The sequence below is a fragment of the Phragmites australis genome, chromosome 2, assembly GCF_958298935.1.
Source record: "Phragmites australis chromosome 2, lpPhrAust1.1, whole genome shotgun sequence".
Taxonomy (NCBI): Eukaryota; Viridiplantae; Streptophyta; class Magnoliopsida; order Poales; family Poaceae; genus Phragmites; species Phragmites australis.
This window is the reverse complement of record NC_084922.1, coordinates 24,860,529-24,932,617: the sequence shown is the minus strand read 5'-3', so window position 1 is coordinate 24,932,617 and position 72,089 is coordinate 24,860,529. Positions and strand designations below refer to the sequence as shown.

General features: G+C 43.5%; 2 protein-coding genes and 2 pseudogenes across 2 annotated transcripts; 3 read left to right on the top strand and 1 right to left on the bottom strand.

Moving 5' to 3' along the window:
* Positions 1–3,655, top strand: part of LOC133909953 (NAD(P)H-quinone oxidoreductase subunit H, chloroplastic-like) — a 4,154-nt pseudogene extending 499 nt beyond the window's left edge.
* An 8,842-nt stretch (positions 3,656–12,497) lies between these two features.
* On the top strand, positions 12,498–15,276 carry LOC133909952 (putative receptor protein kinase ZmPK1). The gene has a single exon (XM_062352477.1). It carries the CDS (start codon positions 12,811–12,813, stop codon positions 15,202–15,204), a length of 2,394 nt encoding a protein of 797 aa, XP_062208461.1. The 5' UTR covers positions 12,498–12,810; the 3' UTR covers positions 15,205–15,276.
* Positions 15,277–34,329: 19,053 nt separating this feature from the next.
* LOC133904171 (putative receptor protein kinase ZmPK1) lies at positions 34,330–35,696 on the top strand (annotated as a pseudogene).
* A 25,217-nt stretch (positions 35,697–60,913) lies between these two features.
* LOC133904714 (vesicle transport v-SNARE 13-like) lies at positions 60,914–64,465 on the bottom strand. Its single transcript, XM_062346217.1, has 5 exons — positions 64,181–64,465; positions 64,013–64,071; positions 63,482–63,670; positions 62,268–62,438; positions 60,914–61,347 (listed from the first exon to the last, which is right to left on the bottom strand). Exons 1-5 carry the CDS (start codon positions 64,272–64,274, stop codon positions 61,195–61,197), a joined length of 666 nt encoding a protein of 221 aa, XP_062202201.1. The 5' UTR covers positions 64,275–64,465; the 3' UTR covers positions 60,914–61,194.
* Between the last annotated feature and the right edge of the window lie 7,624 nt (positions 64,466–72,089).

The following is a 72,089-nucleotide window of genomic DNA, read 5'->3' as shown; positions in this document are numbered from 1 at the left end:
CCCGGTTTTAAGACCAAAACCAGATATAAACTATATGTATGCCAGGATCAGTTATTCATACATATAGCGACTTCATTAGTGCAACAGACACAGTGTTTCTTATTACAACGCTAAAATATTACAAAATGATCACACACGGGTCTAAAGAAAAGAACACCACAGCGAAAAAAGGAACGGCGCAGCTCCAAGCCAACAGGCAGCCGACTGAGAGTTCCACAAGCCTAGAACTCGGCATCATCCTCGGGGAAGAACGGGCGGCGGCCTTGGAGCTCAGAGCGAAGGCGTTCGGCGGCGGGAGAGACACCGAGGAGCATCGGGAAGCGTCGCCCGGTGTCCTGCGACACCAAAGAAGCGAAGACTAAAGTCAAAAAGGGGTTCAGCACGGTGAAGCAAGGCGGCGGCGAGCTCCTCACCGGTGGCAATGGAGGAGACGGTGCCGGGTTCGAATCCGAGCGGAAGAAGAGGGGGAAACGGTTGCAAAAAGCACGGAATGTCACCAGGAAGACGATGGTCGGCTTATATACGAGAGAGGGGGAGGGGATCGGCCGGAATTTGAAGAAAATGGCCGGCGGCCATGGCTTTGAATGGCGTCGGTTTCCTCGCATTCAATCGAGCTATGGAGAGGGGAAAACCGTCAGGGAAGAGGGAATAGGGGGCGTGGAACCCGGCAGCGTTGTTTAATTGGCGAGGTAGTGCGCGGGGGCTCGGATTTGAATTGGTGGTGGTGGATTTTGGGAAAAATGGCCGGTGGCCGGAGGTGGGAGAAGCAGAGCCGCGGCTAGGGCGGAGCGGCTCGACGCGGGGTCCACCCGTCAGAGAGGGGTCGGCGGAAGAGGCCGGCTGAGGGGGCGGCTGCAGGCCGGCTCGGCCGATGGGCCGGCGCGGGGGAAAAGAAGACGGCCCACGAGAGAAGGAGAAGGGGAGGGAAAATGGGCCGAGGGAGAAAGAATCGGCCCGAGGGCATTTTTCCCTTTAGAAATTCTTTTTTTCCAAATGAACTTCATCGAATTTTCCAATGAGGTTTTAAAGCAGCGAAAACTAGCGAAATTTTGCAAACTTTTCCACCCAATAAAACCTTATTGCATCTACCACGACATGAATGCAATCAAACAATTATCCTAGGCCAAGTTAATTTTAGAAATTAATTTCCTATTGAGCTAAGTTGTAACACCTGAGTTAATTTTCTATGAAAGTTTTAAATTATTGCAAAAATTTGAATTTTGGGTGTTACAAACCTACCCCCCTTAGGATGAATCTCGCCCTCGAGATTCGGGTTGATCTTCAAATAATTGCGGGAATTCTGCTACTATGTTTACAGAAGCAATAACGGTAAATGCACCTGGATTCTTGGAGAATATTCAAATACCCCAAAGAGCCAGCTATATTAGGGTAATTATGTTAGAATTGAGCCATATAGCTTCTCACTTGTTATGGCTTGGACCTTTTATGGCAGATCTCTGGGCACAAACCCCTTTTTTCTACATTTTTAGAGAGAGAATTGATATATGGTCTATTTGGAGCTGCTACAGGTATGTGAATGATGCGTAATTACTTTCACATCGGAGGAGTAGCTGTCGATCTACCTTATGGTTGGATGGATAAATTTTTAGATTCATGTGATTATTTTTTACGAGGAGTTGTTGAATATCAACAACTTATTACACATAATCCTATTTTTTAGAACGAGTTGAAGGAGTCAGTTTTATTAGCAGGGAAGAACCTGTTAATTGGGGCTTATCGGGACCAATGTTACAAGCTTCTGAAATACAATGGGACCTTTGTAAAATTGATCCGTATGAGTGTTACAATCAATTCTATTTGAAAGCCCAGTGGCAAAAAGATGGAGATTCATTAGCTCCAATATTTAGTATGAATCGGTGAAATGAGAGAATCCATCAAAATTATTCAACATACTATAGAGAAAATTCATGGAGGTCCTTATGAGAATTTAAAACCCCGACGCTTTAAGAAAGCAAAGAATTCCGAATGGAATAATTTTGAATATCGATTTCTTGGTCAAAAACCTTCGCCCAATTTTGAATTATCAAAGAAAGAGGTTTATGTAAGAGTAGAAGCTTCAAAAGGTGAATTAGGAATTCATCTGGTAGGAGATTGAAGGGAATCGAGGATGTCCTAAGATGGGGGTGAATTAGGACACTTAAAAACTATTGGCTCCAAAACTTTCGCAAGACAAGCCTATATCAATTTCTATCTAAATGTGCTCTAGGCTCATCTAGTGTGTCTACTTCTACCGCTCATAAGGATTGCAAGGTAAATTGTAAGTATGTAAATGCGGAAACGTAAATAAAGTAGAGAGACAAACTCAGCACGAAGGATTTTTATCCCGTGGTATCGGTGGCACACAAGCCACCCCTAGTCCATTGGAGCTCCACAAAGGATATGCTCCCGGTCGCCAAGTCTCTTCTGGTCACGGCTCTTGAGATACTAGGTCACCAAGACAAGGCCTCAAGCACAATGAGCCACCAAGCCACCAAGGTGAGGTCTCACCACTAACCTCTCTTCCGGTCACTTGAATGCCGTCTTCACTTCAGAGCTTTAGTCACAAAGACAAGGACCTCCGTGTCCCCACACAATCCTCTTGTCGTCGCTCCACACCAAGTCGGAGGGTCAACAAGTTACCGACGAGTCACAAAGACTCTAAGGCGCCGGTGTACCTCTCGGTACACTTTTGGATCACTCCTTGATCCACACTCTAGATTGCAGCACCTAGCAACTCTTCTCTCTAGGCCTATAAGCACTAATCACTCACTAATGGTGTGCTTAATCACCTTGGATGAACACTTTATGCTCTTGGATGGCTTGGATGTCTTCTTAGGTGTACAAGGGTTTCTCTGGACTCCAGTCACTTCAAATGAATGAGTGGAGGGATATTTATAGCCTCAACCCCACGGACTAGCTATTATCCCAACGGCTCACATATTCTGTGAACACCAGATGATCCGGCGTTAACAGAGGTACAAGCACCGGACCATCCGGTGTGTACATTCTCAGAAACTAGCCGTTGGAACTGCACTTGTGTGCATCACTTCATCACTGGACTATCCGGTGAGTAGATCTTTGATCTTCTGCGCTTGGATTCTTCTCTGCAAGAATTAGTCCGGTGTACATCTCTTCTGATCGTCGGACCTTCCCATGAGTGCAATCCACTCTGACTCCTTCTGACAGAATTGCTCCGGCGTGTACACTCTTTATCACCGGATCATCCGATGTGGAAAATTGACTCTGGACATAATGCTCCGGTGAGTGCAATGCTTCTAGCGCCAGACCTTCCGGTGAGAACAATTTCTCTAGGACATTTTCCAATTCAATCAAACTTTGTTCAGGCTGTGATGGCTTCTTCATGTATTGCATCCATAAGACCTACTAACATATATTCTTGACAAACATGTTAGTCCCAATGACTATGTTGTCATTAATCATTAAAATCACAATCATGGCCTAATAGAGCCATTTTCGCTATAGAGATGATAGTCTTTTTCCCTGGAGATGGAAAATTCATCCACTCGGTTTTATTAATTTGCAAATGCTTCCTTGGCTAGTTAAAAAAATGAAATTGGCTGATATCATGACGATATTAGGTAGTATAGATATCATTATGGGGGAAGTTGATCATTGAAATGATAATAGATAGGGTAGAGGTAGAAACTATCAACTCTTTTTCAAAATCAGAACTATTAAAAGAAGTCTATGTACTGATATGGATTCTACCCATTTTGACCCTCCTACTGGGAATCACAATACAAGTACTCATAAGTGTGTGTTTAGAAAGAGAAATATCCGCATCGACACAATAACGTATTGGTCTTGAATATGCTGGCCCCTTGGGTCTGCTTCAAGCTATAGCAGATGGAACTAAGCTACTTTTTAAAGAGGATATCCTCCCATCTCGAGGAGAGATTCTTTTATGTAGCATTGGACCCTCTATATCATTCATATCCATTTAATTAAGTTTTTTAGTTATCCATTTGTGTAACATCCCATTTTTTTAGCAAATTTCAAAATCAAATTCAAACCAAATTTTCAAAACCTTTTTCCATCCCTCCCTTTTCTTGGGCTTTATCCGATCCGGCCCACTCTCTCTTTCCTTTCTCTCTTTTCCCGCGACCCGCAGGCTTCCCCTCCTTCTTCCTCCCGCTCCCACCGCTCGCACGCATGCCCGAGCTTGCCAGCCATGGAGCCTGCACCGAGTCAGCGCCTACAGTGTCACCTAGCCACCTTTGCCACCTTGTCACCCCTCCCCTCACTGCGAGGTTGCCACACACAGGAGCCGGCGATGAGCACACAGCGCCTGCAGGGATCAAGCCACATGCAACCAACAGTAGGTCACTGCCTTGCTTCCCCTTCTGTTTCTCTCTCGCTCTCACTGTGCTTGCACGCATGCGTGAGGTCACACTGGCACAAGTTGACGCCAGCCCCGCCGCTTGGCCAAAGCCGCACACCACGGCCCGATATCCTCCATGATTGCTGGCCGTTGTCGTGGCCATTTCCTCCCCCTCCTCCTATAAAAGGCCAGTCTGAGCAGCCTCCTCCCCTCGCAGCTCGCCAGCCTTCCCCGAGCAGGTAGCTCCCCTTCCTCTCTCTTTTCCCCACCTCCAAGCTCCGACTGCCCCTCCCTCTCGATCTCCCCCGTAAGCCCGACTTTGCCTTCGTCGAGCCACCTCGAGCACCACCCTAACAACCGCCACCCTTTCCCTCACTTATCTTCCTCTCCCTCGCCCTACACCAATCTCCCCACGAGCTCAACAGCCCATAGCCATGGTGGCTCACCGCCACCCATCCCCGTCCCCTCCCTCTCCCAAACTCTGCGCAAAATGGGATCCCCATGCTTCTCCCTCTCTCTTATGGTGTTTTTGCTGTCATGAACGGTGGGCGGGAAGACTGTTCCAGCGAGTCACCGGTGACTCATATACCATGGACTGAGCGGCGATGCTGCCCGATACCTGTTCGGTGTTGGTGCCGTCTCCCCACCGTCATCTCCCTTTCTCTGTGTAGACCCAACGTGTGGGCCTGGCCCATTGACGCTGTCTCCACCTGCCGTCACCCCTTCCTCGGGCCAGACTGGGCTGCCTCAGTCCACAAGACGGCTCAATATCCAGCACAGCTGCACAATCCACATGAACAGTGCAAAAGCCTATTTGCATAGTACCCATCCCAAATGAACAATACCCAGTACAATAACCTTTTTCCTTTTCCCCAGATTTAAATTTTTGGAAGCTCATTTCTCCTCGCTTCAACTCTGATGCCGATGATTCTTCCACCAAAATTCATTTAAATTCAAGCCATATCTATTCTCCCCAATTTCATAATTCTTGGAGTGTATTTGTATGTTGGTGTGTATTTATTTGTTGTTGAGTGCTGCATTTTAGAGAACAGAGTGTTCGAGGAAGAGGAGGAGGAGTCGGGAATGCAAGATTTCGAGTAGGACCCCCTCGAGGACTTCAGCGGAGGCAAGTCTCAATCTGTTTCCCTCGTTAATCATATTGTACCCAGTTTTATCATCACAACCTGTAGTGGCCGTTTTCCACCAAATAATTGCATGAGTATTATTTTTTGGCATAATTTGAGTTGTTGATCTAGTTATGTTCTATTGTAGAATTAGTCAGCCTGATTGCTATCATTCCGCATATAACCTTGATAACCCTAGAATTACTGTCTCGGTAATTTCAAATATGCTAAGATGAACCCTTGATACTAGTATACTTAGGACTATGTACCTTATTGTTATTTCAAACTTAATCATAATTAGATTGCGAAATGTGTGAAACTTGATGTTTGGTGTTGTATGAGTCATGGGAAGACTTACCGGATAATGATAACAACAGTGAACCTGTTAGAGCTGGAGCAAATCAGGGTTCCCGTCGGGAATGTCTTGGAAGTTTAAGTGTTCCTTATGTGGTAGGCTTAGTGTGGATATGTTACCTTGGCTCGATTAAGAACCGAGTTTGTATAACATCTTACATAGTCTTCACAGTATAACCGCTCGACCCTATATATGGTGGCAGGGCTTAGTCTAAGCCCCACCAGCTAGTCTACTAGACGTTCAGAGACATGAGTGCAATAGGAGACCATGGAGCAGGGTGCAAGCAAGTGCAGGCTTGTCGACCCAGTTGGAGGCCTAGTATAGTTCAGGAACCCCTGGCTAGCTCCTGTAGGCGGATAGTGGGACGATGTTATGGTGGGTAATGGCTTTGTTGCGTCGTACTGCCACGATGGTGGTTTGTTTCCAAGCTCAACTTGTGAGTAAAGTGTACCACTCTGCTGAGGTAAAATTATTCGAATAGCCGTGTCAACGGTCATGGACGAACTATGGTTTGGTCACAACAACTAGCATTGGTTGTGTGTGTTTTCCTTAGAGTGTGAGTGGGCATGGGTGCCTAGGTCCGGTGGTATGCCGTGGGTTGCTGTGGACGGAATGTCCGACCCCCCCCCCCCTCCCATTTAATATTGAGGATATGGTGTTTTCACAAAACCCACCTTACGAAAATGAACCCTTGCATGTGTAAAATTAGGATTTTTGCAAAAGTTAAACTTATAGCCTTACCCTTATCAATATTGCATGCATGTATTTATACCATTTGATGCAGAGCAAGGGTTGAGATTTGCTGAGTACGTTTGCACTCACCCTTGCTTATGATTTCAGAGGAAAATCCGGACTTCACCGATGTCGACGGTGAGGCTGACGAATAAATCTTGGTAGCATCCGCACCCGAGTTGCCTATGGAGTGACATGTTCCTCATAATGGCCCTACTGTGCTATCTGATGTCGTGGACTATGTTTCTTGCATGCCTTAACATAATCCTTTATGTACTAATAGCTTGGTGGGGTTATTTTACCACTCCATTTGTTGTATGATTGTGGTATCATCTGTTGTAAGGCTTGTATTTACCAGCGACTAATTTAGGGACCGGTGTAATACAGTTTTAAGCACCGAGGATAACTCGAGGCACTTCACTTTGGGATATCATTTTGTTTTAGCTGATCTTAGTATTGGTGTTTTTTTATGGATTGCCATTTCAAGTGTTGCTTCTATTGGTCTTCTTATGGTAGGATATAGCTCAAATAATAAATATTTTTTTCAGGCAGTCTACGAGTGGCTGCTCAATCTATTAGTTATGAAATACCATTAATTTTTTGTGTACTAGTAATATCTCTACATGTGATTCATTAAAATATGAGCTTTTTCCTCTAAAATACATTGAATACTTATCTTCCTTTTCTTATTAAGCATTCAAGTTGGTAAGTTAAACTAGATAGCTATATGAGTGAAACAAAACCGCTTATTAATTTGTAGTAAAAAGAAAAAAAATCTCATTTCCTACACAAGAAAAAAGTTGAAGTAAACATAAGCAGTGGATTTACACAAACCTCTAATAATTAGAAACTAAAAAAGAGATCCCGAAGTAGTTTTGGCGATGTAGATTATCATTTCAATTTGTAATTTTTAGTTACTTCTGCCCAATAGAGCTTAGAAGTAATAATTTATTGGTTGATTGTATCCTTAACCATTTTTTTTACACGAGGAACTCACCATGAATCCACTAATTGCTTCTGCTTCTATTATTGCTGCTGGATTGGCCGTAGGGCTTACTTCTATTGAGCCTGGAGTTGGTCAAGGTACTGTTGCAGGACAAACTATAGAAGGTATTGCAAGACAGCCGGAAGCAAAAGGGAAAATACAGGTACTTTATTGCTTAGTCTAGCTTTTATGGAAACTTTAACAATTTATGGACTAGTTGTGGCACTAGCGCTTTTATTTGCGAACCATTTTGTTTAATCCAAAAAAAGAAAAAGAGTCTTTTAGGTTAGATACTTTGAGAAATGGGTTGAGTCGCACAACACCTAGTATCCATTATTTACGGCTAGGACTACTGGGTCATTAATCTCATTTGCTCCCCTAGATTTCATTTCTCAGTGTCAGTGTCGGCCCAACAGAGTTCTTTTGCCATTGGTGTTCTTTCCGATCTCAATGCATTTCACCACTTCACCGAAAATTCCCTCTGCCCCTACCGCACTCCAACTTGTTAGTTTCCACGGCCTGTCCAAGGTTGAGACCTCGGATTTGACAGCGGACTTGAAAAGCCACCTACAAATGCTTTACGCCCAATCATTTCGGATAATGCTTTCATCGTTTGTCTTACCGCGACTGTTGGCACATAGTTAGCCGATGCTTATTCCTCAGATACCATCATTGTTTCTTCTCCGAGAAAAGAAGTTGATGACCCATATGTATTCCACCTCCACGCGGCATTGCTCCATCAGGCTTTCACCCATCGTGAAAAATTCCCCATTGCTGCCTCGTGAAGGAGTCTGGGTTGTGTCTCAGTCCCAGGGCGGCTGATCATCCTCTCGGACCCGCTACTGATCATCGCCTTGATAAGCTATTGCCTCACCAACTAGCTAATCAAACGCGAGCCCCTCTTGGGCAGATTTCTCCTTTTGCTCCTCAGCCTACGGGGTATTAGCAGTCGTTTCCAGTTGTTGTTCCCCTCTCAAGGGCAGGTTCTTATGCGTTACTCACCCATTCGTCACTGAAAACACCACTTCTAGTTTGACTTGCATGTGTTAAGCATGCCGCTAGCGTTCATCCTGAGACAAGATTGAACTCTCCATGAGATTTTGCATTACTTATAGCTTTCTTATTCATAGACAAAGCGGATTCGAAATTGTATTTTCTTCCCATGATAACTTGTATCCATACGCTTTAGATTATTAGCTTGAATAATTTTGTAGGACAATCTACTCAAGATGTCAGACGTGATTTCTTCAATGATATATCTTGATCCTTTAAAAAAAAACATGTAGCTTCGATGGTATTGAGCTATCGACCAGATGCCAGCCCTTCGAATCAGGAACTGAAATTTGTTGGTGACGAGCTGCCTGATCTTTCTCAATATTAACATTTTTGTAATGTTTAATCGGTTCTCTTTAGGTCTTTCATCAGGAGGATGGGAAGTATTAGCTACTTTGAGCTAGGATTGTCCTAGCGTTTATTTTATGGCATCGTCTGGAAGGATGAGTTGGTCAGTTGGATAGTGCCGGTAACAAAGGTGAGCAAGTGGTTTGGCCGCCGGCCTGTTGCCCCGTTCGTTATGGTGATAGTGATGTTTTGAGCATGGACTTGTGACCAGGCAACTTGCTATCATGGTATTGTTGCTGTCTCCGGATATTAGTATATCATTATGATGCCAGCCAGAGATATTTTCAATTATAGTCTTGCAAAAACAAACTATTTTCAATTATATTCTGCACTCAATCATTTTCAGGCCCGGAGCTTTCTGTGATTATTTTTTTAGCATGTTTGTGATTCAGTGTCCTTTAATGTCAGTTAGGTGAACTTGAACGCAGTACTCAAGTTTTGTAAGTTGGACATCTTCGTCAAATTTAGATAGAGGTTTACCAATAAATTAAATGTTTAAGATGAACATGTGTTTTTTTTTAAAATATATTTTCTTTAGTTGGTGGTTGTTGACTATATGATAGATAAAGTCTACATCGTAGCAAGAACTCTTATAATAATGATCGGACAAATAAATCCACGAATATAGAGACTGGAATTTTTCATTGCCTTCGATGAAATAACACCTCACTCTTCTTCCTCGACTGATTCAACGAGCCCCACTACTGCCCGAAATCCTGCTTTGGTGGGCTTCCCCCAAGGTGACACCGAAGGTCTACCTTCTCTTTATCTAAAAGACTTAAGTACTAGTTATTTTAGATGCAGAATTCCAGTTTCATGAATGCAGCGACCAAAACAGACTTTTTTTTTTTTTGAAAGAGATAGGTGGCCCAAACAGACTAGAACAACGACTCTCCTCTTTTGCCAAGTTCGGAATGAAGTCTGGTCAACGTTGTCTGGACAAGGGCAAAGTCGACCGGCTTTCTCACGCTGGTCAGTCGTCGGCTGGACTTGCGACGTGTTTCTAGCGAGCGTGCCACGTGTGAAAGAGCAAGTGCAGCTTTGATATGATATGCCAGAAATATTTCTGAAAGTCCAGCTTTAAAACGTGCCCGCCAGTGTGATTAACGATTATCAACCTTTGTCTGGTGCTCGCTAAATGGCATTGCCTTTCGAATTTGAGAATCAACGTTCAGGTCTGAATTTGAAGTATCCTAACCTGACGTTTTTTTCAGGTGAAAGAATTACTGACCGAATTAAACGAAGAATGGTCACTCGCCAAATTCCGATGAAAGGCCGAGATCGAAGCAGCGGCAGCCCATCTGGAGGCCCAATTGTAAGGACCGTTCTCGAAAGGGAATTCCGTTCCGTCGCTGCCATGAGGCAACTGCGCACTGGCTAGACCTGAGCATTTTTTTGGGCTAGGCCAGAGAAAAAGCTGTCCTTTTAGACCGGAAATTGATTCCCAGGCCCGGACTTGCGAGTATATCATCAAGCCCGATCTAACCAATCGCACAAGACCTTTATATTAGATTACAAAGTACTTCTACTGATATTAAATATAAGTGTAATAGGACATTGCAATACCTGTAAAAATATAGAAAGAGTTATATATTATAAAAATATATTTTACGATGAATCTAGTAACATCAATCTTATATTATCAATCTATATGTTTATTTAGAAATTGATGGTCAAAACTAAAACGTAGGACAATATCAAATGAACTTATATATGGAATCGAAGGTAGTAGACACAAATTTTTAGGGGGATTAAAGGGAGTAGACAACTTGCGAACACGCAGCTTGACCAGCAGAACGATGACGCCCCTTCCAGACTGAAAACGAAAGTCAAGCAGGTCTCCATCGAGACAGGCGTAGTCACGTTGTGGGAGGCGGGTGCACAGGCACTCCATCCAAAATTGCTACTAAATATAGCTATGATAAACAATAAATTTTTTAATAGTAACCGTACGGGCACTCTCATTTTGGTCTGGCTTCACCCCTGCATCGAGACCTGCAGAAAGAGGTTAGCTGAGAGATTGATACCCCAGGGTATGACCAAATACAAGCAAGCGGTCATTGCTTTTACTAATTAACGTACTGATGTTACAAGAATATTAAGAAGAAAATTACCACTTGCAAAGGTCGTAATTGAAGTCTGAAACAGGCCGACCTTTTCAAACGAGCAGCAGTCGTTTTTGAATAAGTACATTGGCTACTGGTAAACCTAAGAACGATCTAACATCATGAATGATACAGAGAACAAAAAATAGCAAAATAAGGAATATAGTTTTAGGTCATTACGTCAAGACGTCAAGTTCACAATACAAATGGTCCAGTTGTAGAATAATCAAAGCCCCAATGAATGTAGTTGTTGAAGCTCAACAGGTCACTCGTAAGAAAATGACTAATTTGGTGACAATGACATAACCATCAAACAGGTCACGAAGCTGCAATTGTGTTTAGACCTTGCAGCAAGATATAAATGGATGTCGAACTGGGCTGAAGCACGAATTCTTCTGAAAAGGTGTATTTGAGCCATCCATACAAACAAAATGCCCAACCATCACTTTACAATTACTTGCATTAAGCAAAATCAAAAGCACAGCCAATAATTATCCCTGGACATGCACAACAACAATGGATTGTCAAAAGTGTCCCGTTTATGTGTCTTTTTTTGAAGGAGAGAGCTTTATTAATGATTAAGTAATGCCATTACAAATTAAGGCCTTGGCAGTTGGCACACTCAGGAACACTAACAAAAGAAACACGACTCTAACTCAATCTTGTAGCTAAATGCGCCAGCGACTTTATTCTACACTCTCCTTGTCTTCACGACTTTATTCTGTGCGTGAGTGTGAGCTGGGCCAACAAGGCTCATCATCACGGAGCATTTGTACCATTGTCGAGCAGTCAAACATGAGGATCATCGCCTGGTCGAGCCAGTGTGACGCCAGCCGAATCCCCCTCTAAGCACGCTACAACCTCCGCTTCCTCGGCGTCCCTGCAGTAGAACAAAACCCGCCAAGCAGTTAACTTTAGTTGCCCCTCTTTTATCTCTGATGATGACTCCTACAGCTGATGCACCCGTTTGCTTAAAGAAAGCACCATCAACATTAATTTTCAAAACACCCTCACTAGGCGGAATACGTCTCTTGTCTTGCTTGTACATCCGTGTGTATTGTAAGATGTGTTCGAGTAGACATCAAACTCTGTTTTCCTTTAGCATCTAAAAAGAAACTCGACAAACCCGCCAATAAATATCCTTTCCCTGGCTTGCAGAATATTGTTCCAAACCGTCCACACTTGCCAGATCAACATGTAAAAATTGGAAATTACCTCAATTAGATACTTGTCCTTCATCATCAGCCAGACCCGAGTGCTCCATGTACTTTTCTACCGACAGTGCTCGATGTCCTTTTCTGCCGGCAGAACCCAGATGTTACTTCGCACGCTATAGATATTGCTTATCAAGATTCTATTGGTAAAACGATCATAAAAAAAATACTCTCATCAACATTTTTTTTTGTTTATCCAAACGTTAAAGCACTTAAATGCACACAAACTATGTTTTGAAGATCATCTCTAAACCACAAACCACTAGTCTATTAGATAATTTTTCTGTCTTTCCTGCTATCGCCTATCCTCTTCCACAAATGCAAATGTTCCCATCGGTTGACATCATGCAAACTAAACCCATACAGTAATGGAATCCAATGTGTACACCTGGAGCCACCTGCGGTTTCTGCCTTCTCGGGTCAGTCTTCAAAAGTTCAAGTCAGCATCATCAAAGGTTATATGTGCTAACTGCAAAGAGCTAAACCAGCACTAAAGCTACCAACCTCTCCCTACGCCTCCATAGCAGAGCTCCCTGAGAAGGAGAAGAAAAAATGGTTGCACTGCTCTATCTTGTCATTCTTCCATTGCTCTCCATCCAGATTTGCTCTGGAGCTTCGCCATGGCAGACCATGACCACCGGCTCACACATAAGAGGAGAAGACCATGACAAGATATTCCTCCTCTCTCTAGACGCCACTTTCTCTTGCGGCTTCCATGAACTTGGAACAAATGCTTTCACCTTCGCCATCTGGTACACCACCAACACCACCGTGAGAACCGTCGTCTGGACGGCAAATCCCTACTCCTCGGAGAGTGGCTACTCTCCGGTGAACAAGTACGGCTCCAGGATATCGCTGAACCGCGATGGCAACCTGATCCTCACGGATACCAATGGGACAACGGTGTGGGAAAGCAAGACGTCGTCAGGGAAGCACACAACAATTACCCTCCTCAACAGCGGCAACCTTGTGATCAATGATTCCAGCAACAATATTGTGTGGCAGAGCTTCCATTCACCAACTGACACCTTGCTCCCGGGGCAGAACCTGACAAAAGACACAAGGTTGGTATCTGGTTATCATCACCTCTATTTTGACAACGACAATGTCATGCGACTGCTGTATGACGGCCCAGAAATTACAAGCATCTACTGGCCAAGTCCAGATTACAATACTCTCAAAAATGGCCGCAATAGATTTAACAGCACCAGGATAGCAGTTCTAGATGACATGGGTAATTTCGTGTCAAGTGATGGATTCAAGATAGAGGCTTCAGATTCAGGTCCAGGAATCAAGAGAAGGATCACAATCGATTACGATGGCAATTTCAGGATGTACAGCTTGAATGCATCAACAAGGAAATGGGTCGTCACAGGGCAGGCTGTAATACAGATGTGCTATGTGCATGGATTGTGTGGAAAGAATGGGATCTGTGACTACTCTGGTGGTCTTCGATGTAGGTGTCCTCCAGAATATGTGATGGTTGATCCAACAAATTGGAACAAAGGATGCAGACCAACGTTCTCAATTGACAGAAACCGAGCACATGAGGATTTTACATTTGTCAAGCAACCCCATGCTGACTACTATGGCTTTGATCTGTCCTCCAATCAATCCATCTCATTTGAAGCATGCTGGAACATTTGCTTGAACAGCAGCATCTGCATATCTTTCACATACAAGGCTGGGGATGGTTGGTGTTACACTAAAAATTTACTCTACAATGGTCAGCGGTACCTGTATTTCCCCGGAGATAACTATATGAAAGTACCAAAGAGTTCCAACAGTTCAACATCCTTAATCTCCAAACAAGAAAGCCTCACCTGCGGACCCCCAGGTTCTGAGGTCATGCTAGGATCAGCAAGCATGTATGGAACAGAAAAAGACAACATAATTTGGACATACTTGTATGTCTTTGCTGCAATATTGGGAGGTCTAGAGTTGCTTGTTATTGTTACAGGCTGGTACCTTTTCTTTAAGAAGCATAACATACCCAAATCAATGGAGGATGGATACAGGATGATCACAAACCAGTTCAGGCGGTTTACATACCGAGAATTGAGAGAAGCAACTGGAAAGTTCAAAGAAGAGCTTGGGAGAGGAGGCGCTGGAATTGTTTATAGAGGATTACTTGAAGATAAGAAAATTGTGGCGGTAAAGAAGCTTACAGATGTTCGCCAAGGAGAGGAGGAATTCTGGGAAGAAGTGACCCTTATTGGAAGGATCAATCACATAAATTTGGTCAGGATGTGGGGTTTTTGCTCAGAAGGGACAAACAGGCTATTAGTGTACGAGTATGTGGAGAACGCGTCACTGGATAATTATCTCTTTGGCGAGAGGAGTACAGAAAGACTGCTTGGTTGGAGCCAAAGGTACAGGATTGCGCTGGGCACAGCAAGGGGCCTTGCTTACCTTCATCATGAATGCCTTGAGTGGGTTGTTCATTGTGATGTGAAGCCAGAAAACATACTCCTAACTCGAGATTTCGACGCCAAAATAGCAGATTTTGGACTAGCCAAGCTTTCAAAGCGAGATATCACCAGTTTCAATTTCACCCATATGAGAGGCACAATGGGCTACATGGCACCAGAATGGGCACTGAATTTGCCGATCAATGCAAAGGTTGATGTTTACAGCTACGGGGTCGTGCTTATGGAGATTGTGACTGGAATCAGGGTTTCTAGTGGCATAGAGTTAGATGACAGAAATGTAGATTTTCTGGAGTTTGTCCAGGAGACTAAACAGATACTGGCTACTGGAAATGTCAGTGATATTGTTGATCACAGACTGCATGGCCATTTTGATCCAGAGCAGGCGATTGCAATGGTGAAAGTAGCTTTTTCATGCCTCGAAGAAAGAAGCAAGAGGCCAACAATGGAAGAAATTGTCAAGATTCTCATGTCATGTGATGATGAAGAAGACTTCCACCCTACCTATTCATATTGATTTGCAACAGATGCAAATATTTGAGCTACGCATAACAAGATAGCTTTGATGGGGTTATTGTAGGCACAATGATACAGATGAAAAGAGCTAATGTTTGCAGATCTGAATTAATGTATTGTAAATTTTATCAGGTTTTGCCTTTCAAGGCAACAAATGAATAGTATATTGAACTCTTAGCGGTGGTGTTTCCTTTTTCTCACTACGATTGACAATTAAGACAGTGGAAAAAGCACAGCCCAAGAACTCATCTCCCAAAACATTTTCACCATCATAAGGTTCTGCATGTTGTTGTTGCAAACAAAACCAATAATTATTATCCCTTCCGTTGATAGAAAACTAGTGCATACACAAAGAAAAAGAACATAGTTTGTGCATACTGACGTCAAAGGAAACTGTTTATGTTTTCTCACACCAGGAAGCAGCACCCACGCAATGTATTGTAAACAGCTATTTTGCAGCAGTAAAATGAGGACAACCGGCTTCCTTGCATGAGCTGTTCTGACAGCCAAACTTACGGCCTTGGACTTACTTTGCTACACCAGAATTTTGAATGCAGAGCATTGTCAGGTATTTAAAAATGAGATGTTCCTTTTTTTTTCTATTTTTCAATCAGAAGAGGAAATGAGTGTTAATTACTAGTAATTAACATGGAACTGCTTCCACATGACTTTATTTCCTGTCCCTATAGCACCGAGGCAAGGGATAAAATATTACTGCAAACCTCTAACATGGTAACCGGTCTCCTGAATTCTGTAAACACATATCGAGTGATTTTATTTTTCTCAAAACCAGAGAAAATTGAGATATGGAAAATCTACTGCCAAGCGCTAACCCCTCTCATGTTGCCTGAATTACGTAAACATGCATGAATTAATTTTAGTTTTTTTCAACACTAGAACCAAATGAGGTATAGGAACAGACCTAAACCCTGACAAGGCATAACCAAAACCATACAACATCCACATGGTTGACATATTCTGGGCAACACTAGGTATCAAAAACTCAAAACCGATCAAGTGTGCGTGGACCATTTAATTCAGAACGTACCCCACGTAGGCTAACGTGCCATTTCTCCACTCCACAGCTCCACAGGATCATCGACTTCTCTAAGAGCGCACGCCGCCTGGGCTGGACGGAACAGAAATAGGTGAGCCCGATGCACTACTATATAAACCCCTATATATATCGAGCCCGATGCACTACTATATAAACCCCTATATATATCGATCCATCACTGTCGGTTTCTAATAGACCGGCAGTGATGAGGAATCACTGTCGGTTTATAAGCTGTGCGGAAAAAATACAGTTATCGTGGCTTACTAACCGGCAGTGATAAGGGCATCACTGCCGGCTGTTGGCTTGAGCCGACAGTGATGCTCTGCTCCATCTTTACTTTTGGTTTAATCCACCAACCGGCAACGATAGCAGGGCATCACTGCCGGCTTGTTATATGAACCGGCAGTGATGTCTCGACTATATAAAAGTCACTTTCTCCTTTCCCAAGCCCGAGCACACAACAGAGAGGAGCTCTGTTTGTTCGATAGCGGCTATTTTTGGTCACCAAGTTTTTAGTGGCGTCAAAATTTTGAGAAATCCTCATACCCTAGGTGTTCCAAGGTATGTAACTTCATCTCTAATCCATTTTTAGTTGAATTTTATTTACTAAATTGCTCTACATTTTGAAATGATGGAGATGCATCTATGGCCATGATATTTTAAGATAATGTAGATGCAATTATATCTCATTTATTATACGGAAGCTTCAATTAGTAGCTTACGGTGGAAAGTCTTTATTATTGTTTTACATTAGCTATAGGTTTGAGCATATTTATTTTTTATTTTTAATGAATTAGAAAAATTAGCAATAAAATTAAGATATATAGCAAGCTTTAATTATATTTTTTATATTTTAATTAATTTAGCAAGCTCCAATATAGAAACTTTAGGTATGAGCATATTTATTTTTGATTTATAATGAATTAGAAAAATTAGCCATGATATTTAGGTATGTTGTAAGCTCTAATTAAATTTTTATATTTCAATTAATTAGCATGCTCCTATATGAAAACTTTAGGTATGAGTGTATTTATTTTGATTTTTAATGAATTAAAAAATTTCTTCATGATATTAGGTATGTAGCAAGATCCAATTATATTTTTTATATTTTATTTAAGTAGCAAGCTCCAATATATAAACTTTATGTATGAGCGTATTTTTTTTATTTGTACTTAATTAGTCCTATAAAAGGGTTGAATAATAATAAAAAATTCTAGGGATGGCACCAACAAATACTCATCGGAAGCGTACGCGAAAGCATACAAAAGGCGCCTCCTCCAACCCGGGCCAATTGCCGGTAGGAGATGACGAGGTAATTTATTTGTTGGTGATCACAAAATCTTCTAGATGTTATGAATTTGGATTTACAATAATGATATAATTGTAGATGGACAGAAGATGGATGTACGATGCGAGCCGTGTGAGCGCAGAGTACAAGAACGGCGTGTATCGTTTCCTGGTACAAGCCGCGGCGCACAAGTCAAATACACAGTCTCAATACATGTGCTGTCCATGTGTCGATTGCGAGAACAAGAAGCAGTTTTCCACCACCTAGTAGATACATTCTCACTTGATGCCAAGGGGCTTTATGTCTAGCTATACTCTTTGGACCGAGCACGGTGAAGCTGAGATCGTACAGGAAGGGTAATACATTGGTAGAGAAGACGAAGACTTGTGCACTGATATGCCGGCTGACGAATACACCGATATGCCGCTTGCCGGAGATACGTTGGTCGATGATGATCTAGAGGAGATGTTGGCCGACGCCGACAATCTGGAGCAGATGTTGCGCGATGGGGAGGAGAACTTCACCAATGAAAGAGAGTTTTAAAAGTTCCAGCGTATGGTAGAGGACTCTAAAACACCGTTGTTCTGGGGTTGCAAGAAGGAGCACACAAAGTTGCGTATCGTGCTTTCACTACTACAATTGAAGGTAAGCAACGGGTGGTCTGATACAAGGTTCACAGAGTTGTTACTGTTCTTGCAGAAATTGCTTCCAAAGGAAAATGTGCTGCCAGAAAACACGTACCATGCCAAGCAGGTTGTGTGCCCATTTGGGTTGGAAGTGTAGAAAATACATGCATGTCCAAACGATTGCATGTTGTATCGCAAAGAGCATGCAGACTTGGAAGCATGTCTCGTATGTGGTGCATCACGGTACAAGCGTGACCGTGATGATATCGATGGTGAAGGAAAGAATAAAAGGCCTCCTGTCAAGGTGATGTGGTATTTTCCTATAGTCCCCTGTTTGGAGCGTTTATTCACGAACAAAAGGCATGCCAAACTGATGCGGTGGCACGCCGAGGAGCGCAAGGATGATGGAATGCTGAGACACCCCGCTGATTCTACGCGGTGGAGAAACATCGATAGGAAATGCAAGGAGCCCTTTGCAGAAGATGTGAGGAATATAAGATTTGGGTTGAGTACGGATGAGATGAATCCATTCGGCAACATGAGCAGTAGTCATAGCACTTGTCATGTGACTCTATGTATCTACAACCTTCCTTCTTGGTTGTGTATGAAGCGGAAGTACATTATGATGCTGATGCTGATACCAGGGCCGAGGCAACCTGGCAACGATATCGATGTATACCTGAAATCATTAATAGAAGATCTTGTAATACTGTGGAACGATGACGTGTAGGTATGGGATGCATACAAACAAGAGAACTTCACTCTACGCGCAATGCTATTCGTAACAATCCAGGATTGGCTAGCCCTTGGCAACCTATTGGGCCAGACTGTCAAAGGTATTGCTTGGATGAAACATAGAGCTTGTGGCTGAAGAATAGCCAAAAAATAGTGTACCTAGGTCATCGTAAATTTCTTCGCAAGAATCACCCGTACCGTAGCAACAGGAGAGCTTTTGATGGGAAAGTTGAGACTCGATCACCTCCTAAGCATCGCACTGGGAGACAGGTATATGATATGGTAAAGGGACTTAGGGTTATCCTTGGAAAGGGACGCGGGAGTACACCGGTTCCGAAATCTAATCTTAGAGCTTCTATGTTCAAAAAGAAATCTATTTTTTATGACTTAGCTTATTGGCCGAATTTAGTGATTCGACACGCAATCAATGTCATGCACATTGAGAAGAATGTGTGTAATAGCTTGATTGGTACGTTACTAGACATACCTAGCAAAACAAAGGATACACTCGAAGGACGGAAGGACCTGAAATGTTTGAAACTCAGACAGGATCTACATCCCGAAGATATGGAAGAAGGCGACAAATATCTTGGTCCCGCTAACTACTGTATGAGCAAGGCGGAGAAAATTGCAATGTATAAGTGCTTGCATGGAATCAAAGTTCCATCGGGTTACTCCGCCAACATAAAGAGACTAGTAAGCATGAAAGATTTGAAATTAACTGGTATGAAGTCTCATGATTGTCATGTGATGATGACACCGATGCTTTTAATTGCAATTAGAGGTATTCTGCCGTTGAAGGTCCGGAACCCAATCATAAAGCTGTATTCGTTTTTCAATACGATATCACAGAAGGCCATCGATCCGACCAAGCTAGATAAGTTGTAGGAAGACGTGGTTGAGACTCTATCCCAGCTTGAGGCGTTGTTTCCTCCATCATTTTTTGATATCATGGTGCATCTCATTGTTCACATTGTGAAAGTGATATGGATTTTTGGCCCCGTGTTTCTGCATCATATGTACCCTTTCGAGAGGTTCATGGGAGTTCTGAAGAAATATGTTCGTAACCGAAATCGGCTGGAAGGCTACATGGCTAAGGGCTGGGGAACTGAGGAGGTCATTGATTTCTGCGTCGACTACATGAATCTCAAATCGATTGGTGTGCATGTGTCTCGCCATGAGGGGAGGCTACAGGGGAAAGGGACGATAGGTGCAAACTCATTCCGCACTAACAACCCTGTTTCATTCATGCAAGCACATTTCGCAGTTCTGCAATAATCAGTTGTAGTGGACCCATATGTCGAAGAACATCAGAAGATGCTACACATCATAAACCCAGGGAAGTCTGATGTTTGGATCACACGAGAGCACCAAGATCATTTTGGTGCCTGGTTACGTAGATAAGTGATGTATAAGCAGATAGAGTGTGCTTAGTTGACTGTGTTGGCTCACGGACCGTCAACTACAATCCTCACATTCCAAGGATATGACATAAATGGCTATACATTTTATACAAGAGCTCGGGATAATAAGAGCACCAAGCAAAATAGTGGTATCCGTATAGATGCCTACGACTGCAATAAAAATAGGGAGACCTACTATGGATTTGTAGTGGAGATCTGGGAGCTCAACTATGGAGTGTTAAAGGTTCCTCTTTTTCGGTGCCAATGGGTCAGACTCCTAGGGGGTGTCAAGACCGACAAGTACGGTATGACTACAGTGGACCAAAAACTCATTAGATACAGAGAAGAACCATTCGTACTTGCGAATGATGTTATGCAAGTCTTCTATGTAAAGGATCAAGACCCGGCTAACAAGGAGGAGTGCCACGTGGTTCTTCAAGGAAAAAGAAAGATTGTCAGAGTGGAGAATATTGTTGACGAGGAAGACTATAATCAATTCGACGCGCTACCTCCTTTCGGAGAGGACGTTGACCTAAGTCCCATGGAAGACACCGACAAACCTCCCTATGTACGTCGTGATCATAATGAAGGGCGAATCATTAAGACAAAGTAGCTAAATTGTATTAATTACTATGTATGAATTTGTTTTAGATGCAATTAATATACCTCACTTTTGTTATGGAACCTTCAGTTTCTAGTTTATGGTGGAAGATGTCTTTATTATTGAGCATATTGATTTTTGATTTTTAATAATCAATTAGCAATGGCACAAGCTAGCACTATTTCTATGATTACTATTTTTTATTTTTAATGAATTACCTATAGTTATGAGCATATTTATTTTCAATTTTTAATGAATTAGCTATAGTTATGAACATATTTATTTTATTTATTTATTGTATTAGAAAATTGAACTAGAAAATTTAGGTATATACAAAACATAATTTTGGTATATAGCAAGATCAAATTTAAATAAATATGTATTAGGATTTTAGGTCAACAGAATGTTAATAAGTATAGATAGTACAAATTAAATCGAAATCATTTGAGTAGCGCAACGTTTTGTTCGGTCTTACTTATGCAGGTCGTGGGTTCGAGTCTCTTTGCGCGCGTGCGAAACTTTGAAAAAAAATTTGCACCCGAAGCCACCAGCAGGGAAAGGGGTTTCACTGCCGGTGGACATATTAGGCCGGCAGTGAAACTACTTTCACTGCTGGTGAAGTTATTGGATCGGTAGTGAAAGTACCCTTTCACTGCCGGTCGTTATATTGAGCCGGCAGTGAAGGTACCCTTTCACTGCCGGTGCTCAAATTGAGTCGGCAGTGAAAGCCCTCCCCTATATTATATTGTTCGACGCCTGCCTTCTGACACTTAGAAAAATTGAGCCCTGCCTGTGCCCTCCGTGACACCGCTGGCTCCTCCCTGACACTGCCGTCCCCGTCACATCCTCCCCGACGCCGCCATCCCCACCGCATCCTCCCTGACTTCGCCGTCTCTGGAGCCTTGCCGTCCCCATCCCCAGAGCCCCGTCGTCCCTGTCTCGAAGCTGAGGCTGCCGTCTCCGTCCCCTACACCGTCGTCCCCCCCGTGCCCCTATCCCCTACACCGCCGTTTCCATCCCCTACACCGCCATCCCGCTCGTGCCGCCATTGTCTGCGCCTACCCGCCTCGTCGACCGATAGAGCAAAGGTAAATCCCCAGCCCTCCTTGGTATTGGGTGCCTCACCGATCGCTATCAGTTTGAAACTTGGTATTGGGTGAACTATGAGCTGTGCTGAAACACCATTGTGATTAATGAAGTAGAACTAGATGATAATGTATCATAGTTGCATTGGTAACAGACCGAATTGGTAACAGAGGTCCCTTTTCACAGTTTATCCTGGTAGTGGTGTAAAGTTTGTTCTGCTAGAGTTCAAAAACCAGCAGGTAGTTTGCTTGATGCAGTTTATTCTTCACTGATGCAGTTTATTTTCATCCATTGTGATTATTTTCATAGCACATGTATGTTAATTGTGACCGATGTTTGCTTGATGCATGCTATTATCGGGCAGTTTGATATGTGGTTATTGAGAACCAATAGGAAGAAATGAAGTATGATTGATGTATCAGATTGTCATCCAATTCAAACAGCATCCGTATACAAATGAAACTTGTAATCCAAAATTCACAAGGGAGTTCACTACTTGATCATTGCCTAGGAGAAAATAATCACATTTCCAAGCATTGCATACTATTCATGTACGAATTGCACAAGGCTGGAGTCATGCATGTAGAAAAAAAAGAAGTACAGAGGGTGGCATGGTATAGGAAAATATAAATAGTGGCGATGATGATATGGCTCGAGGATGCTTCAACATGGCCTGTTTAGAGAGGAAGCATTCTTATCAAGTCAACATTTATGTGCCAGTCCTACTAGTTCAGAGAGCAGCTTCTCTCAAGACGAGCTGGACGCCCTATCTGAGGTTGACCTCTAGAGTTTTCTTTTAGCTGGGCTAAAAGAAAACTCTAGAGGTCAACCTCAGATAGGGCGTCCAGCTCGTCTTGAGAGAAGCTGCTCTCTGAACTAGTAGGACTGGCACATAAATGCTGACTTGAGAAGAATGCTTTCTCTCCGAACAGGTAATCAGTATTGAAGTCCTAATAAGGCCATTTTATCTTTTCTTCGCAGTAATATTTTTTGGTGTTAGTGTGGTTTGTAGTATATCATTTTTGCATATTCTCTAAAATTTAGGACTGCTATGACATGGTATGTTGTTCATCATGGTTAGCAAAGTGGAGTGTTCTTTAGTTGGGAGGAATGCCACGCACAAGTTAATGGATTCAAAGGAGCATGTTACAAAGGATACAAGTCCGAACACGAAGCTGCTGCGGCATACAACAGTCAAGTCATCCAAGCCGAGCTAAAATTGGCTAACTTTGAAAATAAGAAATGTGATTTCATGTGTAAAGATATCATAATCCTAGTTCTGGTTGTAATCATCATTATTTTGCTATGTAAGATGATGTCACTTGTAAGATCAATGTGTCAACTGTCAGTACCTTTATGCCTATTTTTCTTTGTAAGATGCAACTTTTTTTTGTTAAATGTGGTCGTAACCTATCGATTCCTTCATGGTTATCTCACTCTTTCGACAACCTCCCTCCCTCCTTCGTCAGCTTTATCTCTATCTTCCTCCTTCCTCTGCTCTTTATATGTAGAATACTAAACCACTCGTCGTCATCGTATGCAGAACTCCCAAGAAGTGATGGCATCACCAACCGCCAATCCAAGCTAGATGTTAGAAGGAGATGTAGTGCCGCCATCAAACATTGAAGAAGGTAGCCCGAGCCACTACCTCAACCTGGACCAAACAGACGCATGTGGAGGCGATGAGGTAATTTATAAGTAGATGAATGCATCTGTTGTACATATTATCATATAGGTTCCCAATAGTTTTTTCGCTTATGCGCAGATGCTTGATGCTCCGGAGGGTCACGACATGAGCAATCCCAGGAGCGGCATCATGTCCGAGGTCCCTCGAAGATGCCTACGGGACGATTTGTGATCACGGAGGTCTCACCAGCAAGGGAGCCAACTGCACCAGAGAGAGTTATGGGGCCATACAAGTCAGTCTGTGGGATTGCTATTAAGGATTACGTGCCCATCAGCTACAGATTGTAGACTGGTGAATGAGGTGATCCGCACGTGGTTCTTGATTCGATCAAGAACGATATCTTGTGGCCCTAGATATTAGAGAAGTTCAACTTCCCTAAAGAGACAGATATGGAAGTAGTTAAGCGTAAGACGCTAATGATCATGGGCCTTTCATTTAAGAACTGGAAGGGGACACTGAACATAACGTATGTGCAGAAAGGTACAACACCATATTTCCGTAAATGGCCATAATTGGAAGATCATTGGCAAGCCTTTGCGGAGTACAAGTTGTTGGAAGAAGCACAGAGGTTGAGTGAGGTGAACAAAGCAAACTCGAAGAAGAACATGTACCCCCACAGAGTCGGCAGTCGTGGGTACGTGAGGAAAGAAAGGCAGTGGCAACAATAGCTATATGAACTGTGAGAGAGAGGTGTCACGCCTGAGACGGAGGGCTGGAGCAAACGATCAACACACTTCCTTCTTGGGAGGGGTGCTTCTTACTCGTTTGATGGAAACTTATCCTTTACGACCTCCAAAGACCTGGAAGCGACGCAAGATCTTGCAAAAAAGCTTGCGGAAGCCCATGAGTAGTCTTCACAAGGCTCTTTCAAGACAGACAGGGATAGGGATGAGCTCACCTTGGCCCTGGGAAATAAGGAGCACGGTGGTCGCACACGAGATGTTGGGGTGATGGGTTGGAAATTTGGATTCCCAGGCGACGTCGACAGTTACAAGAGTCGAAAGAGATCCCAAGCAGCGCAAGAGGCAGAACAAGCTAGGATGATGGAAATGCTTGAATAAGAGCTAAAAAAGGAGAGGGAACATACAGAAGAAAAAATAGCACAAGCAGTGTCCCAAGCGCTCGTGCGTCAATGGGGTGCCATTATGAGGGAACAGGAACGGCCGAAAGCGTCTCCTGATGGTGCGCACTCTAGTCCCGGTGGTCGTCAGAGTAGCTGTGTGTCTACGGGAGTTCCGGGAGCTGACTACATCACTTATCCTGTAGACCTCATCACAGCACGGACACCGTGTGAACTACACATTGGTGCTAGGAACATTACAATCAAGGTGGCTTCCGGCGTGGCTTATCCCCGTGGCTCCCATGAACAATTGCACGGACGTCCAATACTAGAGGGCTACGCTATCGTCGAAGTAGATGAGGTAGTTGACCAGTACCGCCATGTTGAGGTGGACTACCCCGCAGAGGAAGGGGCGAACACTATAGGAGAGAACGAGCACACATTCATCGCGTGGGAGAAGGCCTACATAGTGTTTCCACCAGGGACAGCTCCCGAGAACCTCTACTCTTCAGTACACCTTGGGCCGTCAGCGCCTCTTAGATCTCCCTCTCCTCACCCATCTCCTAGAAGAAGTCCACCTCCTCAGCCATCGCCACAAATAAGTCCACCGCTCAAGAAGCCAGCACCATCAAGAACCCAACCATCAGCTCAAAAAACACGATCAGGTTCCTCAGCATCCAAGTAGACTACATCATCTAAAAAGTCAATGGCATCTAAGAAGTTGGTGGAACCAAAAGATGTCTATTCACTCACTGCTGAGGAAACCAAAAAGATTGTGGATGTCAGTGTCACGTCTCATTTCCATCCTCCACCACCTCCACCGAAGCCTGTTGTGCCTGAAGATGCCGTGAAATTTTTCACGAAAATGGCCAAAGTTAAACAAACGGGGGCATCTTCAAGAAAGCCGCCGACTGACTATGAACGTATCAGCAAGAAGTAGGCCAATAGCAAGTCAGGCCCAATCATTAAGGATGCTCCAAGCATTGCGGACTTCCTAGCTGAATCAAGAATAACAGCAGAGGAACTAGCACGGCTTACTGTGGGAGCGGATATCCAAATTATGGATGTTACATGGCCATTTGAGTTGACCAAACCTTTGGTCAAACTAGATATAGAAAGAAACCTTACAACTCAAATGTGCCGATTATATCAGTGGTACTTGGAGCATTCCAGACAGGGTTTTCAGGCGTTCCCCGTAAGATATACAAATGATTATTTCCTCAACGAGGATGGCTCCTTCTAGGTGTATTTCAAGAACTTGTATGAATTGTATAAGGTAGATGCCCTCGATGTGGCTATAGTCAGAGTGTGGACTCTGTAAGTGACTTATGCATATAATTCACGTTATATGATCTTGTACCTTGAAATTGTATAGCTAACTTCTCTCTTTCGTAGAATGGAGATCCAAGCATGCGGACAAGACTTAGATAAGAAAGTAGGATTCATCGATCTTGGGCTTGTGAACCAGAAACTTATAAGGGAGAATCCAGACTTCACAGAGGACTACTTATTGAAGTGTCTGCTTCACCACCAATACAAGAAACTCATACTCTTACCCTACAATTATGAGTACGTGTTTGCGCACTAGGGCGTCCTCATTTTATGGGCAACTAGATTCTAGTACTAATGTGCTATGGTGACATATTCTGCAGTTTTCATTGGATCCTCCTTGTCATCCACCCAAACTTGAGCAAGATCATTGTCTTGGACTCACAAAAGAGAGATCAGACGACTTACCAACACCTCATCGACATGCTAAATAGGTTAACTCGATCATTTAATCTTCTCGACAATTGCATCTAAGTTTAATTGGTATTCATATTCACGTACAGGGCATACACAAGATACCGAAAAAAGAGTATCATCTACTTTCCATTCAGGAAGCAATATGATGTAAAAACTGACTTTCTGATACGCAGGGAATATTCATGTCTTGAATTTCCTACTGAATAAAAAGGTTCAATTAATTCCACTGATGAATCCTTTTCTCTTGAAGTGTATGAGGTAGGCAGCCGGCAACAATCTCTGCACAGTTTATGTTGTTACTAACATGCACGCATTCAGCCCGGACGGAGACGCTATTAGGTTCAATGATCTTGAGGTATGAAATAACATATCGATACCTTCTTTTCAATTTATATACGTGTTCAAGGACTAATTCTTTCGATTCTTCAAACGCAGCATTCCAAACTATGCACAAATGCGTTACAACCTGCAGAAATACATGCCCTTCAAGAACAGATCGTCGGGTTCTTCTTAGAACATATTATCATCCCAAACAGCGAGTTTCATGAACCGATCGTGCCATCCACACGTCACAGATCTTCAGATGACACCATTCCATCTAGTAGAGATTATGCGACAAGGAGGAAGGCTACCAAGGGGCTTGACAACGTATTATATTTCGCCAAATGACACGATATTAATGTATGTCATTAATTACTATTTATTAATGAATGATATGAATTACTATGTATGATGCGAAGTTGGTATTGACGGGATGGCCTTCCAACGATGATGCGAAGGAGGAGCAAGAAGCAACGGCCAGGAAGCGTGCCCAGGAGGAGGATGAGAGGCTGGCCCGTCAGCTGTGTGCTGCGGAGGAGCAAGAAGGTGCATTCCGTAAGTGTGCCCAGGAGGAGGAGGACGAGAGGGTGGCCCGTTAGTGTGCTGCAGAGGAGGCCGAAGGCTCAAACCGTAGAGGTGTTCAGGCGTCAGACTTCGATGTCTTTGACACGCCAACAAGCCTAGAGCTTAGGCGACGCTGCGGTCGATCAGGTGTGGCCGGGTCCAACGCTCCACCACCATCGCCCCCCCCCCCCCCGCGTCCCCGGATGTACACACGCCAACAGTAGACAGTGCGGAGACACGGTCCTCATCATGGGAGAGGAAGAGGTAGAGGTAGTGGGATACTGGACTGGCTGAACTCGACCGACTTTTCAGGGGGTGACCTGTGAGAACTATTATGTACATATGTGTGTTTGTCGATGTCTATGACTTGAAATATGTGTTCATTACTATGTATTAATGAAGGTGCATTTATTATTGATTTACATTAAATATATGTATCATTGTATGCATGTATTGAGAGAGAGAGACGGAGGGATGAGGAGTGAGAGGGAGTACAGAGAGGACAGAGAGAGGGAGGAGGGGAGGCAGGAAAGGCAAAACACTGCTGGCTGAAGGATTTAGCCGGCAGTGATGCCTTGGGTATCACTGCGGGCTGAATCCTTGAGCCGGCAGTGATAAGGCCCTTCACTGCCAGTCCACCGAGCCGGCAGTGATAGTCCATGACTATCACTGCCCGTTGCCCACTGTCGGCTCCAAAACCGGCAGTGAAGGTGGTTTTGGAGCTGACAGTGAAGGGGGTTTCTACAGTAGTGACGAGTATTAATAGCTAATGAGCTCAGTGCCAGCCGCCTGCGGCAAGCACGGTGGCAAGGACGAGAGGGCTTAAACCATTGTAAATGCTATGAAGTCGGGCCATGGCGTGGCAAGGAGTGCGACAAATGCTCGAGGTTGCTAGCAAGTGGGCCAGTTGGAGGTTAGTATCTGGGCTGGTTGGTGCCTTGGTGGGCCACTCCATCTGCCAGCTTGGAAGAATACGACAACAGTTATTTTCAGCACAAGGTAGACTAGTACCACTATTTACTGTTTACCAAAGATTATATCTTGGCACTTGCTATCATACTTAGAGTCTCTCTAAATTATTGCTTGAGTCTATTTGTCCTCTCTGAACCATAAAATCAGATATCTCACCTCCTTCAACTATTCAAACCACTGTAATTTACCTTCTTAACTAGTTTTGATGGTGATTTCATTCTACATGGCGACAACTCAACCTGCTAACTCACCAAAGAGTTAAATGGTTTTGATGACATTGAAGGTCACCACAGCATCAAGAACACAGACATGAAGTCTCCGAATCCAAGCCGATCTCATCGGTCACATCGTTGTTCCCGCTGAACTCGTTGTTGATCTGCATGTCATCGTTAACGTCCTCGGTGTGTTGTTGCATCGGCCATCAACTCTATCCATACGAGGCGCGAGCATGAAGCTCATCGCAATAGTTGAGGGAAGCAATTTGGGAGCTCGCCGGAGACAAGCGGTGCCTAGATTGAACATCAGTAAGGGGCTCATGGCGGCAGCTCGCTCGAGACTAGCGCAGGTGAAGGGGTTAATGGCTACAGAATCAGTGGACAACCGCGGAGCTTGTGGAGCTGATGAATTGGATGGAGTGGCGTCGAGACAACGGGTGACGGTGGCCCGAACGACCGAAGCAAGGGAGGCCACAGTGGGCGGGCTTCCACGATGTGTCACGGTGGCAACGAGCGGCATGGCCGGCTTCGTGGCCTCACACGGATAGTGTCAATGCGAGGAATCAAGCGGTGATGGATCCTATCGGCGGCACAATGGCGAACAATGGCAGTCGGAGCAGGGCCACGACGATAGCTTCACATAGCGGTTCGCCGCCATATAAGGGACATTGGGAGATTTGTGGTGTCCTGGAGATCATGCATGCGTGGTGAATTAGTTGGAGATGCACCCGAATCAGCGGGGTGTCGGAGAGGGGCGATGGTCGAAGCAGGGTGTCAACGTCGGAGAAGATGGGCTTGGTTCCACTGAAATTGAGCACGGCAGCGGGCGCATGAGCATCGCTTCGACACGAGGAGTCGGTTTCTAAAGCTAGCCGGCGATGGAGTGGCTTGGGTGGAGCTGTCCATGGCAGCCAGAGGGGAGAGAGAACGTGCTACGCGGCAGCGGCACTACGGTGCATTCCTAGCCAAACTGAATGGTGCTCGAGCATCAACTCAATGCATGGAGTGAATCCCCTCATCGACATGAGCCGGAGCTTGCCCTGGTTGGGTCGTCCACAGATACCTCGAACTTGAGCGCGAGCAGCGCCAGACTGTCCGTGTTCAGCACCGTCGCCGCGTGAGCTCCATGGCAGCGACACGGCCCCTACTATTGGCGGCGCTGCAGGAGCTGCTTCGCGCGTCCGCCTATGCCATCGGCCGCGTGTGCCTCCTCTGCATGTCAAAACATGCTGTTTGCAGTCACTGCACAGCCCCACGACGCCTCCCCTATATGTCAAAACGAGGGAAGAAGAAGAGGTCGAGATGTTATATGACATGTGGGGCTTACTACCACGTGTGATTCACATTGGATAAAATCACTGTCCAAACCCACTCAGCGAGGAAACATAAATGATTTTAATTATTAAGGGGGTCAATGTACCTAGTTTTTCGGTTGAAGGAGCAAAATCGGATTGAAGCAAGAGTTGAAGGAGCCAAAATAGCCTTTTTTTTCTTAATTAGATCTTCGAGGTAATGAAAGCCGAATCACGGGCCCTGCTGCCTCTTATCCTTAGAAAGAATTATGGTGGCATCTAAAATAATTTGATACGTAAGAACACTAGCGCAATCTTAGGATGTCACACACTCACGAGACACTGTAAAGAGATGCTACAACAGAATGAAGAACACCGAGAACCGCAAGGATATCACGAGGAGATAGACTACCGTGTCCACAGAAGGCCAATGGAGACCTAATCAATTTGCCTAGATCCGATTGACGTGGCAGCTTTGGCTAGTTCTCCGTCGGAGCGTTATAAAATAATTGACAAATGAGACTCGAGAAGACAACGACTGAACAACAAACTATACAAATCAGGTTTCTTGTGAAACAACCAAACGGAGTTAGAATCTTTGATAACGTCTTCATGACCGTGTAAGAAAATAGATGTGTCGTGATAGGAAGGTACGAGGGTAAAAAAGAAAGGGAGGGACTACATGTACGGTGCATGTTGCGTGAGTCAGCTCTTAGCACTTGTTCCCACTTGCCGTCAAAAATAGAGGCCAGAAGGGACCCCAAGTATCCAACCCATAGTCATGTGTATTAGTAGCACAACGTAGAAAACCAAACTAAACATGACCATGATGGCGACCATTCTTTTTTTTTTTTTTTGGGAAGCTGCTAGTTGATCACATGGAAACAGGCCTAAGCGCACAGACAGCCATGAAGTCCAACTATACTTTTTTTTAGAGTGAAGTTCAACTATACTGACTGAATTACTGTAGACTGTATTGCAGAAAAAAATACATTACTGCATGGAGATCTCTACCAAATAACCAATACTACTACTTACAACAATTTTCCAAGTAACTTAGGATAGACTAGAGATGAAACTCATAAGATCTAACTAAAAAGATGATGTGAAAATAATAATTTTAATAAATATACTAGTAATAGTAAGAAAATAAAAGTAATAACGGTATAAGGAGATTGATGTATAAGTTATGGTTCTGACACATAGATTGCTAATTTTTACGCGTTTTTATTCATAGATAGTTCTTTGGGGATATTCTATTCCTTCAAATCTCTCTTTATAGACTTCTCCCATGTTAGGTTTGGTTGAGTCCTGCCTCTCTTCATATTATTAGCGCGTCTCAGTATCCCGCGATGCACAGATAACTCAGGAGGTCTCCGTTAGATATGACTAAACCATCTTAATCAATGTTGGACAAGTTTTCTTCAATTGGCACTACCCCTACCCTATCACATATATCATTATTTCAGATTCGATTCTTTCTTGTATGACCATAAATCCATCGCAACCTACGCATCTCTGCTACACTGAACTATTGGACATGTCACCTTTTAGTTAGCCAACATTCGACGTAATACAACATCACAGGTTGAATCACCGTCCTATAGAACTTACATTTAAACTTTTGTGACACCTTCTTATCACAGAGGATGCTATAAGCTTGGCGCCATTTCATCCATCCAGTTTTGATTCTATGACTAACATCTTCATTGATATCATTATCCTTCTGTAGTATCGATCCCAAATACTGAAAGATTTCCTTTTTGGGAACCACCTCTCCACCAAGACTAACGTCTTCTCACTCAAGCCTAGTAGCATCGAAATCACATTTCATATACTCAGTTTTGGTCCTACTAAGTCGAAAACCTTTCGATTCTTAAGTATATCTCCACAACTCTAATTTTCTATTAACCCCTATGGTACTCTCATCAACTAGCACCATATTGTCAGTAAAGAGAATATACCAAGGGATATCCCCCTGAATGTCCCTTGTGACCTCATCCATCACCAAAGCCCCCTGAATGTCCCTTGTGACCTCATCCATCACCAAAGCAAATAAATAAAGGCTCAAAGCTGACCCTTGATGTAGTCCTATTTTAAGCGGAAAGTCATCGGTGAAACCTTCACTTGTTCGAACACTTGTCACAATATTATTGTACATATCCTTGATAAGGGTAATGTACTTTGTTGGGACTTTGTATTTCTCCAAGGCCCATCACATGTTATTTCTTGGTATTTTATCGTAAGCTTTCTCCAAGTCAATAAATACCATATGTAAGTCCTTCTTTTGTTCTCTATATCTCTCTATAAGTTACCTTATCAAGAAAATCACTTTCATGGTCGACCTCCCAGGCATGAAACCAAATTGGTTTTTAGTAATGCTCGTTATTCTTCTTAGACGATGTTCAATAACCCTCTCACATAGCTTAATTGTATGGCTCATCAACTTAATTCTACAGTAATTAGTATAACTTTGAATATCTTCATTATTCTTAAAGATTGATACTATATACTTCTCCATTCTTCGGACATCTTGTTTGACCAAAAAATTAGGTTGAAGATTTTAGTTAGCCATGCTATTGCTATGTCTCCAAGACATCTCCACACCTCAATGGGGATACTATCAGGACCTATCGTCTTACCTCCTTTCATCCTTTTTAAAGCTTTCTTGACCTCAACTTCATGAATCCTCTGTACAAATCTTCTGTTGGTATCATCAAAAGATTTGTCCAGCTCAATGGTAGAGCTCCCCTTCTCCCCATTGAACAGTTCATCTAAGTACTCTTTCCATCTAGCCTTGATCTCATCATCTCTCACCAGAAGTCGACCGGTCCCATCCTTGATGCATTTGACTTGGTTGACGTCCCTCGTCTTCCTTTCATGGATCTTGGCTATCTTATAGATGTCCTTTTCTCCTCCCTTTGGGCCCAACCACTGATAAAGGTCCTCATAAGCCCGACCCCTTGTTTTGCTCATAGCTCATTTTGCGATCTTCTTTGCCACTTTGTACTTCTCTATATGGTCCGTACTCATGTCACAGTGTAAGCATCTGAAAATTTCTTTCTTCTCCTTGATAGCTTTTTAAACATCTTCGTTCCCCTACCAAATATCTTTAGCTTCGCACCTGCTTCCATTGGTCACCCCAAACACCTCTGAAGCCACCTTCCTAATGCAAGTTGGCATCTTTATCCATATGTCATTTGCATTCTCTACTTTCTTGCAAGAGCCCTTGTTAATAACCCTCTTCTTAAAATTCTATGCCACCTCTCCTTTGAGCTTCCACCACTTCATTCTTGCGATTTTGGCGCCTTTGTCCCATTGAACACGTATGCGAAAGCGAAATTCAACCACCACAAGCTTATGTTGAGGGACAACACACTCCCCAAGTATCACCTTACAATCTAAGCAAGCATGTCTATCCTCTTTTTTTTGCAAGGATAAAATCAATCTGGCTAGAGTGGTGACCACTACTAAAGGTCACTAAATGGGATTGCCTATTTCTAAAGAAAGTGTTAGCTATTATCAGGTCATAGGCCACAACAAAGTTCAAAACATCCTCTCTCTCTTGGTTCATACCGCCAAACCCAAAGCACCTAATGGCCATTGAGGTCTCCTCCTATGAAAAGCTTCTTGCTAATAGGCACACTACTAACCATGTCATCTAGGTTTTCCTGTAATTGTCTCTTGACACTCTTATTGTGACCTACTTGAGGGGCATACAAGCTAATAACGTTCAAAACTAAATCCCCAACAACCAGCTTAACAAGGATAATCCTATCTCCGTGCCCCCTGATGTCCACCACTCCATTCTTGAGGCTCTTGTCGATCACGATGCTCCATTTCTACTCGTGATCCCCATGTACCATAGCTTGAAGCCAGTATTCTCCACCTCCTTCGCCTTTTGTCTTTTCCATTTAGTTTTCTAGACGCATAGCATATTTATATGTCTCCTAACTGTTGTATCAACTAACCCTTACAACTTACCTGTTAAGGACCCCACGTTCCAACTGCCTAAATGGATCCTATTCGGCTCGGCTAGCTTTCTCACCCTTCACACCCATCGAGACAAATGCGAATACCCTTGCTCATTTTTCACTAGCTAGTGTAGCACACCAATGGAATAAAAAAAGGACATCATTTTGTATTTTAAAACAAAGAAAGAACCTCGCTCTTCGTCCAGAAGAAAAGAAAGAAAAGGAAGACTACTCGCCAAATAAGATCACAATCTGTAAGGGCAGATGTTCAATACGAGAGTAACCCACATGACTAAAGTAATATTGTATATTCTCATAGCACTGCAAGCCAGATGAACTCAACTTCGGTGGAGTCCTTCCAGTCATAACCAACAGCTTCGACACATAACAGTGGCAAAACAGGCAGGAGAGGAAAGATTGAAGGAGCCTCACATGCCACAACGTACATGAAGAAACCAAATCTTTTTCTTCCCATCATCACCCCCAACAACCAGAAAGGATGTCAGACCATAAGCACAGGTTCCTCTATCCAATCTTTGTTTCCTTCCTCTCCGTTCAGTTGTGCTCTCGTACATCCCCATGGCAGACCATAAGCACAGGTTCATCTCTGCAAGTAGATCACAGGGAGACCTTCCTGGTCTCCCCAGATACAACCTTCTCCTGTGGCTTCTACTCATATGGAGAGGGCACAAACGCCTACTACTTCTCCACCACCTGGTTCACCCACGCCACCAACAAGGTTGTTGTCTGACAGCAAATCCTGGCTCTTCGGTGAACGGCCGTGGCTCCAGGATCTCCTTGAACCGTGAAGGTAACTTGCTCCTTACTGGTGTCAATGGCTCCACGGTGTGGGAGATCAAGACAAGTTGGGGAAAGCGCACCACAGAGTAGCTCTCCTCAACAGTGACAACCTTGTAGTCAGGGCCTCCACTGATAAGGTAGTATGGCAGAGCTTTGATTCATTGACTGACACCTTGCTTCCTTCACAGCGACTGACAAGAGAAACAAGGTTGATCTCTCGATCTGGGTATCATGTCCTATATTTTGACAATGGCAACATCTTACGTCTCCTGTACAGTGCACCAGACATCACAAGCATATACTGGCCAAGTCCAGATTACAATGCACTGCAAACGGACGAGCTAGATTCAATAGCAGCAAGATAGTAGTCCTGGATGATGATGGCAATTTCCTGTCAAGTGATGGATTCAGAATGACAGCTTCAGATTTAGGATTCACGGTCAAGAGAAGGACCACCATCGATTATGACGGCAACTTCAGAATATATAGCTTGAATGCATCAAATGGCAAGTGGACTGTCACAGGGGAGGCTGTACTGCATATGTGATATGTGCATGGGTTATGCGGAAAAATGGAATTTGTGAGTACTCACTGGGTCTCGGATGCACTTGTCCTCCAGGATACGAGATGACTGATCCGACGAACTGGAATGAAGGATGCAAGCCAACATTCAGCGTCAGCTGTGGGTAACCACGAGAGGATTTTACATTCACCAAGATTCCCCGTGGTGACTTTTATGACTTTGATCCGACTTCAAACAAGTAAATCTCATTCGATGCATGCATGCAGATATGCTTGAATTGCTGCTTGTGCTTATCTTTCGCATACAAAGCTGGAGATGGTCTATGTTACACTAAAGATCGGCAATACAACAGCCAGCCTTATCCTTATTTTCCAGGAGACAGCTACGTTAAACTTCCTAAGAAAGTCACTTCAACATCTTCGGCTTGCAAACATTCTGGTCTTACCTGCAGCCCAAAGAATACCAATATTATGCTAGTATCTGTTAAGGCCCATATTAACCCATATCATGGCTATATATCCACATCAACCCTAACAACGTGATTGTCTCCTTAAAATCTCCAAGGTTGGTAACATGGTATCACAACCATGGATTAGGGTTAGGGTTAAGGCTAATCAAAATTTTAACCCACCCACAATCCATTCACGTCGTCATCCATTGCCGTCATCTCTGGACGTCATTCTTCATTAGGCCACTCGTAACATCCCAAATCCGTAATCACGTAATTAAACATAATCATACTTCTTAAGCATTATGCTTAATTTTGTGAAATTTCATTTTTGAACAGCGGAGCACTTCGTTTTGAGTCAAATGGATAAAATCGGGAGAGAAAAGAATAGAATTCGCAGTAAAAACAGACTTCTTTCTCTAGCACGTGGGTCCCACCGGAGTGGACCAACCACTCTCTCCTTCTCTCCACTTGGGTAGCAGCCCACTCCCTCTCTCACTCCCTCCCTCACCCATGCTCCTCCCTCTCTCTCTCCCTCCCTCACCCGTGCTCCTCCCTCTCCAACCAGCCAAGGCAAGCAACAGCTCCCCTCTTCCTCTCTCACTCCCTCCCTCACCCATGCTCCTCCCTCTCTCTCTCCCTCCCTCACCCGTGCTCCTCCCTCTCCAACCAGCCAAGGCAAGCAACAGCTCCCCTCTTCCTCTCTCAAGCACTCCCTCCTTCTCCCCTAAAATCCCACCTCAAGGGAAGGAATCAAGGTATGCATGTGGTACTCACGCAAGCTTCTTATCCATCCAATTCATTTTCATTTTTCCTGAAGGATTTGAGCCGTTATTGACTCGTTTTTGTGTTCTTAGTGAAGCACAAGGAGCATTGGCATTCTTCCTCTTCCTGAGTTTTTTCACCTTTCCCCGATAGTCTACAAGCTCAGTAAAGCATTTTGGGTGAGTCTCCTAGGCTCCCATGGCATAGATGCACATTTTGGTTGGATGAATCCCGAATTTGGAGCTAAGGTTGTGAAGTTGGTGTGTTCTTGAGCTTTGGAGTGAATTAGAGGGATTTTGGTGAGATTTGAGTTAGAAATTGAGTTGCTAGGTTGGTGAGTGAGTTCTAAACTCTATAAATTATCACAAACATATTTCCCTTTGGTTTGAAGAGGCTCACAAACTAAATTGGTCAAGCTTTCCCCTCTGAGTTGATCTCTGCAGAAATCCAGATACTCTGGATAAAAGTCCAGACTTCCCAGGGAAAACCCCCCTTGTTTTGTACTCAGAAATCGTTAGGGTTTAGGGTGCAATTTGAGTCTAGAACCCTTTGTATAGTATATATGCATGTCTTTGTAGCATAGATTCAACATGAAAGTCAAATCGATCGACGAAACGGCACGAACATGTCTCAGCAGAAATCCGGAGAGTCCGGAGAAAAGTCCAGAAACTCCGAAACAACACGTTCTCTGCAGAACTCCAGAGAGTCCAGAGAATTATCCAGAGACTCTGCAACCTGGAGAGTCCGGAGAATTGCCCAGAGTCTCTGGCCTCCTGTACTTTTCTGACATTGTTAGATCGCGAAGTTTGTTATTTCTTCGCATGTCTTACACTTTTAGTATGTTGTTATACCTACTGTAGCATACACTGTCACACTTCATTCATGCTCATCATTGCATGTGTTCTTCTTTAGTGAGCGAAGAACCGACGCGTGACGCGGGCGTGGTTGAAGACGACACCAATCTCCCCGAATTCAACTAGTGTTGTGCAGGTAGCATTATACGGTCACCTGAGCAGCAAGGCAAGCATCTAAGCATAGTTCTCCCATTTATTTGGATCATATGTGTTTATTGTGATAAATATGCTTTATATACGTTATGCATGCGTTCGAGTCGATGTCGGGTTTATGATGGGTAGAACCTATATTGATGTACTAATTCTCCTATCGTGAATAATTGTTGATCCGTATCCTTGTAGCTTGGGTTTAATATGATGTTGTCTAACTTAAAATTGTGATTCTTAGCAGGTGTTTAGGTCCTCGGTAGAAGTCGAGCGGTGAAATATTTCATCATTCGTTAGCGTAGGCTTTAATTACTTGCATAATGATCACAATGATGGGTTGATGGTGTTGGTTGGATGAGACGAGATGTGGATGGTATTAGGGGTATTTCTCTTGTCTAGATGTGGAGTTCCCCTGGGTAGGTCGGGAGAGGATCCGGACACCACAGACCGCTTGCGTCTCTTAAGCACTGATCATTATTGCAGTTGGCTCTAGCACCTACCGTACTTACCACATGTTGATCTACTGGTAAGACAAGCTGGATACCTCTATAGCTGTGATCATTTGGGCTTGAACATCGATGGTGTGAGCGGGCGGGCTTGTAGAGACACTTGTAGTTGCTCCAGGAGTTAACCAAAGTGGGCTCCGCACCGAGCGATGCACGATTCAAATGGTTGTGGCTTATTGGGAAAGGTTAACATGAGTACCCCCTTGTCAGGACCTGTGTGGTCGTGCAAGCCGTATAGTCCTCAAGTCTTGTGGATAAAGTTGTACACCCTACATGGTGTAAAAATATTTCGAAATGTAGCGCTCTCGGTCATGAGCATGCTTTTGTATATTTGTAGCAGTCATAGAGTTACGAGTGTGAATTGATGTGGTTGATGGTTTGAGATGGTGCTTTACAAATATTAGTCATATGGTTCCCTTTACATTATGTTCAGTTGATGTTTATCGGCTAGTATGTTACTTTGGTCAAGTATAGATGCTCACATATGTGTATGTCAAATTTGCTTTCGTATATGAAATTTACTTAACCATGTGGCCGCATCCTTGCTAACATACAAATGCATAATCCTTAGAGTCGGGTTATTTATAAGTGTCCATTATGGATTAAGCTTTGCGAGTACATTTGTACTCACGTTGCTATTTCAGGTGCTACCGGTGATGAGGAGTTGGTCTTTGGCTACTTCATACCTATCGAGGGTGGTGGCGGGCATGAGTAGGTAGCTACTTGGAGGTCGTGCTTTTGTGCTAGAGTCTAAGGGCATATGGCTCCATCATTCTTTTGTTTTATAGTCTTTAGTCTTTTGTTGCGTAGTTTATTTTGTTGGTTAGGAGTTGAGTCGGTTTTTATCTCATCTTAGCCCTCTTTTGCTATAAATTATAATAACTTGATTAATGCTTAAGAACTTGTAATCTAATGTTAATTACTCCTTCTTTATTAAGTTGTGTTGTGATGTTAAACGTTGAAAAAGCATGTGTTTCGATCTTGGGCACAAAACACGTGCTGGGACTACCGAGATGGTATTTCAATTAGTCATGAGAGTCGTGATTAAGGAAATGATCGACTTAATGACTAATTGGAATACTGTTTGGATGTTTCTTCACAGCGTGGTATCAGAGCGTAGTTTAATAAAGTAGCCTAAACATGCTTAAGACGTAGGTTAGCAAGAGTGTTAAACCCAATAAGCAACCCATTAAAGGTTTTTTTATGCCTCCTCGTGATTAATATGTATGAACTTGTTATACTATACCTCTAAGTGTAACATATGCTTGGTTGATGCACTCGGATTATTTATTTATGCATTGTGTCATTTCCTAGTATGATACATTTTCTAATCATGTTGCATTGATACATCCCAATAGCGGCAAATATCGGGGGTTCAACCGGTGCGAGGTAGGAACCCAGTGTGTCCTGTACGGCGATGGACATGAAGTGAATATGTTAGTAATAATGTATGAACATCCACCATATGATGGTCGATATGGTCGTTTACTCATGTGGCGATTACATGGGATGTCCTGTAAGACGATAGTACAAGAAGTGAACACGTGTGGGTAACTACGTATGAAATGTCGCTTGTGCGGTGAGTTGTACAAGCACCATTTGCACGAGTGCTTATTCTTTTCGTGCGAAGGGTGATGTATGTGATTGGGATGATTATGGAGAGAGATGCACTCGAGAAAGAACTATGTAGATAAGGATCGAGAATGCTTTCATATTTTGTTGTTGTTTTGTACCATAACTTTGAACATGCATATTCCTTGATATATGATGCCTTGGTATGCATCACATGTTTGGATCCGACTGGTGCGAATTTGCTATGTTGGAGGTTGATCTTTCGCGCCTTTTTCATCTTGTCATTGCAACAGGATGAGAACCCACCAAAGCCTAGGTGATCTTCTCAAAGGTTCCAACGAAAATAACTCTCCGCCGCCTCCGCCGTTGAGTATGGCAAACGTGCTCATGTAGATTGAGAAAAACCGTCAAGCACAGATGGCTCTCCTTGAAGCTCTAGTGCGTTACATGGCCCCTCAAGGAGGAGGTGGGGCCGGATGCTGAGATAACTTCTCGGACTTTCTGCGGACTCACCCGCCCACCTTCACGCGGGCTGAGGATCCTCTGGATGCCGACCACTAGCTCCGGACGATTGAGCAAAAGCTCTCTCTCCTTCGATGCGAGGACCATGAGAAGGCGCTCTTCGCCACCCATCAGCTTCTGGGTGCGACGGGCACGTGGTGGTCCAACTTTCTGGCCATACACCCCGCCAATCACCGAGTATCTTGGCCGAAGTTCCACTGGGCATTCTGTGACTTTCATATTCCTAAGGGCGTTATGGAGATCAAGAGGTGGGAGTTTATGGACCTCAAGCAAGAAGGCAGATCGGTGATGGAGTATGTGTAGGTGTTCAACCATCTTGCATAGTATGCTTAGGATGATGTCAACACTGATGAGCGGAAGCAATACCGCTTTGTGAACGGCCTTAACTTCAAGATGCAAGACCGGCTATCGGCGTATGAGTTCTCCGATTTCAACAAGCTATTGAGCATCTCTCTCAAGGTGGAGTTCAAGTTGAAGAACCATTAGGAGGAGAAGAAGCGCAAGAGGGTCCCATCGCCTTCCATAGGCGGGAGTTCTCAACATGCACGGATCGTGATTCAACCTCCTCTATCTCACGTGTCAACCTCGATTGCTTCATGGCCGACGTGGATGGTGTGGCATCCATCATTCTCTGCTCTGTAAGGACAACCTCCAAGACCCGTCGATTTGCAAGCGAGTGTGACTGATGACCCCAACGACCCATGTTATTCTCTGTTCTGTAAGGACAACCTCCAAGGCGCGTCGGGCATTATTCACGGGATTGCCCTTACCCGAAGCCCAGAGCTGTAGTGACTGTTCTAAGGCCTTCATAGTCTGCCCAACCCGCTCCACAAGCCTCCTAGGCTACGCATGTCCCTAAGTGTGGTCGAGTGCGCTACACTACCATCAAAGAAGCTCAAGAGGGTGTGAATGTGTTGATGGGTATGTTGCTTGTAAATTTTAATTCCATCATTATTCTTGTAGTCATTCTTTTTGGTTATGGAGCTTCTCACTTATTCATAACGACGAGTTATACTCAGTGTCATGAGCTAAAAGTTAGCGCCACCTCTACACCTTATCTCATATACGCACCTAGAGCCAACATTCTTTTTAATCAGTGTGTGACCAAAGTGTTGGTTATTATTAATGAGATACCCTTTTGTGCAAATCTATTAGTAATAGACTCTAGAGGGATAGATGTCATTTTGGGAATGAATTGGCTCACTAAGAATAAGGATATCATTGATTGTGCTCAACGGACCGTCACCCTTAATGGTCTATACAATGCCCAGATTCATTTGAAGCTTAAATATGTCAATCCTTGCCTTTATACCTTGAAGGTTGTCACAACCGCGATCCTCCTAGATATTCTAGTCGTCTGTGAATTTCCTGATGTCTTCCCAAAAGAACTGCCAGGAATGCCACCCGACCGAACATTGGAGTTCTCCATTGAGTTATTGCCCGATACGGCCCCGATCTCAAAGAGGTATTATCAGATATCACCGAATGAGTTAGCGGAATTGAAGAAGCAAATTCAGGAATTGCTTGAAAAGGGTTTCATTCGTCCAAGCTCCTCACCTTGGAGATGCTTGGCGCTCTTTGTTAAGAAGAAAGATGATACTTTGCGGATGTGTGTTGATTACCATCCGTTGAATGTAGTCATGATCAAGAACAAGTATCCACTCCCTCGAATTGATATTCTATTCGATTAATTAACCGGTGCTCGGGTCTTTTCCAGGATTGACTTGAGATTGGGCTATCACCATTTAAGGAACCATCCAAACAGTATTCTAATTAATCATTAAGTCGATCATTTACCTAATCACGACTTCAACGATTAATCAGAATACGGCTCTGGTAGTCCCAGCACGTGTTTTGTGCCCAAGATCAGAACACATGCCTTTCCAACATTTAACATCACAATACAGCTTAATAAATAGCGAGTAATTAACATTAAATTACAAGTTCTTAAGAATTTACCAAGTTATTAGAATTTACAGCAAAAGAGAGCTAGGAGGAGACAAAACCTGACTCAACTCCTAACCAACAAAAGAAACTACACAGCGGAAGACTAAAAACTATACAACAAAAGGAGGATGGAGCAATATGCCCTTAGGCTCCATCACAAAAAACACGACCTTAGAGTAGAATGCACTACTCATGCCCGCCACCACTCGGCGGGCGTGAAGTAGCCAAAGATCAACTCCTCCTCACCTGACCTATAGAACAGCTGAGTACGAAGGTACTCGCATGACTTAATCCATAGTGGGCACGTATAAATAGCCCGACTCTAAGGATTATGCATTTGGATGTTAGCAAGGAAATGGCCACATGGTTAAGTAAAAATCATATGCAAAAGCAAATTGACATAAACATGTGAGCAACTATCTCATACCAAAATTGATATCACTCTATTCTAGAACCACCCACATGAATATACCGGTAACAGTAACCATAGTAAACATATGTGTGAAGAATCCATCTTGACATATCCACCATATCATCCCAAGACTCGTAACTCTACAACCGATGCGGATGGACAGAAGTATGCTCATGATCGAGAACGCGGCAATTCGAATTATTTTTACGCCCTGCAGGGGTACTCCTGAACTCATAAGACTTGAGAACCATACGGCTTGCATGACCACACAGGTCTATACAAGGGGGTACTCATGTCAACCTTCCCCAATAAGCCCGAATAGTCTGGATCGTGCATCGCTCAGTGCAGAGCCCACTTTGGTTAACTCCCAGAGCAACCACAAGTGTCTCTACTAGTCCGCCCGCTCACATCATCGATGTTCTGGCCCAAATGATCACAGCTACAGAGGTATTCGGCTTGCCTTACCATTATATCGGCATGTGGTGAGCACGAAAAGTTCTAAAGCCAACGACACCGACGGACGGTGCTTAAACGATGCAAACGGTCTACAGCACCCGGGCTCCTCCCCCGACCTACCCCAGGGACATCATCCAGGGCAGAAAGTACCCCTAACTCCGCCCACATCTCGTCTCATACTCACCACTCATCCAACCATCAACATCATAACCCACATTATCATAGTGAGCAATAATTAAATCTATAGCTCATGAGCGATGGAACATTCCACCACTCGACTTCTACCGGTGACCTATGCATTGCTAAGAATCTTGGTTAACCTTTGAATTAGATGACATTAAAATAAACCCTGGTTACAATGATATGGATCATCAATATGTAAGACAAGGAATGTAATGCATCAATATAGGTTCTACCCATTTGAAACCCTACCTTGACTCATCATCATGAAAACATACATAAAGCGTAATTTATCACATTAGACACATATGATCCAAAGTACTGGAAGAAATATGCTTATATGCTTGCCTTGCTGCTCAAGTCATAACTGGATATTACCCGCGCAACACTCACAAAATTTGGGAAGATTGGTGTCGCATTCAACTACGGTCGGGTCATATGTCGGTTCTTCGTTCACTAAACAAGAACGCGTGCAATTATGAGCATGAATGAAGTGCAATAAAGTATGTCACAATATGCATAAGATGAAATGTCATAAAAATATGCTTTATAATGCATCAAAATATTTTTCCTAGATGGCACTAATCATAACATGAATTGTCCAGGTGGTTTTACAATTTTAGGACATGATATCAATTAACTATGATTTCATTTAGATGAAAAACATTTATTTAACTAATTAATTCTCACAGATCATTTAATGAGTTCCAATATTTTTAACATGTAGTTCATACTCATATGAAGCTAACATAACTTGTTTCATGATTTTTGGAGTTCATATAAATTAATTATGAATTTTACAAGCTATCAGCACAAAAGGAAAATGGCTGGTGAACAGTAACCACGGAGTCTCCAAGAATTTTTGCGGACACTCCACACTGCGGAAGTCTCTGCACATTTTTGCGGAGTCTCAGGACAAATTTTCAGAGTCTGCGGAGTTCTGCAGAAAGCATTTCTTTGCAGGGAAAATGACCAATTTGATTTTGCGAGCTTCTTTAAACCAAAGGAAGACATGTTTGAGATAGATCATAGAGTTTAGAACTCACTCATCAACATAGCAACTTGATTCTCTAGCTCAAATTCATTCAAATCCCTAAATTGCTCCGAAGCTCAAGAACTCAAGAACTTTGCTCCAACTTGAAATTGAACACTCAAATCACGCATTCTCACCGGGGGAAGCCTAAGGGACTTATCCACGGTGCTTGTAGAGGTTAGTGACCGTCAGTGGATGAAGGAAACGAAGTGAAATGCTCAGGAGGGGAAGAAATCTGGTGTTCCTCATGTTTCAACCCTAAACACCAAAACGAGTCAAAACTGGCTCAAATCTGTCGGAAATGAGCAAACAAATTGGATAGATGCGTAGTTTAGGAGCTAGTGATCGTGTGGATACCACATGCGTACCTCAGCTTCGCTTCTAGAGAGAGGAATTTGAGTTGAAAGAGAGAGAGCTTGAGAGAGAGGGAGAGCAGCAACTTGGTTGCTCGGGCGGAGAGGGAGAGAGCGTGGGGAGGGGGGGGGGGAGAGAGAGAGAGAGAGAGAGAGAGAGAGAGAGAGAAAGAGAGAGAGGGAGAGAGAGAGAGAGAGAGAGAGAGCAGGTGGTGCTGCCTATTTGGAGTGGTGGGTGGTTGTAACACCCTACTAGACAACTAAGCTTAAAACAGCTAAAAAATAAAAATTTGGCAACATCTCCTCTAAAAGTACGGTATATCTGACAAAATAATCACAGGCAAGACATATATGATATAGGCGATATAAAAAAAAAACTCACGACGCGACCGAACCATACAGCCGAACCACAAACTTATTACAACACGACGACAACTAACAAAACATAGTTTTCAACCACAAGTTGGATCATTTCCATAGTGAGGAGGCAGTGCGTGCAGTTACCAAATTCTATACCCCAAAATGCATGGTAACAGCCTGAGCGTACCTGAAAAGAGTTAACGGGGGTGAGAAAAGCTCAGCAAGCAACGGCTATGAATATAAACATACCTCACTTAGTAAAGATTATATTGGAAAACAACCATTTTCCTCACAATGGAAAATTAAACATATGAGTTTAAAGAAACCATGTTACCACTTAAAACATATTCATCGACAGAACACAATGACAACCTCCAATACAGTTTCCTGTATATCATGGCATTAAACATTCCATAATTTTATATTCTTTGAATGATTTCCAAATGTATGAATGCCATGATGCAACTCCATTTGAGAGTTTTGCGTTGGACGATGCCAACCTCTTATGCAACTCCATGTACCGGTACGAGTCACGCACGATGGCAGTGACTGGCCTTTATCACCATATGAAATGCATATATGCATATGTATGCATGTGAATTGACGTCAATTCTTATATTCTTCTTTTGATGTCTCATGTTAAATAACATTGCAATTGATTCAGGACGCTAACAAAATAATCAAAATTGATATAATTGACTGAATTTAAGTTCGACAGAATGTAATATCATCCGTGCTCGGAATAGATTAGAGAATATTGAATAATTCAATTTTACTTGCAAAAAGTAAGATATGAATATAAACATAGGATTGAAATGCACCCCCTACGTTACTTGCCTTTTACCCGACGGTGGTAAAGAAACTCCGCTTAAGCACGCTCGGAAGAGTTACCACCTGCACAATTATATTTTAGTACTAAAGTACATCAATAACGTATATAGTACAAGAATGTTCTTCCTACACTCAAAAACGTCACATATACGTCAATACTTCGGAGCATGTCGAACAGAGACTCATACGGCAAGAAAAGTTATGACACCTCCACCTTAAAGTCAAATCAGGTTCTCCTGTACTAATTAGATCTTGTTCAATTAACAGAAAAGACATATCACTTTGGTGTTACATCTTTGTCTCAACAACGATCATTGAAAGTAAACCGGATCACCGATCACATATTTGACGGGAATTTATTGATTCAATTCAACCACAAACGTCTAGGAATTACTGAAGAATCACCTTTGGAAGATTGACGACGAATCCAACAAAATTGCGAAAATTCCAACTTTTCCCTTTTTCTTTTTCTTTCTTCCCTTTTTCTGTTTCTTTCTTTTTCTTCTCTCTCTCCTTTTCTCTTTTCTTTTCTTTTCCTGCTCTTCCTTCCCTTTCCTGGTTTTCTTCTTTTGCCGGTTTCCTTGCTTCGGTCTGTGCCTGCTTCCTTCGGTCTGCCTCTCGGTCAACAAAGCACATTGGCCGGAGAGCGACCGCGGCGGTGCTCGATGGCGGTCAGCAGCACGGTGGCCGGCAGCGGCGAGCCATCACGACGACGAGGAGGCGCGAGACGGCTGGCGGAGCAGCTCAGGCCGGCGGAGGTGGCGTGGCGCGGCGGCGGGGAGCTCGCCCGGTGCACGACGCGGCGCAACGACGTGCGCGGCGGGCGGTGCTCGGTAGACGGCGACGGCGGCCGGTGACAGAGTGTGGTGGCGGCGCGGAGACGGCGGCGAGCGCAGCTGCGGCATCGACCGGCGGGAAAGACGGCGGTCGGAGGGGGCGACGGTGCGGTGAAGAGAGCAGCAGAGAGATGGCTGAGAGAGAGAGTGTGTTCGAGAGTTCTCTGGATGGGTCGGGTTGACGACCGGCCCGTCCAGAGCTTTATCCCCTTTTTTATTAAAAAAAATCAACGGTTTAAATTCATTGGGTTTGCTACGGGTCACAAAATGCTCGGAACGGACGTGTGAATAGCAAAATGGGTTCGTCTCGACGAGATGAACGCGACTGCGGTATCCGATTGTTCATACGACAAACGGTTCTTAAAGTCAACTTTTGGTCAATTTTCTCAATTTCTTCTTTTTCAGTTATTTGGTATCCTTTTCTTCTTTTTAATATTCGGTATTACACTCTCCCCTCCTTAAAAGAATTCGTCCCGAATTCTATCGCTTCCACAACAACTATAAGATAGAGGTAAAACACCTCAAAACTTATGATTCACTCTGAAGTGTCCAAGATGCCTATTAGGCGACACTTAATAGTCACGTCTTGCTCCACTATGATTGATTCAATGTCAATTTTATACTCAGGGTCTCTTCGATATCTCCTATAGGAGATATTATTGACTCCACTCATCAAATCCAGTAAATCAAGACAGTAAGCCAAACTGCTTACTCAGGCTATGACCTGAAATGGGCCAATGTACCTCGGGCTAAGCTTTTTCAGAGGTACCAAACCATACAACACCTTTGATTGGTGACATACTGAGAAGAACATGGTGGTCAACTGCCAACTCAAGGTTTCATCTCCGGATATCTGTATAGCTCTTTTGTTGACTCTGAGCAGTCAACCTGTTCTAACATATTCAGTGTACCTTCTCTGATGGTTGTTGAATTAAATCTAGACCCCCAACAACAATCTTTCTTCAACGAAAACCAAACACAAAAGAGGAAGCACACCTTCAGCCATACAAGATCTAAAAAGAGCCATTTGAATACTAGTCTGGTGGCTATTATTATAATCAAACTCCACTAGGGCTAGATGATTCTCCAAGCATTTCCAAAATAGGGCACAAGCATAAAGCATGTCCTTCAAGATCTGGATAGTTCATTCTGACTGACTATCCGATTGTGGGTAGAAAGTTGTGTTAAGAAAGAGTTTTGCACCCAAGGTATTCCCCAAGCTCTGCCAAAACTGGGATACAAATTTGGGATCCCGATCTGAAATAATCGATTTTAGGACACCATGCAACCCCACTATTTCCTTAATGTACAAGGGAGTCAAATCATGTGCTAAACTAGTAGTCTTCATTGGGGTGAAATGCACAGATTTGATAAGCCTATCCACGACAACCCAAATAACAACTCTATCTCGAGGTGACCGAGGCGATCCGACTATGATATCCATAGTAAAATGTTCTCATTTCCATTTTGGGACTCAAGCATTTATGTTCGACCTTTATTTGTTGGCAAACACCACAAGCTGCAACGTATTTAGCAATGTCCACTTTCATCCTTTTCCACCAAAAGTTTTGTTTTAAGTCCCGATACATCTTGATTTCACCTAAATGAACTGTGTAAAGAGTCTAATGAGCCTCTCTCAACATATCCATTTTCACATCTGCCTTCTGCGGTGCATAATAAACGCAGCGCATTGCACTGCATTCATCATCACTAAATTCTTGCTATCTTCCCATCAAAATTCTCTTTTGAACTTCTAAAAGAAAACAACCTTGATGTTAAGTTTGGCGTGCATACTTAGTATAGCAAACCGAGTGAGCATCTGAGTCTCCTTCTATATAGCGCCAACAAGGCAGAAAGAGATCCACATTTGATCCAAATCCGGAAGCAGAGATAATTCTATCTTAGGAACTTGTTCCGCTCAGAGCATCTGCCACTATATTCACCCTTATGACTAGTGAAAATATCACATAGTTCGCAATAGAGGTAAGTATCTCCAACTCTTTAAGCCAAAAAACCACTACAGCCAACCCTTAAGTCATAAATGAGATAATTCTGTCCATGAATCTTTAATTATTTGGAAGCATAGGCAATTACATGCGCTTCTTGCATAAGCACACAACTAAGTCCAATTCGAGAAGCAACGGTATAGACTGTGAAATGCTTGCCACTCTCGGGCAAAGTCAGAATAAGTGCATTCACTAATTTATTCCTCAAGATTTGAAAACTAACCTCATAATTATCAGTCCCATATAAATGGAATGCCCTTCTAAGTAAGTTTAGTCATAGGTTGTGCACGATGGAAGAATCATGTATAAAGCTCGGGTAATAGCCAACGAATCCAAGGAAACTCCAAAACTAAGGCATTACTTGCCTAGAAACACTTCCCTTTGGTGGGTGCAAAAACACCCCCCAAAAGAATTTTGCTCAAACACCACCACCACCTCGGATAAAAAATTCCGATGTGAACATACAACCTTCTTTGCTTTAAATTCAACTCCTTCCCAGGGGGAATAAGTTTAAAACATTTACTGTTTAGGATAAAAAAAACATTAACACTTCACTGCTTCTACCAACACCGTTAATTCCAAAATACGAATGCGGGTAAATGTACACAAGAGACGGTCACAACGTTAAAGACATAAACCTCCAGCTGGTCGTTTTTATTTCGGTGCATCACCAAGTTTAGAAGGGGCGACCAATAAAATTGTGACCACTTACCTATCTCAAACATCCTGAATATCCAACAACTCGTCCTTCAAAACATAATCTTAGACTTGTATTCTCTAACCCCAAGCACAAAGAAAACTTCCATCTATAGAGTATCTAACCAAAAGTCAGACGACGCTTGACGCCACATCCAAAAAAAACACACCAGACTGGCACACTAGAGAATTTCTCAATTTGTTCAAGCTCTCAAGCCTGCCATACTATCAGTAACCATACCATAACTTCTTCAAAGTAATGTCGCATCCAGAAACACCATCTCCGTGAAAAAAAGAGAGACGTCGGCTTAATCCAAACGGTAGGACGGTCATTATAAAAGGCCCATATAGAGGACTAAAAGAAAATAACTTCTAGAAGTTCAATTCTATCATCCCAACTCAAGGATAGTTGTTTTACAAAGCCAGTTTAAGAAGTATCCTTTGCAACACCGACTTATAACCAACAGGATAAGCACTAGCAGACAATGCTTCTCTTCAGGTCCTTAGAGGGCATACCCTTTCCTAACAACAACAAAGATTACAAAGATATGTCCCAACACGGGCCATCCTCTTTCACAACACTCCTTTAAACAGGGGAGCAACCCCTAGCTCCCAAACATAACTCTAATCTAAACGCTTAAACTCCGAGGTAAACTCCACTTTTACAACGCCCTTTCCTCAAATTAGGGTTTGGATAAAATCAACTATATGTTATTTTCAAAACATTAATATCTTAGCCACCAAACACCCAAAGTATCGCTTTATGTAACGGCAGATACTGGCTGCCAATAGGGCAAACTTCCAACATGCAAACCTACCCAGACATTTCCCGGTTAAATCTCCATCTTAGAGAATAAACTGGAGCAATCAACTAAAACCTGCTCCATCGTGGGAAAACCTTAAGCCAGAAACTACCATTTCTTTAGTTCCACCCGATCCACGAGGGCTAAAGTAAGAAAGTCTCAGAATAGACCACATACTAAGAATCACTCGAAGAAATGCCACAACAGGCTCTAGTGATACCTCCGGTTACTTAGCCAGGAAAGATTCAAATAACCCCCTTAACTTCAGAATCTACTCGGCGAGTTGAATTTATCAGACTCAACTACCAATAATGCCCATGATGACGAACCAACATATCATTTCACAATGATGTTATAGGCCGCAGTCCTTTCGACAAACTCTAAATAACACCAACGCTCTTACCGACCAAGTATAAACTTAGCCTCAAGCTTCAAAGTAAATGAATCCCCTATCAAAGATAACAGGTTTTACTAAACGACACAAGGAAGCACATCACGAATCAACCAACAATCCTATTTTGCCTCTACAGGGGCCAACCTTCAATACTCACCCCTGAAATTCCACAAGTAGGTTCAAAACAACCGATGCCACCTTAAGGAAGGCGTCACTCCACTAGCGTCGCTATGACGCAAATCAGTTACTACAATGCAACCGATAACTCCAACTCCATAGCCAATGGACTATTCCACTTAGGCTAATTCAACAAAATAATTACCTCAAATAACCATTCTAAAACCTGCATAGACATTCCAACTACCAGAGGTTACTCTCAAGCATTAAAGAAGCCAGCACATAAGACATGCAAGCAATCCAGCTTAAACGTGGGATGTTAACTATATCTCAAACATAAACAACTAGGATAAAGGCCTAGCAAAATATTAGAAACACCTCCCAAAACCCCACTCGGGTTTCGCTTTCAACACATCTTCACGGTCGGCAACAAATTGCCTTGACTCCATAGGGAATCTCCTTACACCATTCTAAGGTTTTGGCTGAAAATGTCGTCACTCTGCCTTCTAGGGTAAGTCACACTTGGACCCACTTCTCCAGCATCTCAAGAACGAATAGTTAGAGTAAACGACATGGGGGCCAGTCCATCTCGTACCCAAAACATTCGCTCTGTATGTGGATAGTTGGATCGCACCTAACACTTGGTCAACCTCACTTGACAATGCAGAGGAGGCATCATGGGGGCCTTCCACTTAACTCATCTGCAATGCCACAGAACAGATATGCTACAGATCCACTAAATCTTCTCAAGTTCTACAGACCTTGTCACTTCTTACTATTGAAACGACGAGCAGCAACATCGATTAATCAATTTGTTTGATCAATAAATATAGAGAGAGCGCAATCATTAGATAACCCAAACACATAGTAGTATAAATGATAAACATTGCATAGAAACATGAAAGCGTATGCAATGAAATACAGATCCCTCTCCCATCCTATTTGTGCAAAGTGTGTCAATTTTATTAACTTCTTACCCTATGATCTAAAGCCTAAGCTGTGATACCAAACTGTAACACCCTACTAGACGACTAAGCTTAAAACAGCTAAAAAATAAAAATTTGGCAACATCTCCTCTAAAAGTACGGTATATCTGACAAAATAATCACAGGCAAGATATATATGATATAGGCGATATAAAAAAAAACTCACGACACGACCGAACCATACGGCCGAACCACAAACTTATTACAACACGACGACAACTAACAAAACATAGTTTTCAACCACAAGTTGGATCATTTCCATAGTGAGGAGGCAGTGCGTGCAGTTACCAAATTCTATACCCCAAAATGCACGGTAACGGCCTGAGCGTACCTGAAAAGAGTTAACGGGGGTGAGACAAGCTCAGCAAGCAACAGCTATGAATATAAACATACCTCACTTAGTAAAGATTATATTGCAAAACAACCATTTTCCTCACAATGGAAAATTAAACATATGAGTTTAAAGAAACCATGTTACCACTTAAAACATATTCATCGACAGAACACAACGACAACCTCCAATACAGTTTCCTGTATATCATGGCATTAAACATTCCATAATTTTATATTCTTTTAATGATTTCCAAATGTATGAATGCCATGATGCAACTCCATTTGAGAGTTTTGCGTTGGACGATGCCAACCTCTTATGCAACTCCATGTACCGGTACGAGTCACGCACGATGGCAGTGACTGGCCTTTATCACCATATGAAATGCATATATGCATATGTATGCATGTGAATTGACGTCAATTCTTATATTCTTCTTTTGATGTCTCATGTTAAATAACATTGCAATTGATTCAGGACGCTAACAAAATAATCAAAATTGATATAATTGACTGAATTTAAGTTCGACAGAATGTAATATCATCCGTGCTCGGAATAGATTAGAGAATATCGAATAATTCAATTTTACTTGCAAAAAGTAAGATATGAATATAAACATAGGATTGAAATGCAAACCCTACGTTACTTGCCTTTTACCCGACGGTGGTAAAGAAACTCCGCTTAAGCACGCTCGGAAGAGTTACCACCTGCACAATTATATTTTAGTACTAAAGTACATCAATAACATATATAGTACAAGAATGTTCTTCCTACACTCAAAAACGTCATATACGTCAATACTTCGGAGCATGTCGAACAGAGACTCATACGGCAAGAAAAGTTGTGACACCTCCACCTTAAAGTCAAATCAGGTTCTCCTGTACTAATTAGATCTTGTTCAATTAACAGAAAAGACATATCACTTTGGTGTTACATCTTTGTCTCAACAACGATCATTGAAAGTAAACCGGATCACCGATCACATATTTGACGGGAATTTATTGATTCAATTCAACCACAAATGTCTAGGAATTACTGAAGAATCACCTTTGGAGGATTGACGAGGAATCCGACAAAATTGCGAAAATTCCAACTTTTCCCTTTTTCTTTTTCTTTCTTCCCTTTTTCTTTTTCTTTCTTTTTCTTCTCTCTCTCTTTTTCTCTTTTCTTTTCTTTTCCTTCTCTTCCTTCCCTTTCCTGGTTTTCATCTTCGGCCGGCTTCCTTGCTTCGGTCTGCGCCTGCTTCCTTCGGTCTGCCTCTCGGTCAACGAAGCACGTTGGCCATAGAGCGACCGCGGCGGTGCTCGATGGCGGTCAGCAGCACGGCGGCTGGCAGCGGCGAGTCGGCGCAACGGCGCGGAGGCGCGAGACGGCTGGCGGAGCAGCTCAGGCCAGTGGAGGCGGCACGGCACGGCTACGGGGAGCTCGGCCGGTGCACGGTGTGGCGCAACGGCGTGCGCGGTGGGCAGTGCTCGGTAGACGGCGACGGCGGCCGGTGACAGAGGGTGGCGGCGGCGCGCAAGGCAGGAGGCGGCGTGGAGACCGCGGCGAGCGCAGCTGCGGCATCAGCCGGCGGGAGCGATGGCGGTCGGAGGGGGTGACGGTGCGGTGAAGAGAGCAACAGAGAGGTGGCCGAGAGAGAGATATAGTGTTCGAGAGTTCTCTGGATGGGTCGGGTTGACGACCGGCCCGTCCAGAGCTTTATCCCCTTTTTTTAATTAAAAAAATCAACGGTTTAAATTCATTGGGCTTGCTACGGGTCACAAAGTGCTCAGAACGGACGTGTGAATAGCAAAATGGGTTCGTCTCGACGAGATGAACGCGACTGCGGTATCCGATTGTTCATATAAGCAACGGTTCTTAAAGTCAACTTTTGGTCAATTTTCTCAATTTCTTCTTTTTCAGTTATTTGGTATCCTTTTCTTCTTTTTAATATTTGGTATTACAGTGGTGAGGCCATATGTGGGGCCCACGTGGTAGAGAAAGGAGCTCTGTTTTAACTGTGAATTCAGTCCTTTTCTCTCCCAAATTTCATTCTCTCACCCGAATGACTTTTAAACGAAATGCTCTACTGTGCCAAAATAAATTGCTCAAAATTAAGCATGATGCTAATGACGCATAATTAGACTTAATCATGTGATTACGGATTTTGGGACGTGACACACCAAATAAAGGTCTGACCGACAGATATTCTAAAGACGGATTTATTTACTCGTTATGGGCTTTTATGTCCTTTTGGCTTGACTAATGCACCAACATTCTTCATATATCTGATAAACACGGTCTTTATGGAGGAACTTGACAAGTTTATTGTGGTTTTCATCGATGATATTCTCATCTACTCCAAGACTGGAGAAGAGCATTATAAGCACCTTCGAGTTGTTCTTGGTCGCATTCAAGATCACCAACTCTACACCAAGTTCAGCAAGTGTGAGTTATGGCTCAAAGAAGTCACTTTTCTGGGGCATGTTTTATCTAAGAACGGTGTTGCAGTTGACCCGAGCAAGGTGCAAGATGTACTCAATTAGGTTCAGCCCAGAAGTGTCGCTGACATCGAGAACTTCTCCAAGATTGCTGATTCCATGACCGAATTATTGAAGAAGAATGTCAAGTTCGAATGGTCCGAGGAGTGTGAAGTGGCTTTCTAGACTTTGAAGTCTCATCTCACCACAACGCCAGTTCTAGCACAATCGGAAATTCACAAGAGCTTAAATGTCTATTGCAATGCCTCTCGCTTTGGACTTGGTTGTGTTCTCATGCAAGAAGTAAGTGTGGTCACCTACGCTTCATGCCAATTGAAGCCACATGAGGAAAATTATCTCATACATGATCTAGAACTTGCAGCAGTAGTGCACGCCCTGAAGATTTGGCATCACTATCTCCTCTGAAATGTGTGCAACATTTATACTGACCACAAGAGTCTCAAGTATATTTTCACCTAAGCCGACCTCAACATGAGGCAAAGGAGATTGCTCGAGTTGATCAAGGACTATGAGTTGGAGGTCCACTACCACCCGGGCAAGGTAAATGTTGCTGTTGATGCCTTGAGCCGAAAGGCTTAGTGCAATTGTCTTAAGGTTTCGCCCAGAACTGCCACACTTTGTAACGATTCTCAGAAGGCTTAGGCTTGAGATGTGTCTAGAGGGATTTCTTGCAAATTTGGAGATCAAATCCACCCTCCTGGATGAAATCAAGGAAGCTCAGAAGCAAGACAAAGGCATGGAGAAGATACGTGATAAGATCAAGGAGAGACAAGCCAAATGCTTCACCTTAGACGATGAAGGTGTCTTGTGGTTCGAGAAGAGGCTAGTGGTCCCTAAAGTCCCAGAGCTGAGGAAGAAGATTCTGGATGAAGCTCATGATTCCTTGCTATCCATTCATCCTAGGAGCACAAAAATGTACCAAGACCTCAAGCCCGGGTTCTGGTGGACTTGCATGAAACGAGAAATCGCTCGATATGTTGCTGAGTGTGATATCTGCTGAAGGGTGAAGGCCAAGCACCTTAAGCCAGCTGGTACACTCCAGCCTTTACCCATTCTCTCCTAGAAGTGGAAGGAGATCGGTATGGACTTCATTACTGGATTGCCTCAAACATCTAACGGGTATGACTTGATTTGTATCAATGTGGACTGGTTGATCAAGTCAGCTCATTTCTTGCCCGTCAAGACCACATACTCAGTCAAGCAATATGCGGAGTTGTATCTCACTCGGATTATTTGTCGTCATAGAATTCTGAAGAAGATTGTCTCTAATAGAGGCACTCAGTTCACCTCTCATTTTTGGAAGAGCCTTCTTGAAGCCATGGGAACCGAGCTCTTCCATAGCAGCACATATCATCCTCAAACCGACGATCAAACTGAGAAGGTGAATCAAATTCAAGAGGACATGCTCCGAGCTTGTGTTCTCATGTATGGGAAGAAGTGGGAGATTTGCTTACCATTTGTGAAATTCTCGTACAACAACAGCCATCAAGCAAGCCTTGAAATGTCATCGTTTGAAGCTCTCAATGGCCGAAGATGCTGAACGCCATTGAATTGGTCCGAATACGGTGAAAGAGCTTTTCTAGGCTCGAATTTGGTCAAAGAGGCAGAAGAGCATGTTCTGTCTATTCGCAAGTGTCTTCTCACAGCTCAATCTTGTTAGAAGAGCTATGCCAATCACCATCGGTATGAACTTATGTTCAAAATTGGAGACTTTGTCTATCTTAAGGTTTCTTCTCTCCGAGGAACACAATGCTTCCAAATGAAGGGAAAAATAGTGCCCTGTTATGTGGGCCCTTTTCGGATTGTTGGCTGGCATGGTGAAGTGGCTTATCAGTTAGAGCTACCTCCATCCCTCTCCGTCGTACACAACGTCTTCCATATCTCACAATTGAAGAAATGCCTTCGAGATCCCCCCGAAGTCATTGAAGTGGCGATTCAAGAATTGCAACCGGATCTATCTTATTGCGAGCATCCAATTTGCATTCTTGATGAAGCCGAACAGAAGACACGATATCAAGCTATTAAGTTGATCAAGGTTCAATGGAGTAATTACTCCGAAGACGAAGCGACGTGGGAACATAAAGATCGGCTTCGTGCCAATTATCTTGAGTTCTTCTCCCACTTGTGAGTGCTACTTTAGTATTGTTCCTCACAACATGGCATATTGATATTCTCCGAATCATTCTATTATTGCGCCAATAATGAGGTTCCAAGATTCATCGTACTCTTCCCCGACTCGTACCGAATCTTGGGACGAGATTCTTTTAAGGCGGGAGGGGAGGTTTGTCATGTCCCACATCCATAATCACGTAATTAAGCATAATCATGATTCTTAAGAATTATGCTTAATTTTGAGTAATTTTATTTTTGAATGCTGGAGCACTTCGTTTTGAGTCAAATGGATGAGAGAAAGAAAATCGAGAGAGAAAAGAATAGATTTCGCAATTAAAACGGACTTCTTTCTCTAACACGTGCGCCCCACCAGAGTGGGCCAACCACTCTCTCCTTCTCTCCACTTGGGTAGTAGCCCACTCCCTCTCTCTCTCCCTCTCTCACATGTGCTCCTCCCCTCTCCAACCGGCCAAGGCAAGCAACAACTCCCCTCTCCCTCTCTCAAGCACTCTCTCCTTCTCCCCCAAAATCCCACCTCAAGGGAAAGAATCGAGGTATGCATGTGGTACTCACTCACGCATTCCCAATCTCACAAGCTTCTCATCCATCCAATTCATTTTCATTTTTCCCGAAGGATTCGACCCGTTCTCGACTCATTTTGGTGTTCTTGGTGAAGCACAAAGAGCACCGACATTCTTCCTATTCCCGAGTTTTTCCACTTTTCCCCGACGGTCCCCAAGCTCGATAAAGCATATTAGGTGAGTCTCCTAGCCTCCTATGTCATAGATGCATGTTTTGGTTGGATGAATCCCGAATTTGGAGCTAAGATTGTGAAGTTGGTGTGTTCTTGAGCTTTGGAGTGAATTAGAGGGATTTTGGTGAGATTTGAGTTAGAAATCGAGTTGCTAGGTTAGTCAGTGAGTTCTAAACTCTATAAACTATCTCATACATATTTTCCTTTGTTATGGAGAGGCTTGCAAATCAAATTGGTCAAGTTTTCCCCTCTGAGTTGCTCTCTGCAGAAATCTGGATACTCTGGATAAAAGTCCGGACGGTCCAGACTTCATAGGGAAAACCCCCTTGTTTTGTACTCAGAAATCGTTAGGGTTTAGGGTGCAATTTGATTCTAAAACCATTTACATAGTGTATATGCATGTCTTTGTAGCATAGATTCAACATGCAAGTCGAATCGATTGACGAAACGACACGAACACGTCTTCACAGAAATCTGGAGAGTTCGAAGAAAAGTCTGGAGACTCTGGAACAACACGTTCTTTGTAGAACCCTGGATAGTCTGGAGAATTATTCGGAGACTCCACAGTTTGGAGAGTCCGGATAATTATTCGGAGACTCTGCAACCCGGAGAGTTCGGAGAATTGCCCGGAGTCTCCGGCCTCCTGTACTTTTTCGACATTGTTAGATCATGAAGTTTGTTATTTCTTCACATGTCTTACACTTTTAGCATGTTGTTATGCATATTGTAGCATACATTGTCGCACTTCATTCATGCTTATCATTGTATGCGTTCTTCATTAGTGAGCGAAGAACCGGCGCGTGAGGCAAGCGCGGTTGAAGATGACGCCAATCTCCCCAAATTCTATGAGTGTTGCGCGGGTAGCATTAGGCGGTCACCTGAGCAGCAAGGCGAGTATCTAAGCATACTTCTCCCATTCATTTGGATCATATGTGTCTGTTATGTATGCGTTCGAGTCGATGTCGAGTTTATGATGGGTAGAACTTATGTTGATGCACTAATTCTTCTGTCGTGAATAATTGTTGATCCATATCTTTGTAGCTTGGGTTTAATATGATGTTGTCTATCTTAAAATATTATTGGTGATGCTTAGCAAGTGCTTAGATCCTCGGTAGAAGTCGAGTAGTGAAATGTTTCATCATTCGTGAGCATAGGCTTTAATTACTTGTACAATGATCACAATGATGGGTAATAGCATTGGTTGGATGAGTAGTGAGAATCAGATGAGATATGTGCGGTGTTAGGGGTGTTTCTCCTGCCCGGATACGGAGTTCCCCTGGGTAGGTCGGGAGATGATCCGAACACCATAGACCGCTTGCATCGCTTAGGCACCGATCGTAGTTGCTGTTGGCTCTAGCACTTATCGTACTTACCACATGGTGATGTAATGGTAAGACAAACCAAATACCTCTATAGCTGTGATCATTTGGATTTGAAAATCAATGGTGTGAGTGGGTAGGCTTGTAGAGATATTTATGGTTGCTCCGGGAGTTAACCAAAGTGGGCTCTACACCGAGCGATGCATGATTCAAATGGTTAGAGCTTGTTGGAAAAGTTTGACATGAGTACTCCCTTGTATGGACCTGTGTAGTCGTGCAAGCCATGTGATCCTCAAGTGTTGTGGGTAAAGTTGTACCCTCTGCTGGGTGTAAAAATATTTTAAAATACAGTGCTCTCGGTTATGACCATGCTTTTGTATATTTGCAGCAGTCGTAGAGTTGCGAGTGTGGATTGATGTGATTGATGGTTTGAGATGGTGCTTTACAGATATTAATCCTATAGTTCCTTTTACAATATGTTCGGTTGATATTTATGGGCTAGTATATTACTTTGGTCAAGTATAGATGCTCACATATGTGTATGTCAAATTTGCTTTTGTATATGAAATTTACTTAACCATGTGGCCGCAGCCTTGCTAACATCCAAATGCATAATCCTTGGAGTCGGGCTATTATAAGTGTCCATTATGAATTAAGTCTTGCGAGTACATTTGTACTCACGCTGCTATTTCAAGTGCTACCGACAATGAGGAGTTGGTCTTTGGCTACTTCACGCTTACCGAGGGTGGTGATGGGCATGAGTAGGTAGCTACTTGGAGGTCGTGCTTTTTGTGCTGGAGTCTAAGTGCATATGGCTCCATCATTCTTTTATTGTATAGTCTTTAGTCTTCCGCTGCGTAGTTTCTTTTGTTGGTTAGGAGTTGAATCGGTTTTTATCTCTTCCTAGTTCTCTTTTGTTATAAATTGTAATAACTTGGTAAATACTTAAGAACTTATAATCTAATATTAATTAATCGCTCTTTATTAAGTTGTGTTGCGATGTTAAGTGTTGGAAATGCATGTATTCTGATCTTAGGCACAAAACACGTGCCTGGACTATCAGGATGGTATTCTGATTAGTCATGAGAGTTGTGATTAAGGTAATGATCGACTTAATGACTAATTAGAATACTATTTGGACGGTTCCTCATACCGTTCTTCATTAGGTTGCTGTCGTGGCCTCGTTTCATTGCCGCCGACGCGGTTGCCCTTCATCGTGGTGCGTTGCCGCCTATTCTACTGCCGCACGTCACGGCTCATCCTATCCCGGACCCGCCTGTCACGGATCCGCCGCCCTACATCACGCCCGGCCATCTCCTATCGTGGAACTAAGCCGCTACCCACCCGGTCATCGTCGCGACCCAATCTGCTGCCCACCTGGTCAATGTTGCGGCCACCTCCCATCGTGGAACCAAGATGCGGACCATCTGGTCCCCTTCACGCATGACTGTAGCGTAAAGTCGCTCATCTTCATCGTGCGGATCTGCCTGTGCAGCCCATTGTCACGCTCCGTCGCCACTCCTCTTTGTTGAGTGGAGTCGGCCTGCCTCCATCTGTGTCTTATCGTGGAAAGCAGCACCGCGCATCACGGTTTCGTCTTCCTTCTGACTTGTTCTGTACTGCTTGGGAGGCTCTATTCTGTTCGGTGGAAGACCATATGGCCTTAGCTGACTTAAACTTAGAGAGACTGTATTAAGGGGTTATGATCTAGCTTTTTATTTAACTGAAGCTCTCCCGACACCTGGTGTCATTTGATTCTCTTATTTTCCGCAAAACAGGATTTTAGCTGGGGTCAAGGGGCCATCAAACGATCGAAAGCAAAGTAATACTCATCAATAGACATATTAGCTAAATTCCTAGGAGATGTGATCTCGTGTATCTAAGGGTTACTCTATATTCACAGTATCATATGTAACATTTTATTAGCTCAATTATTTTTTTCATCCATAAATTGCATTTATTGTTGGTTATGCCACGTGCCACATCATAAATACAGTATCCCTCAAATCAAAGCGACCAGGGTTTAAAGGATTATTATCCTCAGAAAATCACAAGTTTTGTGGCCCAGGTGCCCAAATCACTAGTTCTGGTGTACAACTCCAATTTTTCTGGTCACAAGGTCTCGCAAAATCACATCACATTTCCATCCTAATCCCAGCAAAGTTTGGCCATTTTGCTAAAATAATGTTCAAAACTATCGAGAATTTATACACAACTATCTATTGTTAGAATATGAAAAATATGAATGCAGTGTAGTTATCAAAGAGTTTTGCAAAGAGAGACACATTTATATAGATTTAAGCCTCCAAGTTAAATAATAACTCTACGTTTTGTCTTACCTTATTATTTTTAAGATCATAAAGTACAAATAATAGAATTGTGTGTCAACCTAATTCTATGAACTAGATGGATTTCTGCGTTCCAAAGACTACCCGCAGGTTTCTTCAGCTTAAGGCCATGAAAGCAACACTGCAACACACATGCATCCCTCTAAGATGAGGCTCATCCAACTACACCTTTCACCATCTTACGAGGGTAATAATGAACGCAACATGCGCAAAACTGCTTATTTCTTACGCGTCCAGTTTTCAAACAACCAATCAGGTAAACAAAACTCTATCCCATCGCTGGAACCTTGTTTTCTCACAACACATTCACCATACAAGCACAGCCCATATAAATATGATCTGAACAAAAAAAAAGGATAATTGAAAAGAAAAACATGCACAAAAAAATGCAGGTAGAAGCTAAAATTCACAGCTGCCTTCCTCCGTCCTGGTTGAAGTGGAAAACTATTGTCCAATGCAAAGCAACCCCCTAGTACACAAACTTGAAATACAGAGTCACAAGGATTGCCAACAAAAGGAGGGCTATGATGAGACCGATAATCCACTTGTTTCTATCCATTCTCCTCACCATGCCTCCAATGATCCTTCTGCTCTTGCCAATATTGTCATCCACACTGTGCAGCTACAGTGCCAAATAAGGTTTTAACAAGGATTAAAAAAAGATATGCACACAACACAAAACAACAGCATGTTCATCATGGACTATGGCATCATCCAGTTGCCCGTATTTGTTTGAGCTTAAATTATGTACTCTTACAAGTTGACATTGAAGAACAAGCATATACCATGCTTGACTAATCCAAGTTGAAGCATTATATGATCTTATAACCTTATACACTTGCTGACAATTGGCTCAATTCATCTATTTTATACTGATGCCCATCTATTAAAACACACACGAGTGCATTCAGTGTTTTAAGCGTGTTCCCACAGAGGTACGCATGTGATCGGAGGCACACTCATGTGTGGTGTGAGTGTATCTTCCTTGTAATATAACACGTAACTTACAAAGGGTTCATCAAGCTAGGTTTGACTTGTGGGACTGTTTCTGCAATCCCTATCAAAGTGTCCAATGTTTGTCAACTACATCAGTCACGAATAATGAAGTTCACAAATAAGAAAGGGGAACCTTTAAAGAAAAAAAAAAGTAAGGGTCTATCCATGACAAGAAATGAAAAAAATGACGAGTCAGTTAAACCCAGTCAAGGTAGATACTACAAAGAACCTGTAAAAGGCGGTGAAGAAAGTAAGTTCGGGTTCTATAGTATCTTGTTTAATGTTTATTGACATGAATAGGTATAGTAAATATAAGTATACACATACAAACTTTTATGCATACATATTTTGTTGAGAGTAGACTATGATGCAAAGCTTTGAGCTACACTTCATCTAACATAAAACACATTCAGCTAGAGAGAAACAACGATTTCTTTTAAGCAAATCACATAGTAATGGAGCTTAAAATTATTTTGAGATTAAAAATGGCACATAAAAAACAAACCAATTGGTCTAAACAAGACAACTAGCTAAACAGTTGCTTACTGTATCATGAGCATGCAAGAGAGATTGGCGCTGCTGATGCAGATCATGCAAGATGGAGACCCCAAGATCTTCAGTCTCCAGCATAGTTCTATGGCTATCTCTGAGCCTATCAGTTGTTTGGTTCTGCCTTTCTGTTGTCCTGAGCAGTCTTGACCTTTGATCAGCAGAAACCTGTTTGATTATCCAAATACATCATTGGACTTTCATGGAGGCGGTCATCTTTTGATTGACAAGGTTGAAGGATAAGCTCACATAACTAACAAGTCAAATAAACTAAAATTGATGATAACTCAGAAATATGCACATAAGAAAGGACCACAACCTCAGACTTCATCGGGATATGAATGTTGCAGATAAATGGCTAGAGCTTAGAATGCATGGAGTCATATGGACAGCATATGCTATAGCATGGAGCACATATTAGCACTTTGTGCACATCAGATTGGTATATACCTACTTTAACAAATATTAATCCATATATTCGACGAACATGGACGATGGTCTTTCATTATTCAGGGAGCGTCTATGAAGTATCCATTCACTATATGAGTCCACGAAACAACCTATGAGCATGTCCTGATGCATTGCTTGGAGATTTAATACTTCACTCACTCCGGTAACGGGAAAGAGCTAAGTGTACACTGGTATTCTAATCCTGGTGATACAATTCTAGGAGGTAAGCCAAATTAACCCTGACCAAACAGGTACTTAGTGTTTGTTTATCATTTCCAACACGTGCAACCTATAAAATGCTGATTCAAAGATAGGTACATCATGCATTACTTGTTATCCAACAAGCTTGATCACCTCCAAAGTAGGGACCGATCATGAATTCAGAATAAGCAATATACCACCATGGTGATCCTTGGAGCATGGTACATTTGGAAACACCGTAATGAGTGTGTTTAATGGAAGGTCACCTAACACTCAGCTGGTGTTGCATGGGATCCATGAGGAGGACTCACTTCGGTGCTCGGCTGGAGCTCATGGTCTGACCTCTCTGATGCAATGATCAGGTGTTGGTTAGTGTGGTCGCCTAATCTAATTTGTGGCACGCCTGGTCACTGAGTGAGAGCCGGACTGTGTGGGTGTTTGTCCGGCATGTGTGTGTGTGTGCTCTCTTTCGTTTTGTCTTATTGTTTCTACTGTTTTCTTTCCCTCTTCTCTTAATATAATGACACGCAGTCCTCCTGCGCATTTGAGAAAAAACATACCCCCAACGTATCTGCCATTCCTGACTCCAGCAACTCCTCCCTCGCCCCTTGCTGGGCATTACCAGTGGTGATCCTCTTCAGCGCTCCCTTGAGGTTGTTAAGATCTGACTTGTACTCCCTGAGCTTTGCTAGGAGCCCAGCTCTCATGCTCGGTTGGAGATTCCTTGCTTCAAGATCCATCTTCTTTATCTGGACAAGAAAAATTGCATTAACAATATTCCAGCACATCCAATTTATTCATATCTAGCACCACAAAACTCTAGATTTGTGCACTAGCCTGGTCCTAGGAACAAAATGTTCCCTTCACTAAGACACTGATCTAATCATTAGAATAAAATCTTTCCCAGTTTGATAAAAAAATACTAGTATAGGAAGGATCTTTCCTTGTTTCTAACAAATCAACCTAATTCCTTAACCAACTTTTGTTTGGTTTGAGAGAGTACTATATTGGTTAGCTACTTAGTAACAAAGAACAAGCGGCTGCATTTCGGGAAACAGAATAACAAAACAAAACAAAGGAAAAGGGATAACCAGCGCCTCGGCGCCATCGATGCCGGATTTGATCTCCGCCGCCTTCTGCTTCAGCTTGTCTGCAAGAAACGGAAACAACCATCCCCGCATAAAGATCAAGTAAATTCGGAGCGAGTCCCCACCCAAGATTCCTTCCAGGAAATAAAGAGATTTAGGAGAATGGGTTACCTCCCTGAAGGGCGGCGGCGGCTGTGCATTTGCGGGTGAGGAAGGCGGAGGCCTCGCAGTACTGGCGCTCGTAGCCCTCGAACACCTCGCCCATGGCGATCCGATCCCGACCCCGACCCCGGTCGCCGCCGGCCGGATAAACCCCTCGGAATCTTCTCTCCTTCGGTGCGATCAGACGGGTCGGGGCGAAGGAACAGGAAGGGAAAGGGCCGCCTCCGCGACCGGGCTGGACTCGGCTGGATTAGTAATGGATTAACGCAGAGGAGTACTGTTTGCACTATAATACTCTACGCTAGGTAAACATCATTTACAGTAGCTAAGAACTACGTATCTGACATGTCACTGTAGTGACTGTAGCATCCTATCCTAACCTGTCGCCGTGCAATCAATCACTCGGATGGGAGCTAATGCAGATCCTTTGCATTAGCTCCTTCAATGCAAAGAATCCGTTTCCAACCAGGCTAGTTTTACACGAGCTGGATAGAAAGGGGAAATCTTGGGTGCAAACGGCTCCTTTTGTGCAATCGTGCAAACCAACGATATAGACCGTGCGATCCGCATCCAACGGAGTACCGCGATCCCACCCATCCTGCTGGTTTTTTTGCAGATACCCCCCTGCGCCCTCACCATTTCGTGCCGACTGCCGAGTTTGCCCGAGCGAGGGGTCTCCGCCGTCGCGCCCGTCACCGTTGTGCCCGTCGCCGCCGCGCACGTCGCCGAGCCTGTAGCCGTCCAGGGCGTCACCGCCGAGCCTGACACAGCCGAACCTGACGCAGCGGAGCCCGTCGACGCCGAGCCAGTTATCGCAGACCCCATCGCCCCCGAGAAGCGATGCCGGACTCGGCCAGGGCAGCTCGCGCGGGGGGAGATGGCCGGAGAGGAAGGAGATGGCCGGCCGGGCTTCTCAGCCGAATTGTGGGCGGCAGCTCGAGGCGCGAAGGAGCACGCGGCGGCTTGGGCTAGCGGTGGCGCGTGCGGGCGGCGCGAGGGCTGTGCGGCGGCGCGGGATGCAGAGCGCGGCGGCGACAGTAGCCAGGACGGCGCGCGTACGAGCAGCGGCGCGGCGCGATGCAACGGCGCAGGGAAGAGCCGAGATGGCGCGGTGGCTCAGCGGGAAGGAGTAGAGGGTGGTGGCGGCGCGCTTGTGCTGCGGCCACGCACGAGAGGAGAAGGCCGGCCGGGCTCGGCCAGGGTAGCACGCGAGCGGGGCCGCGGCTGGGCCAGCTGAGCGGCGCGGCGCGGTGCCAGTGGGCGGGACGGCGACACGCGCACGACGGGGAGAAGCATAGCACGGCGGCGGCGTCGGGTTCGGCTGTGTCAGGCTCGGCGGCGACTCCCTGGACGGCTACGGGCTTGGCTATGGGCTAGGCGATGTGCGCAGCGGCGACGGGCACAACGGCGACGGGCACGACTGCGGAGACCCCACGCTCGGGCAAACTCGGCAGTCGGCACGAAATGGTGAGGGCGCAGGGGGTATCTGCAAAAAAACCAGCAGGATGGGTGGGATCGCGGTACTCCGTTGGATGCGGATCGCACGGTCTATATCGTTGGTTTGCACGATTGCACGGAAGGAGCCGTTTGCACCCAAGATTTCCCCGGATAGAAAATGGAATTGATCTGCGCTCATGGCCTAGGCTCATTCCATCACTAGAGCAGTGCTGGCTTTAGTAGCTTTTGTATAATGGCTGTTTATTTTTTATTTTGATTATAGAATATAGCTTCAAAAATAAAAACAAAAATAAACAGTCTCAATATAAAAATTAATTTTCACAATCTATAAATAAAGTTGTACAATAAAATCCCTTAATCTATAATCTGGTGAAAAAAAAATTCTACAAATTCTATTGATTAAACTGAAGTCTTACCATCTAAATCTAAAATACACAAGCCCTTAGTCCATATTAGCATCTACTACTCCAATTATAACTGCGGCCGTGAGGACAAAAAAAGTTACTGTTGGCAATAGATTAACGGAGGAAACATGCACATATGTTAGGTTTCGGAATGAATAACATCAACTTTGTTATTTTTCTACCGCATGAGAATTAACTTTTTTTACTCCCAATCACCTAAAGATACAACAACATATATAGCTTAAAATTGCACTTTAGCTGGATCATCATCCGGTAGTTTTAAAAGGTGACTGAAAGTAACGAATTTTCAATTATTTCTGACCCAAGGTAATATTATTCAACACATATGGTATGACACATTTTAGTTGATAAACAATGAACTAAAACAAAGCAGAGTCATATTTTGGTTTATTTAAGGTCGAGACATTTTGCACAAAAGAAGCATACTTTAGTCACACCACAAACTCTCGTTAAAATAACCTAAGAATGCTTTGCACATGTCCTTGTAAGTTTAATTCTAATATTTTTTTCCACTTGCCAGCACTTGGAGATGACCATAATACATCCTTTTTCCCAATACTTGCCATTTTGAATCATATTTTTTTCGCATAAAAATATCATTTGTCTATCTCTATGGTTTTAGTAGTATAATTAGGTATTGCTTGGTTATTGTATGGGAGATGATCTTATGTGGGATGATTCAGCTGGATGGGTTGGTACATATATGATGTTTGGTTAGCTGTATAGGATGATACATATTTATGTTTGGTTGACTGTATAAAATGGGACAACTTGATACAAGATTATGTTTGGTTGTCTGAACTTGTGGAGTGATCACATCAAATTAAATTAAAGGAAGAATTATAAAGGAACTCACTTTTTCACTATATAACTTAGGGCTCCAGTTTTTTTTTTTGTCAAGAACTCATCCTTTCGAGTGAGGTCTTTGATCTCGACGACGCTACTTTTGCCAATGCCGTCGACAAGGGGAAAGGATCGACCAACGAGGAGGCCGAGGGGTCTCTTCGATCGAAGAGATCGTCCCCGTCTTCTCATCTATTGTCGGATCCGTGCCCTCTCAAGCGCAAGCGAAGGAGCCCTCAGGTATGCTGATTGAAGTTTTTATTATCTTCTTATTTCCTTTCAAATTATCAAGTAGATATCTGAATGTATTCGGTTTGGATGAGTGGCCTTTTGTTAGGGAAGGCGAGTGTACCATCCCAATAGCCTTCACGAGCAACCGCCACTCCTGATGACCCGACCGAAAAGGTAACTCTTTTCGAGTTATCGATTTCCTTTCGGTCATTCTATTAATGACGAGTTGCATGGATGGCTCTTTTTTAGGAGACATCTAGCGCGTCCTCACAATCACCAACTTGAGAGACTGTCATGTCTGATGACTCAACTAGAGAGGTAATTTCAATCGAATTATCGCTCTTTAGTTGGTCATACTTTCACTCGATAATACATTCTTATTATCCAGTTCTTTGTAGGCTACTAATGACTTGACTTTGTCTGGTCCATGTGTAACTCTTCCACCGGCTTCGCCTACCGGACCAAGAACAAAGAAGGTGACCACAAAAAGGCAAAAGTAAAGCATCATTTCACATTTTCCTATTTCAAAAAGGTTTGTCCTGGATTTTGATCTCGACTGATTGATTGGCAGTCCTTTCTTTTCCTTTTCTCTTATTCTATTGATTACAGACTATCAACTGAGATGCAAACCAAGGCTGCCAGTGCCTCGACCAGTCATATGGGGCTAACGTCTCTAGTTGACTCTTCCTCGGCTCCAATTAGAGATCCTACCTCGAGCGCAATCGAAGAAGACCCACAGCTTAGGGGAAGTGAAACTTCAATATAAATTCTAACTGATGATACATGGGCGGCGATAAAAGCTCTTCTTCAGGCTACAAGTGCTCAGGTAGCCGCTGCCAAGGCCAACCACCACAAGAAGCTCAAAGCTAAGAGGAAAAATTGAACGTAAGTTTGTTCTTGATCACAAGTACGTGATTCAATTATTGGGTGACTAACAAAGAATTGTTGTTCAGTTCACCTTTTTCAGGCCTTGAGTCCTCCTGCAACAGCAAGGAAAAGCTTCTTGCTGATGCAATGAAGAAGGTTAACAACAATGTCAAGTTTCGGGAGAGACTCAGGAACCAAGCGAACACCGCTTGAGCTAAAAAGAAGGCGATGATGGATGAGAGGGATGCTGTTGTCCTGGCTCTTCAAGAGCTAATGGAGCAGACCCTCGATCTCATGTCACAAGCAGCCTCTGCAAGTGTTGCCACATTGCTAGGTATTCTCAAGAGCTATAACCCTACGCTCGATACCTCATTGGTGACAATTGAGTTCAATTGTACTAGCGAGAAGGCCGCAAAACTTGTTGAAAGTGTCCAGCCAGTGGTTCTCGCCTTTGTCGAGTCGTTAAGGCTTAGTCTACCTAATGATGATAGTGAGGAGAGTCCCTCGGACTCATGGTCCATTCTGCTCTGACATTTGTAAAACACATTTTATGATCTAAGAATGCCCGCAACAATACTACATTTTGCCAGTCTATTATGCTTTTATCTGCTATTCCCTTGTCGATGAAATAGGATTAGCATAAGTAGATGCAATAACTGATAGATACATGTTGCCATCGTTCTCAAGACCATACTATTATGCGTCACCTGAAATCTTAACTAGGTAAGCCATTACATGCGCGGCCCTCGAGTACTCGAGAAGACTGTAATAGTGAGGAAAAGACTAATACAGAGCTAGAAAAAGAAAGAGCATATCGATTTTTTTTTGCGAACTTTTATCAATTTGCATATTCAATCAACATGCAAACATGAACTCGATAGAGAGAACACGTAAGGCAGACTAGGACTTCAAAATACTTTTGGCCGTTAGGCGTGAGATGTCTGACAATCTCTGTGCCGTTATGCCTCCTGAGGTATAGTTATCCGTCATCGACCCAACACATGCCTCCGTTGGTTCTATTTATCGCAATCAACGCAGAGCCAGATAAAATTTTGCAAAAAACATATAAAAGAAATATAGTATTACAATGTAGCCCCTGACTCTACGGTCGAAGAAGAAAATTACTCGATCGGAGAGTATAAAAGGACATACTGTACCATTGATCGGAGAGCAATGTTGTAGCTTAGAACTCTGTACTCGATCGAATCTCGTTCTCGACCATGTACTCGATGACTGAGTTGGTTGAAGAGTAAGGCTCGTTCTCGACCATGTACTCAATGACTGAGTTGGTCGAAGAGTAAGGCTCATTCTCGACCATGTACTCGATAACAAAGTCTATCGAAGAGTGAGGCTTGTTCTCAACTGAATACTCGAGAATGCAAGCCACCAAGTGTTATGGTTTTGACTACAATATGATTATCGAATGAACTCGAACCAGTGGGCAGGTGGGCATTAAAAGATCCCACTCCCATTTGTACTCATTTTCACCGCAATATTGATCTGACGCGTCATAATGGCCGGCCATCCCTCTTTGCAGAGACGAGACAAACCATAAGGCCATCATGACTTCCACCAAACGTGCTACGCGCCCGAGGTGATGCCATCATTTTGGATCTTGACGGCCACGTTTACACAGTACAACTTGTTTCCCCTGCTATAAATAGAGGGAACTCGAAGCTGTTTGTCCATCGTCTCCTTTGTTTCCTTTACCCATTGCCTCCTAGTACTCGTAGAGCTTGAAGCCATGGCCTCCACTCCATCTTCGCCTCTTGAGCCAATCCCAGAAGTCCTCTCCCCTAGGCCTCCCGCCATGATACCTCATGAGGTCATCATCATCACATCCTCCGACAATGAGGACTCGAGTAGCGGGCCTCAGAAGGAGAGGGAAGAAGCATCCACCGTAGATCGTCGATGCCCCCTCACTCAGCGTGTTCGTCGTTACATCAAGACCTATGCTTCAGCGCAGCGCTCTGCACCGGAGAGGAATGAGGATGGTGGTAAGCTCAACCAGATCATTGACCAAGCCGCCATTGAGGTCTTCGGCGGTGGAGCCCCCGAGTCATCGCCGGCGAAGGAGGCACAATCGCCTTCTCCATCGACAACCGCCATTCGCCTTCGCGCCAAGCAGAAGACCACTCGGCATCACCGGCACCAGTCAGCAGCTCCAGCAGGGCCTTCGCCTCAGCCACTTTTCCTGGCCCTTATGCTAGTCGGTGGCCATTTCCTGGGGTGATCAGCTGCCGCCCGAGGGAGGAGTATAAAAGGTTCCTCAACTCATTCAAAGGCGAATGAGAGTCCATACGCTTTCAAACTTTCGGAGGTGGTGGATATTCACTATTTGCTAGAGCTAGGCAGATCTTTTCTACTAATTTTGCACTAGCCACACGGATTAGACAAAAGGGAAAAATTATGTAATCAAGTAGCTAACCGAATCGAATGTAATCGACTTACTTGTAATCTACCTTTTCTATGAATAAAACTTTCGGAGCTGGTCGATGTTCCACGAGTGCTCGAGTATCTTGCCATTCAGAGTAGATAGCCGTACTAACCCAGGTCGAGTGACTTCGACTACTATGTAAAGTCCTTCCCACTTAGTTGATAACTTGTGGTGCTGGGCCTATTTCTGCACCTTTCGTAGGACGAGGTCCCCAGCAGCGAGTTCTCTGGGTTGAATTCTCTGGCTTTGATATCTATGCAACGCCTGCTGATACTTAGCTGCTCGAATAGATAGTCGATCTCGGTACTCCTCTAGTAAATTTATGACATCCACTCATAGTTCCTCATGCCCTTCTTTGGAGTAACTTTCCACTCGAGGTGATCTGAACTACAACTCAGTCGAGAGCATCACTTCCGCTCCATAAACCAAGAAGAATGGAGTTTCACCAGTGGCTCTATTGGTTGAAGTACGAATGGCCTATAGTACTAAGGGAAGTTCTTTCACCCAGCATTTCAAGTATGCTTTTAGCCAGTCAAAGACCTGAGTTTTGATGCCTTGTAAAACTATTTTGTTAGCACGTTCGACTTGACCGTTACTCTGCGGGTGAGCTACTGAGGCGAAACGAGTTTTGATACCAAATTCTTCGTAGAATGCAATAAAGGTCCCGCTTCTGAATTGACTACTGTTATCCGTAAATATCCAATGCCAAGTTACTTCTTGGCCGCTTCCGTGGTTATGTTTCCTACGAGTTCAGCCGCTATCCACTTGGTGAACGTGTCGATAGCCACAAATAGGAACTTGTAACCGCCTTGGGCCCTTGGGAATGGTCCCAGGATATCCAAGCCCCAGATAGAGAAAGGCCAAGAAAGAGAAATTGTTTGCAGAACATGGGCTGGTCGAGTGGTCTACCTTCCAAAAAATTAGTAGCTCTTGCACTTTTTGATCAGCTCAGAAACATCATGGAGGGCAGTCGGCCAATAGAATCCCTGGCAGAAAACTTTTCGAATAAGGTGCGAGAAGACGCATGATTACCACACATGCCAATATTTTACTGCCCTCTTCCTGAGCGATGCACTTCGTCAAGATTCTGTTACTCCCCTTTCGGTAGAGCTTGCCATTTACCAAAACATAGAGCTTGGATTTACGAGCAATTTTCTCTACAAACGAATTATCATCAAGGATGTCTCAACCCTTGAGATAGGCTTAGTACGAAGTCATTCAAGTCGAGCGGCGTTCGAGTAGTGCAGCATCCGTGTCTGCGGATTCTGCCTCGCTGACCTAACCAGACTGCTGGTCGGGTTGGGCAGCATCTGTTCGTCAAATGTCAAGACAGATGGTTTAAGGAGTTTCTCAATGAAGACTCCTATAGGTGCTGGCGCTCAAGAAGAAGCGAGTCTAACAAGTTCATCCGCACCAGAGTTATTACTCCTTCTTATGTGCGTCACTTCTAGCCCTTTGAACTTTTTCTCAAGCTTTCGTACCTTAAGTAAATAAGCCGCCATGTTCTCGTCTGAGCACTGGCACTCCTTTTGAACTTGGTTCATGACTATGAGTCCCCTTTAACAAGAAGTCATTTAATTCTAAGTGATGTAGGTATGCAAAGCCTGTTTACCAGTCCTTCATATTCTGCAACATTGTTAGAGGCTTTAAAATTTAA

Bases quoted from the DNA above. Each gene is read 5' to 3' on its own strand.
- LOC133909952 (XM_062352477.1), top strand. From the start codon at position 12,811: ATGGTTGCACTGCTCTATCTTGTCATTCTTCCATTGCTCTCCATCCAG.
- LOC133904714 (XM_062346217.1), bottom strand. From the start codon at position 64,274: ATGGGCGAGGTGTTCGAGGGCTACGAGCGCCAGTACTGCGAGGCCTCC. The intron at 64,072-64,180 runs GTAACCCATTCT...CGTTTCTTGCAG, and splicing joins CGCCGCCGCCCTTCAGGGAG to ACAAGCTGAAGCAGAAGGCG. The intron at 63,671-64,012 runs GTTATCCCTTTT...TTTCTTGTCCAG, and splicing joins TCGATGGCGCCGAGGCGCTG to ATAAAGAAGATGGATCTTGA.